Source organism: Euleptes europaea, chromosome 3, assembly GCF_029931775.1.
Source record: "Euleptes europaea isolate rEulEur1 chromosome 3, rEulEur1.hap1, whole genome shotgun sequence".
In the NCBI taxonomy this organism is placed as follows: domain Eukaryota; kingdom Metazoa; phylum Chordata; class Lepidosauria; order Squamata; family Sphaerodactylidae; genus Euleptes; species Euleptes europaea.
The window spans coordinates 92,653,775-92,725,568 of record NC_079314.1 but is presented as its reverse complement, the minus strand read 5'-3'; the positions used below and the strand labels follow the sequence as shown (position 1 = coordinate 92,725,568).

The 71,794-nt window shown below is 45.2% G+C and overlaps 2 protein-coding genes across 2 annotated transcripts in view; one reads left to right on the top strand and one right to left on the bottom strand.

Annotated features, from left to right (window-relative positions):
• Window positions 1–4,804, bottom strand: part of RAC2 (Rac family small GTPase 2) — a 20,025-nt gene extending 15,221 nt beyond the window's left edge. The window contains exon 1 of the mRNA XM_056845737.1: window positions 4,563–4,804. Within this exon, the coding sequence (XP_056701715.1) occupies window positions 4,563–4,597 (35 nt within the window). The 5' untranslated portion in view covers window positions 4,598–4,804. The remainder of the gene's footprint in view (window positions 1–4,562) is intronic.
• A 16,744-nt stretch (window positions 4,805–21,548) lies between these two features.
• CYTH4 (cytohesin 4) lies at window positions 21,549–60,381 on the top strand. Its single transcript, XM_056846637.1, has 13 exons — window positions 21,549–21,657; window positions 31,314–31,396; window positions 32,809–32,873; window positions 34,703–34,769; window positions 35,998–36,116; window positions 36,600–36,680; window positions 39,390–39,502; window positions 42,000–42,148; window positions 48,921–49,032; window positions 49,968–50,044; window positions 51,732–51,803; window positions 55,516–55,670; window positions 60,309–60,381. Exons 1-13 carry the CDS (start codon window positions 21,639–21,641, stop codon window positions 60,379–60,381), a joined length of 1,185 nt encoding a protein of 394 aa, XP_056702615.1. The 5' UTR covers window positions 21,549–21,638.
• The last annotated feature ends 11,413 nt before the right edge of the window (window positions 60,382–71,794 follow it).

Genomic DNA, 71,794 nt, shown 5'->3' with positions numbered 1-71,794 from the left:
CCATCACTCAATGCGCTGCTTTTGGCCAAAGAGGACTATAAAGGTAATAGTGCTTTAACTGGGCCCAGAAACAGATAAGGAGCAAATATAGCTCATCTAAAACTGGAAAGTGAGCTCCCTGCATATCACAGAATCTCACCACCTGTGGGGCCACTAGTTTCTGAACCAACTGGAGCTTCTGGGCTGTCTTTTAAGACCATTGTGTGTCTAGTCTAACGCTACTATCAAAGGGTAACTGTTGCTAGGTCTTGATCATGAAGGGGAGGATGCAGTTGAAGGGACTGCTGGGCATCCAAGAGCAAGACTGCGCCCAAGACTGAGTCTGACGTGTGATCCCCTGCAAGACTCATCTTGCCAGCTCCCTGAGAATTCCCCATCTGCATCACTTCCATCTTGTATCTTTTACCCTAATAACTCCTCTTGTGTTGTGGGAACAGCACAAATACTGTGCTTCATTAAGAACTATTTATTTACCAAACAAAATCAATACATAAGCTATTGGGACGATCAAGGGTAAAAGTTCGGAGGTGCACTGATGTTGTAAATATTTCCCATAATATTTCTTCCCCCCACCCCCCACCCCAGATTAACACAATACTGGGCAGTGTTACCAGTGTTACAAGTGAAGAGGACCTGTTTCTATACTAAAATAAAACAGGAATCTTAGAGACTTAACGGAATTTCTTCCACTTAAGCTTCGTGAATCATACCTTCCTTCATCAGATCCGAATATTCACTGGACTCCTGTTTTATTCTGCTGCTTCAGACTAACATGGCTACTCATTTGGAATTATCACTGTGCATGTATACTGTTTGTTTCAGATATTGATAGGGTTGCCAGTTCCAGAAATACCTGGAGATCTTGGGGGTGGTGCCTGAGGAGGGCGGGGTTTGGGAAGGGAGGGACTTCACTGCCATAGAGTCCACCTTCCAAACCACACCCTCCTCAGGCTCCACCCCCAAAATCTCCAGGTATTTCCCAACCCTGAGCTGGCAACCCTACACTGTAGGCTTGCTCCAGTCCTGAAGAAGCAACTAGGCCCTCCGCTTCTGTCGTGAGAACAAACAGTGACCAGAACGGCCCAGTGAAATTGGCAGGGATGAAACCAAGAGGGATGACAAGGGGAAGATTCCATTAGAGAGCCAATGTGGAATAGTGGTATGAGTGTCACATAAGAGCAGGGAGATCCAGGTCCAAATTCCCACTTAGTTACGAAGCTTGTGGAGTGATCTGAGGTCAGGCACTCTGTCACAGGATTGCTGTGACGGTACGACACAGAAGGGAAGAGCCATGCATGCTACCTGAGCTCCTCGGAAGAAGGGTGGGATTTAAGTGTATTAGATATAACAGATACAAGCCATTTCAGATTATGAATGGCACCTTTTCAGCAGGGCCCAGTTTGATGTGCAGATCTTAGCAGGTGAAAGAAAGCTTCGCGTAATGGTTTCTGCAAATTAAGCTCCTGCAAAAAGTACAAGAGCTGGCCAAGATGTTTCTTATGAGTTGGCAGCCCAGTTTCGGTTCTTGTCTTCTAAGGCTGTGGTGCTCCTCCTGGTAGCGTTGTCAGCCTCCAGGTCCTAGCTGGAGACCTCCTGCTATTACAACTGATCTCCAGCCGATAGAGATCAGTTCATCTAGAGAAAATAGCCATTTTGGCAATTGGACTATATGGCATTGAAGTCCCTCCCCCCAAAAACCCCACCCTCCTCAGGCTCTGCCCCAAAAACCTCCCGCCAATGGTGAAGAGGGACCTGGCAACCCTATCTCCTGCCTGGTCTCGCCCAGCTGCATCTCCGCAATCTTGCCATGAGCCCTGTGCCCTCCCTCGGCCTCAGAATTGGAAGCAGTGGCTTCAATAGGCAGCAAGTCTCACAGCTATGGGCAGAGCCTGCTTCTCCTCCCTGGCCACCATCAGGAGTCTCCCTTTTGACCTCTGCTGTCTCCACCCTTTCTGCACTGGTGCACAATCCTGGGCTGGGTCCTGCCCAGCTGGTGTCTTGGCCAATCCTTCGCCCAAGAGGCCAGTGACCTTCATTACCTCTTCCCCTTGCCTGTACCTGTCCTTGCCCCACCCTTCTCTGACCCCTGCCTCCTCCTCACAACCAGGCACAATAGCCAGAGGGCTACTAGGTCTCTGGGCCCTTCCTCCCTTGCAGGAAGACATGCCTCCTGTTGCTTCCAGCAGGCTCGGTTTTCCGGCTGGACTGTCTATCCCTGGAGCCTGCCCCGGTGGCACCATCCCCACCCCTGCCAGGCTGGGCCTACGCCACCAATCCTGGCCTTGCTGCCGGCCTTGTTGGGTGAGCCTGCTCTTGGTTGTTTCGACCACTGCCCCCCAGGACACCAGGAAGGGCATACCTAAGTAAGGCTTTGTCAGGGCAAGTGATAGGGTTGTCAACCTCCAGGTGCTAGTTGTAGATTTCCCACTATTACAACTGATCTCCAGCTGATAGAGACCAGTTCCCCTGGAGAAAATGGCTGCTTTGGTAATTGGATTCTATGCCATTGAAGTCCCTCCCCTCCCCAAACCCCATCCTCCTCAGGCTCTGCCCCCAAAATCTCCCATCCATGGCAAAGAGGAATCTGGCAACCCTAGCAAGTGAGGGAGGCATCTAACAAAGGGAGCTTTGACTGTTGGAAGCTCATACCCTGAAAATTTTGTTGGTCTCTAAGGTGGTGCTAGATTCGAATCTATCCAGTCAGATCATGAAGATTTACAGTGGGAGGGTATGACAGTGGACTGACATTCAGACACGTATTGTACTTTTCTAGCACATGACAGAAATTGCTTTGGGTAAATGTTGTTTTTCTTCTCCTTTCTTCCCCTTCCTGCCAACCCCACTTACACCTGCGTGAAATAACACTCCTGTGATGCTTCCTCTTATTTGAACTGTGTGGGTGTGCGTGTGCATGCACATACATATGTACCTATGCTTGCAGAGTTCCTTCCTGGCCCTTTAGAAGAGGAAGGGACTGGCAGAGTTCAGAGGCTGCCGAAGCTAGTTCATTTGTTCTTCAGACATCGACTGGCCCATGTGATGTCATTGCAGAACAAAGGGAACCAGCTTAAGCCCTGGATGCTGAACTCGATATCAACCTTCTTGCTTCTCTCCTGCTAGCTGTCTCAGTAATGCCTTCAACAGATTCACGTACAGAACCTGTTCCGAAGCTAAGTCTGCAATCCTATGCATATTTATTAGTAAGTGAGCCCTTCCAACTTAATGGTTTTTACATCTAAGTAAGCACTCACAAAAGATTGCAAGTCTTGTCCATAGCATGTTTTTCTTACGCCAACTTCTATTTATGGAAAATAAATGCTATTTTGAGTCACCCAGCACTCTTCATCAGGAAGAAGGGGGCAGATGGAGATTGCACTTTGTGCAAGCGAGCTTTGCCTTGCAAAAGTTTGCCTGCTCTTAACCTCCACACAAACGATTTCAATAAAAGATGTCTCCCATTTTGTAGTGCTTATTTTAGTCAATGAACCAGGGTGACATTGGATGGCCACTTTGAGAAAACATTGATTGATTGATTGATTCCCCACTTTCTTCCCAATGGAGGCCCAAAGCAACTTGTTTTCTTCTCCACCACTTTATCCTCACAACAACCTTGTGACGAATGTTAGGCTGAAAGTATGTGATTGGCCCAAGGTCACCTAGCGAGCTTTCATGGCAGAGTGGGGGTTCAAACCCGGGCCTCCCAGATCCTAGTCTGACATTCTAACCACTACACCATGCTGGCTGATTTGTGAGTGGTGGGCCAAAACCTATCTTCCCCTTCCCCAACATGGCAATCTTTGGAAAGTCAAAAAGTCACTCTGTGTCCCCTTTTCTCTTCTGAATTGGTAAGTATAGGGCTAAGTGCCATCACTCTGATGGCCACACGGATCCCTCATTTATTGAAGGTTAAAAGACCATTCTCCTTACATCACAGGTGTCTTAAACTTCTGTGGCACTAAAGATCCAGGCCTCTCTGGAAGTAAACATTTCCCTACTTTTCCATACAAAGTTTTGCATGCAGTCACACATATTCCATTCCCCAAGGTAATTAGTACAGAAAAAATCCTGACCCAGACACGAGATCACAAGCACAAAGGTCATGTCTTCACGCCAAATTGATCTGAGAAAAAGCACAGTCCTAGGTCTGCCACCCATCAACCCCACTGACTGCATCTATTTTGTTAAATTTTCTGGATCAGGGAAGTGTTCTGCATCTCTGAAATAGCAACCTGCCCAAGGATGCTTAAAGAAAGATGCCATCTATCATTTGGCAGTTGTACACCTCGTCCCTGACTCCACCATCAAGAGCTATGCCGGAAGATGCAAGACAGAAATAACAAACTATCTAGGCTAGGATTTCTCTCGCTGAGAATAGGTCCATGTCATGCTACCTACTAAAGAACCCCTTCCCCAGCTTTCCCGCCCTTGACGCAAGCCACAGATCCTTCTCACACTACTTGCCCATCCTCTCTGAGCACAGAGTTGATGGGGCAGCAGAGTCCAGACGTTCTGGAAAGAAAGAGTTCCCTCTTTCCCCTGACCCTCAAACGAAAGGTACATACCCATCTCCCACCACCACACATTTGATGGCTTGCATCTCTGCTGCCTGGTGGGGCTGAGGGGGGGTCCGGCAAGTCTCAGGGGGGAAAAATGACGGCTCACAAAAGCGGATGGCGGAAAAAGCTGTACAGTTATGTCAAAACCGAAGCTGAATTGAACAGCAGGTTGTGGGCTGGGAGAAAAAGGAAGAGAGCATGTTTCTCAACCCGTTCCACCAGTCCCTTCCCCCACCGCCAGGCAGCCCTGACTGTTTGCTGGAGGGGAGGGGCATGCAAGTGTATGGTTTGAGAGATATTTCTATCTTTGCATGCCCCAGATGGCTAAGCATTTCCTTTCATCACATTCTGCGACTCCAAGGGGTTTGGGCAGTCGGGAAAGAGGTTGCTATGCAGCTTCTAACCAGGAAGCACCATGAAAGGGAGCAGATGGGAGGGGGGGACTCAGAAGGAACGGCTTCTCCTCTTTCCTGGTACTCCAATTGAGGGGGGGGGGAAATATCTGGTTGAAGAATGGCTTTGGCTTTGTACCTTCTCTGATGCCATACTGAAGATTTACAAAAGAGGCATTTCCTTAAAACGCAGAGCAAGGCTTCCCGATGAACAGGAGATCAAAAAGGAGTGAAAGTAAGCCATACTACAATCCTGTATTTAAAGAAAAAAACCATCTTCCCTTTTCACTTGGGAAACCTATACTTGCATACACTTAAAAGGTAAAGGTCCCCTGTGCAAGCACCGGGTCATTCTTGACCCATGGGGTGACATCACATCCCAACGTTTCCAAGGCAGACTTTGTTTGCGGGGTGGTTTGCCAGTGCCTTCCCCAGTCATCATCCCTTTACCCCCAGCAAGCTGGGTACTCATTTTACCGACCTCGGAAGGATGGACTTACCTATCTCAATAACCAACGTGACCTTCTCCCTCTTGGTCAGCACCTGTTCTGCCTCTTAACTCTGCCCTTCAACCTCTCAAATAGCTATCATAATGAATGCTATATACTATTATCATAAGGGAACCTGCAGGCAAAAAAGAACATGTTAAAACTGAATCATGCCACCCATCCGCAAATCCGACTCACACACTCTTTTTGTGCATCCTTCAATTAACACGTTCCATAATAAAACACCTCTTTTACAACCAGGACAAACAACACAACTCTTCTCTTTATCATTTTCTGACACCTCAGCAGGACGATTCTTTGTGAATTGACGGCCTAGCACACCAGATAATTAATAGTGAGTAATTAGACCAGAGGAAATCGTAGAATCCCTACAAGCCTTACTCCATTGCTGTCATTACAGAAAAAGGGGGTTATTTGGGGGAGGTTAGTGTATTGCTTTTAAATTGTACTGTTTTTAATTAAGATTTGTAAGCCACCTTGAGCCCTGAGGAAAAGCAGGATGTAGATATTTTAATTAATAAAATAAATAAAAAATATCTACCTTGGCAAGGCCAACTTCCTGATTTTCTCTCTGTGTACTCGGCATTCACATATACCCCATACTAAACCCCAGAGATGTAGCAATAAGGCCTAGTTAAAACTCAGTGCTGCTGGTACCCTAAGTAGGCAGTTTCCACTTAATTTGGGGAAATTAGCTAGGGAGACAGAGCGAGAGGGGGGTAACTGGAATCGATGACCTATGTATAGCAGGATACTCCTGGGTGAAAACTTTCAAATGAGAAGGCAATTGTACAATTAAATGGGTTTTATTAAAGAATAAAAATAATAAAACAAGAAATATATATTTAGGCAATGAACATACACACACAAAGCATACAAGAGCTAAATAAGAGAAAAGAAAAGAAGCTGGATGGGATGGGTGATAGTTACCAGTCTTGAAGAGATGTCCAGGGAAAGCAGCACTGAAGAGGAATACGACCAGTGTTTCCAGGAGCAAAAGGAAGAACCCACATGAAAGTGGGGGTGCATGCACGAATCTAGAACACATGCACTATGAATGGCCAAAGAACCATTATCTATACCCCCAAATTGGTCCTGAGGCAGTATGAGGTAAGCTGGCAGGAAAGCCAGAGACAAAGAATTGATTGATTTACCGGGGTCCAAACAAAAAATAAGGGAGGTTGGATGAGTCGTCAGGACCCAAGAGAATGCCTGGGCTTTTCTCTTGAATACTGATTGGTTGCTGGGATGGGTGCAGATAGGATAAGTAATGGTCTGCTTGGAGCATTAAATCACCTTAGGGTGACACAGTGGAGATTAGCTAGCCCCATTGTCCAGCCAGGCACACCTTAGGGTCAGGGGGAAAGTACAGCTGCCAACCTCCTTCCTTCCCAGGTTTGACACACAAGATGGCTCCCAAAACTCTCTGAGAGGCATTGATTTTGTGGGGAGCAGTGTCTTGTTCTTATGCTAGTCTTTGGCCCCCGTGTCTTTGTGGCACTGCTTAGCGGGAGGAGGAGTCTGACTGCTTACACTGCCATGTCAAGAGAAGTGACCCATGGGAATCTGTAGGGTTACCAGCTCTGGGTTGGGAAATACCTGGAGATTTTGGGGGTGGAACCTGGGGAGGACGGGGTTTGGGGAGAGGAAAGACCTCAATAGGGTACATGCCATAGAGTTTACCCTCCAAAGCAGCCATTTTCTCCAGGGGAACTGATCTCTGTAGGCTGAAGATCAACTGTAATACTGGGAGATCTCCAGGCCTCACCTGGAGGTTGGCAGCCCTAGGAATCTGCAATCACAACTTCTCATTTAAAATGGGCTGCTACCCATGCTAAGCAAATATGTGCCTCACCAGCACAGTCTTTAAACCAGGCCTTAGTAGCGCACCCAGAACTTTTCTTCTCGCTGTTAAAAGCAAATCCTTATATCTATTTAACAAGGAATGAATTATTCTTGTGATAATTGCAGCTATCATCTGATAATTCAAAGAACTGCTCCGTTACTCATTACTCAGCTCCACCAACATTAAATTGTTGTATGATTAATTATCACAGTTGCCTCTTATCATACCAAGTAATTATCAGACAATGGAAGTTAATACAGGGGGCTACAGGTCTAGCAGGTGGCTGGATATAGAACCATGAGGAGGTATAATTTTGCACCTGTGGAGGGTTGAGTGTCCCCAGACTCTCCGAGGGTGTTGTGTCTTTCCACAGTATCCTCAACCTTTCAGAATAAGGCACTGTAATCACTATTATTACACCGCACAAAAGGTAATTGCTAAATTACATGTATCATTATGCTATCTATCTCCTCTTTGACTACAGATCTGTCTTCCAGCGCGTTGTCAAGATCTTTCACCCACAGTTTTTCCCCCGATTCTCTTCTCAAGAGGTGTTTTCCATCATCCTCCACTTGGTTATCTTTGTCATTCATCACCCTGTTTTAGACTTTCCTCTAGTTCACCTGCTGCAGAAGAGTGAGATCTCACAGTGTTTTTCCTTCCCTTGGCATTCAGAGGGACTAAGGATGTGCCACTGGAAATTTAATACACAAGATCCATCCCACCCCACAAAAACCCACTCTTTTATAAATAGTGTAAATGCTCCAATTTTCAACCGATTTATTTTTAGTATTCTGGATTGGATGGAAACCTTCCCATTTGATCATTTATTATGGCACCTTGCTGTCTGATTTTCTTGGGGTACTGTGGTGGTGGGGAACCAAGGGAGAAAATGACTCAGCAGATAATATTCTGCAGAGTCTTCTTTACGTAAGCTGATTACTTCAGTATGTGATACTGCTCAGTTCTGCTTGGCAGTCTGGGTCAAAGGCCTTCCTTCTACATGCATTAAGGCAGAATGAGGGTGAGGGGAGGTATGAGGCAGAGGATCCAGATTAGGCTACATTCCTCTCCCCTTTCTCCATGATACAAAACCACCTGTGGCAGGGGAAAGAGGCAAAGGCTTTGCTTACCCTTGCTGACATGGCCTAGGGTTGCCAGCTCTGGGTTCAACATTCCTGGAGATTTGGAGGTGGAGCCTAGGGCAGGGCTAGGGTTGCCAACCTCCAGGTACTAGCTGGAGATCTCCTGCTATTACAACTGATCTCCAGCCAACAGAGATCATTTCACCTGGAGAAAATGCCCGCTTTGGCAATTGAACTCTATGGTATTGAAGTCCCTCCCCTCCCCAAACCCTGCCCTCCCCAGGCTCTGCCCCCAAAACCTCCTGCTGGTGGTGAAAAGGGACCTGGCAACCCTCGGCGGGATGTGGTTTGGGGAGGGGAGGGACCTCAGTGGGCTATAATGCCATAATGGCCACCCTCCAAAGTAGCCATCTTCTTCAAGGGAACTGACATCTGTTGTCCGGAGATGAGTTGCAATTCTGGGAAATCTCCAGGCCTGGGTGGGGAAATACCTGGAGATTTGCGTGTGTGTGTGTATGTGTAGCCTGGGGAGGAAAGGGTTTGAGGAGGGGAGAGATCTCAGCAGGGTACAATGCTATGGAGTCCTCCCTCCAAAGCAGCCACTTTCTCCAAGAGAACTAACACCTGTCATCTGGAGATCAATTGTAATAGTGGGAGGTCTCCAGGCCCCACCTGGAGTTTGGCAGTCCCACACTGACATCACTTCTTGTGCACTCGGAGGTGATGTCAGTGCATCATGGGGGCACTCTGGCATTTGGGCCAAAACTCTATGGTTAAACTTTGGCAATTGGACTCTATGTCATTGAAGTACCTCCACTCTCCAAACCCTACCCTGCTAAGGCTCTGTCCTCAAAATCTCCAGGTATTCTCCAACACGGAGCTGGCAACCCTAGTTATGTATCTCATGTAAGTTTATTTATTTTGCCTACAGCTTCAGAGGGTAGCCCATGTTGGTCTGCAGCAGAACAGCTAGATTTGAGTCCAGTAGCACCTTAGAGACCAACAACATTTTCAGGGTAAAATCTTTCGATGGTCAATCTGACAAAGGGAGCTTTGATTCTTAAAAGCTTTCGCTCACAAATCTTGTTGGTCTCTAAGGTACTACTGCCCTGACCTGGATGGCCCAGGCTAGCCTGATCTCATCAGATCTCAGAAGCTAAGCAGGGTCAGCCCTGGTTAGTATTAGGATGTGAGACCACTGAGGAATACCAGAGTTGCTGTGCAGAGGAAGGCACTGGCAAACCACCTCTGTTAGTCTCTTGCCATGAAAACCCCCCCAAAAGGGGTCGCCATAAGTTGGCTGTGACTGGACTGAATTTTACACACACAAGGTGCTACTGGACTGGAATACAGCTGTTCTTTTTTTAACTTATGAAATTCAGCGCTGTTGCCCCATGCTGCTGCCAAATTTTGGTAGACAGGAGCAGAATGGTGATACTGCCTGCAGTGGAACTGCATTCCGATGGATCATGGAGGTACCAAAATCTGGAAGCTTCCTCCTACAGTTTCAACAAAACAGCAAACACCAATGGTTGTGCCACCTATAGCGATGGAACCATGTTTCCTCACTAGATGGGGGTGGCATATTCCAAGGACATGATTTCCAGGAACTTCCTGCCAGGAAGCCTTTGTATTTTTACTGTCAATGAATTATAAGTATCACAAATGTATAACCTTACTAAAAAGAGTGTACTAGTTATCTTAAATTTCAGAAGCTTTTACCTACGTATAATGAACATCTTTCTTAAACATTAGCCCTAAGCGCCCGACTTTGCTGACAGTCATATTGGCTAAAAGTGGATTTTTTCCTGAATTACTTAAGTTGATATTTATCTCAAAAAAGGGGGAGGGTGAGAGGAGATTGCAGCAATATCACTTGGAAAGAGATGGGAGGAATACCAGCTGTTCCTGTTCTGAGAAGAAGCTTTTGTTCGTTACATGGAAATGTCACATGGGAAAAAAAATATTCTTAGATGGAGTGAATCAGTTCTTCAGGTGAGGAGATGCATGCATTGGCCCTGCCTTAGGTGTGCCAGGCCACCACCTGGTACTCTCAGAAACTTTGGGGGCGGAGCAAGGGGCAGGTGTGACGACAGCATCAGCTGAAACTCTGGAAACAGAATATCAGTCGACGTGCTAATGTCAAGTCTAGATTTTCACCTGGACATGACATCGCCACATTGGGCAATGTCATTTCTCCCCCTACCATAGGGTTGCCAGTTTCCAGGTGGAAAAGTAAGCGTACTGATGGAAGAAATTAGTAGCAAAAAGGAAAATATATCAGCAACGCAGACCGCAATGATATGCTAAATACCTTTATAGAATATAGAACATATATACAACTTCACTTACCTTTCCCGCAACAAAGTGCGTCGTCACAAAGTGCATCTCCAGGCTGTTAGCACTCGCTCACAGCAGCGTAGTGTAACAGGATCTCTGCTACACTTGCCTTTCTTGCTACAAAGTGCATCTTCTAGTGGGATCACAGCTATACTTGCCTTTTCTGCTATAAAGTGCATCTTCAAGTGGCTCTGCACTTGAGAACTGAGCGCCAGTCGGGAGTTTCTCCACCTCTGCACGGGGCATGAATTTCATCTAGTCATCGGCGGCGGCAGGCTCAGTCCCAGAAAGTTCTTAATGACTCTTGTTATAGAGTGTTTGTTTATTATTAGTTACAGCACAGCTAGTCTGGTGATTTATGATAAGACTGTATTTGGTGCATATATGTTCTGTATTCTGTAAAGGTATTTAGCATATCATTGTGGTCTGCATTGATGATATATTTTCCTTTTTGCTAGTAGTTTCCAGGTGGAGCCTGGAGATCTCCCAATATTACAAGTGATCTCCAGACAATAGAGGTTAGTTCCCCTGGAGAAAATGGCTACTTTGGAGGCAGACTCTATGACATTATACCCTACTGAGGTCTCTCTTTCCCCCCCAAATCCTACCCTTCCCAGGCTCCAGCCCCAAAATCTCAAGGAATTTCTCAACCCAGAGCTGGCAGCTGTACCCTTCCACCACCATTGTTTCTCTCGCCAGCCTGTACACAAGGGCAGGTAGGAAGCCTGGACTGGCAGGAGAACCCAAAGAGAGTAAATGGTATGCCTGCCCCACCCTGGCTGTGCCCTACATGTATTCATAGGAGCTTTCTAGGCATGTATTGAGGTGAAACCTCCAGGCCTGGGATCAGTGAAACAAGCCAGTAGCTAGAAATGTTACGGGGGGTAGGTTTGCTGGCCTTCTGTCTTTGAGACTCATCGGGTGGGGCCTCATGATGGTGTGTGTGAGTGTGGTTGCCAGCTCCAGGTTGGAAAATAGCTGCAGATTTTGGGAGTGAAGCCTGAGGAGGGGGTGTTGGGGAGGGGAGGGACTTCAATGGGGTGCAATGCCATAGAGTCCACCTTCCAAAGCTGCCATTTTCTCCAACTGAACTGATCTCTGTCACCTGGAGATCATTTGTAATCCCAGGAGATCTCCAGCCACTACCTGGAGGTTGGCAGCTCCATGTGTGAGGTACATCAATGAGGTGGGACACGGGGATGTTACATTAACTAGCTGTATTAAATGTAGTACTTACACAGGGGATTTGTGTATAGTTACAATTATGTGGCTTTGAAGAGATGGATTATTTGTGTATGTAAAGTACCATCGAGTGACTGCTGACATATGGTGACCCTGTAGGGTTTTCAAGGCAAGAGACATTCAGAGGTGGTTTGCCATTGCCTGTCTCTGCGTAGCGACCCTGGACTTCCTCAGAGGTCTCCCATCCAAGGACTCACCAGCGGCTGACCCTGCTTAGCTTCCGAGATCGGGGTAGTAGCCTGGGCCTTCCAGGTCAGGGCATAGACTGTTTACCAGACTTTTAAAAAGAACATGGATGTTAACTGAGGTTTTAGTGCCATTTATTACCTCCCATATTCAATTGATGTGCAATAGTTACGCAAGCAGGCATGCACAGAAGTTTTAGAAGAAGCCGTCTGTCAATTCTGTGACACACTCAGCTATCTGGGGAAAGTAATTTGCCTATTATCACGTTATGAGTCCTTTGTTGATTTGCTTTGTAAATCAATATTATCACCTCAAGGTCTGTTGCAGGGCATAAGGCAGCATGTATGTGTATGTGTGGGACATTAAAAGCGGTTATGAAAGCTGAGAGGTGGGGGGATGGCGATGAATTAGCACCTCACAGTACAAGAGAAAGCAGAGTAACACCTTTCTAAGCCCATTAACTTCAATGGATGTCACTCTGCTTAGGATGGCACTGCTAATTACTAAACTGGGAGCTTCCTGAGCTATACCTGCCTGCAAATCACTCACCCGACAGACAGTAGAGAGACAACAGGGCTTCAAACTCCCTGGCTGTGATGATCCTCTGCAGTGCAGAACTTAAACCTTCCAGAGTGTTATGCCTCTTCAGTCCTTTAGGCAGATTTTGGAGGAGGTGACGTGAGGAAAAGAACCTGACAGTGATTATGTGCTGGTGATTGATAAGTTCTGCATTTGGTCAGAGGAGTACATTCTTTCACATAAGCAATCTACAGCAAAGTAGTTTGCAATTAATTATTAAATTCAGATACCAGGCTGAGTGAAGCAGCACATTTTCTGTTCCTCCCCCCTTCCGTGGCCCCACCTACTCCTGAGCCAAATCCCCCCTCCCATAAACAAGGGAGTCAAGCCCCAAACAATATAATTCTCACTTAAGTTCTTTGTCCAGTGCCCTCACTTATCATATAAAAGAGGAGAAAAACCAGGAAAGGGGCAGGGAGACAAGTTGAATGGACACAGCAGAAAACATTGAATTGAGTTAGGAAGGGGTTAATGGACTCTGCTCCAGTCATTTTGTGCTTGCCTTTCAGGGAGACCCAGACAAACCCTGCTTGCACGTATTCCCTTGTATCTCTGCAACAAAAATTTCTAGAAGCTTACTTTTAAAAATAAAAGATGGGCATTCAGAGGGGGGAATGACATGTTTCTGGAGGGCCATTTCCCCCCATTTCCCCCTATAGCTATAAGCCTGCTGTCTCTAGAAATGGCAGTATCATGACCTCTGTAATATGGTATGTATTCCTGGATGAACACTGATGAGAAAATCTGAGTCTGCCAAATCTTTTTTTGGAGCAGAATCAGCTTGTTCTCTCTGTCATGTAAGTCTACAAGAGAATTTAAGAGAAGGTTAGGGTTGGTCTGTTCTGTATTATGCAAGGAGGGAGTGTACATATTTCCTTCCAGTTGCTACTTCTCCTCTGTAAACAGACTTCCTGCTTATCAGGAACTAAATATGCAGTAGGCAGCGACAATAAAACTCTTGGAATAGGAGCCAGGATAAAGCTTCCTTAGCCATTAACAAGTTTTATACATTGGAAGTATATTGTGGGGGACTTCTGGTAGAGACGCTGATCTGAGCGCCACATTCCTCGGGAGCTCCCGAGGGACCCAAGAAGCGTCCAAATTTGGGGTGCAAACCTGCACCCCCCCAGGTTCCTAAGCAGTGGACTGGGAAGCAGGAATACCCCTGCAGCCTTGAAGAGCGGTTTGACCCCCATTTTTTCTGAGAGAACTTCAGGAAGACTCTCAGAAACACTGGGCGCGGTCCCACCAGCATTGAGGGGAAATACAACGCCACAAATGTTTCCTTGGCATTAGGCTCAGATCTCCTATTACCATCTAAGCAACTACATGGAAGCAAGAATACCTACTCTTCTAAAATCTGAGTAAGTTACAAAAACTCTTTAGTTTTACCTGGATTTGGAAGCTCTGAAGGATTGCTAAATACATCTATTAAATCCGCGTCTCACCACCTAATGTATAAATGACTCTTTGAAAACAAGAAAATATCTGATAAACTGGCAGGAACCTTATCAATTTGATCAAACAGGATCTGCTGAAAGATGCTGCAACTACCAATCAGACACTACGACGCAGAAAGGGGAGGGAGGAGGAGATTCCCCCTACCCCAGTGGTGACATCTTTCCGACTTAAGTAGGTCCTCCAGCCACGTTTTCCCTGGAAGCGACTTATCTTGGAGAACCGGAAGACAGTAAGAAACTCACTGCTCCGTAAGGCATCTAATACCATCGCAGTATCATCGATCATGGGACCAGAGTGTGTCTCCCTTGTGCAACTGGCAAATATCTCCCAAGTTCCTGGATACCAAGAGGAGGTAACGGAAGGACCACGATCTTGAAACTCCCTGTGTATACATTGTTTCCTGCAGTATCTCCGTGCTAGAGTGTCTTCAACTCAATGGTATTTTAATATTAAAGTACTACCCACAATAGAAGAATCCTGCCAACTATTTACAAACTCTTTTTTTATGGTGTATCTGTCTGGACTTTACCAACTAAGCTGTAACAGAATTTTTAAAAGTAGCAACCATGGAACATGCGTTCAATCAGCTGGATCAACTATTTGCTATGATAAACTCTCAACATCAATCTATAAACCAAAAATTGGACATTATCTTAGACGAACTTAAAGATATAAATAACTACAATGAAGCCAGATGTTGGAGCAGTGGACTTTTTAACTGAGAAGACAGCTGAAGAACAGAAAAATCCTATAAAGGAACTGGAAAGCCATGATAAACAACCAGAGGTTGTATACCTTCAAGAAGAGACTGCAATAGATCAGCTGGCCATAATGGATCTGAATATGAGAGACTTTGATTTCTGTCTTTGCAATCTGCCTGAAGAACTCTTCAATGCTGGCTTGAAGGACTTGAAGGGTGGAAAGGCTGGAATTACTGGGATCTCCCTCTATGACTTTGGGATGGAAGAAACTACAATGCAGATTTACTGTGAGAACCATATGTCTGCAGAGGGAATTTTACCAACAATCTCCAAGGATGCTTTTCGACGTTTAGTGTTAAAGAGGAAAAGCGGAAGACACTGGAAATTGCGGACAAAGGGACTGGTTAAAAGAGTTTAGATTCTTTGGAACAAAAAAGGAACTGGTTAAAAGGCTTAGCTTTGGAGAAAATGGAACAATCTATTATATCAATATATAGAAAGATAATTTGCAATTATGGGTGATTGGGAGACATGGAGGGTTTACAGAGAAATTGACTTTTAAAGGAGGCAATAAATGTTACCTAGTGTTCTAATCTATTTACTATTAATGAAATTTATTAATTTTCTTTCTATGTTAGTATTAATTAATTTTAATGAATATATTCAATGCTTTATCTTTAAAACTGCATGTGATTTAGTTTAATGAATAAAATTAAAAACATTAGGATTGGAATTACCTATACTAAAGAGTACATAGGTTTATCGATGGATGGAGGAAGATGTAGGGGAAGTTTTCTTTTTCTTTTCTTTTTCTTTTTATATTGAATATACTTTCAACAACAATATAACGTGTTCTTTTTTATAATTGTTATTATTTGTAGAAATGTATATATTTATTTGATTTAGAAAAACAATAAAAATGATTATAAAAAAAAGGAAGTGTATTGTGGGAAGCATGTTGAACTAACTAGACCAGGATGGGACCTCCCTGGCTCTATGGCACTTTCCCATTTGTGTAATATTTATTGCATTCACATAATATTTATTTGCAGTAAGGATGCAAATTATTATATTAGACAGCTATTGCTCAACTAAAGATATCTTAATCAATTGTATGTATTTTAGTCCTTTCATTGGTTAAACTTGCACAAATTCATTTATTTACTTACACTTGACTTGGTAGTCAAGGCAGATTTCAAAAATTAGAAAAACAGCACAATAAAGAAAAATGATATGAGACACACAATAAATAATGCAACAACAGGGTTGCAAAACTTAGGAAACAATGCAATGCTATGGTATTTGGGTTACCAAGAAACCTGGAGGAAAAATGCCCTGTTCCTTTAATAGAAACTCAGTGTATGGAAATAGGCAGGTAGCTTCACCCACCAATGGCATGGAGGGAAATCACATCACCTGGTAAATTAACATCCCATTAAACCTCTATTAATAGGGGTTACCAACTAGGGTTGTCAACCTCCTGGTGGCCCCTATAGAGCTCCCGCTATTACAATTGATCTCCAGATGACCAAGATCAGTTCCCCTGGAGAAAATGGGTGCCTTGGAGGGCAGACTTTATGACAATTGATGGTCCCTTCCCTCCCCAAACCTCACTCTTCCCAGGCTCCACCCCCAAAGTCTCCAGGTTTCCCCCAACCCAAAGCTGGCAACCCTGCTGCCAACTCTAGCTTGGGAAATTCCTGGAGCTTTGTGGGCAGAGCTTGGAGAGGGCAGGGAGGGAGCTCAGCAAGAATGTGATGCCCCAGAGTCTGCCCTCCGAAGCTGCTACCGCCTTCAAGGAAATGCTATAGTTTGGAGATCAGTTGTAATTCTGGGAGAACTCAAGGACACACCTTGAGGTTGGAACAGCTCCAAGTTAGAAAATACCTGGAGATTTTGGAGGGTGGAGCCTGAGGAGGGTGGGGTTTGGAGAGGAGAGGGACTTAGAGTCCATCCAATTGCCAAAGCAGCCATTTTCTCCAGGGGAACTGATCTCTGTCACCTGGAGATCCATTGTAACAGTGGGAGAGGGCAGGCCTCTTTCAAGGATGGTGTTTGCATGCCATCTGCAGTTTTTATGTATTGTTCTCAAATATTTTTTTGAAAAATTAACCTGCTTGCTAATTAATTGGCACACCTTTTTAGTAATCAAAATATTTTGAAAATTGATTAGTTGATCAAATGTTGCAGCTCTAGAATATGATATTGTATGTATTTTGTACAATGAATAACCACTAGTTTTCCAGCTGGGGGCGTTGTTGCTCTGGTTTCATCACCCTGTGTCAATGGAGATTCACAAAGATTGGTGCTGATTTTCAGCATTTCCTATTTCTGTTCTCTGCAGTTTGCGGAAGATAATAACAGGAAGTAGAAAAGGAATTCTTGATAGGCTGGTTCCACTTTGGGACACTTGACCATCTCTTGTGACTCATAGGAAACAAAGTTGATGATGTGTGTAACTTTGGGGGCTGGAAAGGAGGGGGAAAGAAAAGGGACAGAATCCACGGTATGTGAAATTTAGTGTAAAGCTTGTCAAGTCGTCAATCCATGGGAGGAGATGCTTCAACAACCCCTTGAAGTCTCTGGTCAGAGGGTTAATCATAGCTTAGGGTTGCCCGCTCTGGGTTGGGAAATTCCTGGAGATTTGGGGGTGGAGCCTGGAGAGGGGCAAGGTGTGGGGAGAGGAGGAACCTCAGTGGGGTATAATGCCAAAGCAGCCATTTTCTCCAGAAGAACTGATTTCTGGAGTCCAGATGTAATTCTTAGAGAATTCCTGACTCTGCCTGAATGTTGGCTACCCTAATTTACGCATATGTGAAGTAAACTACAGTTTAGGGAATCCAGGTTATGAGCAGCCCTGAAATAAAAACAATACTTAAATTTACTAAATTATCTCCCCTTCTTTGGGTAATGCTATATGTCCCATACACGTGACATATTTTAGGGCCTCAGTATGTCTTAATCCAGCTCTGGTCTTCATGAACTAGCCATTTCAGGTTAAGCTTGCCGGTTTTTCAGCTAGGTGCTGTAGCTATGTCTTTAATAGCAATTTAATAGGCAGACAATAATATAGGATACAAAGCTTCCTCTGTTGGTTTTTGCACATCAAACCTGTTATAAGCACCTGAGCTGGCCGGTACAATTTTCCTGGTCAGTTGGCAACCTCAATTCAGATTTTGTCTTGTCAGGCTTTCAACTTCCACACACTTACTTGGAAGTAAGTCCCAATAACATCTACAGCAGTTACTTCTGGGTAAACATGAAGTCACATACAATTGTTAATTATTTTTTAATCCGTTCCCTTTACAAACAGAGAGGGAATAAACCTGTTTAGGACTGGGCTGTAATTCGGATGCTTTTCTTGCAAATAGTAGAGATTGGTTGGTGTAGGGTTTCTTCTTCTAATATCCTGTCATTCTCAAGGTTGGCGCTGCAGTGTGGCTTTTAAGGTCACAGAGAGAGAGAATGTCCCCACGCATAGCTATAAGGCAAGCCTTCCAGATAGACTGAAGTTCCAGCACATCTCTAGAAGTTGAACATTGCTAGCTGGAGAAAGAAGGAGACAGAAAAGCTGCTTCTGACAGCCCTTGAGAGAACCCAAAGCCCTCTGCTCAAAACTTCCATGAGAGACAGAGCCATATACATTACCAGTGGAAAGGTCCCTCTCAGAACAGCAAGGTTGTAGTCCTGACCGCTTGTTCATCCTGTTTCACTACTGTTTCACTACTTAGGACCATTTCTCACAGAGTAAAAGTGTACATATACAATTCTTTATGTATATACCTGAAAACAAATGTGTGCATACAATCAACTCGTGGAGGATTGGTCTATCAATGGCTATCATGTTCAGAGGCAGTGTGGCCTTTTATGCTTGGCTGTTGCCCTCGCGGTCACCCCTCCGATGACTTCAGGTCTTTGTTGTGATTATGCCTGCCGTTTCCGACCGTCAGAGGTCATTTTGCTCTCCCCCTGCATTTCCCCACATTTTCCCCGTGTTTTCAAATTCGAGATAAAACAGTTCTCTGAAAACACAGGCAAAACACGGGTAAATGCAGGGGGAAAGCGAAGCAACCTCTGACAGTCAGAAAAAGCATGCATAATCAAAACAAAGACCTGAAGTTGTCGAAGGAGTGACTGCAAGGGAAACAGCCAATCATAAAAGGCCTGTGTCTCTGAATAGGAGCCAGCAAAAGAGGGCCTCCAGGAATTACCTGGAGATTTTGGGGGCGGAGCCTGAGGAAGGCAGGGTTTGGAGAGGGGAGGGACTTTGAGTCCAGTGGCCAAAGCAGCCATTTTCTCCAGGGAACTGATTTACATCACCTGGAAATCAGTTGTAATAGCGGGAGATCTCCAGCCACAACCTGGAGGTTGGCAACCCTACTCAGTGGTCAGGTAGATTCATAAGGCAGTCTTTCAGGTTCTCTGGTCGCCAGCTATAAGGGCTTCAAAGGTCAACACCAGCCTCTTGAACTGGACTCAGAAACACATTGGAGTGACATCATGGTCCCTATGACTCGCCTCACTCAACATACTGGCTGCAGAATTCTGCAGAACTGAAATTTCCGAGCGCTTGATGATACCAGCGGCACGCACCACACTAGCCAGGTCTTTTTTGTCCAGGAAAGGCACAGAGGAGTAACCAGTTGAAGCTGGCAACAGGCACTCCTTATGTGCTGATGTTCCATTTAGGAATGTGTATTGAGGAGCTGGGATTTGCTCTGTCTTCCTGCTTGTGAACCTATGGAGCTAAATGTGTGTGCTTCTGGATAAATGTGCGATATGTAGTGAATGGCCTTTTCCTATGCAAGATTAAGGGAGACACACAAGTATTACAAGGGATCAACATTATATGCTGGTTCCAAGATTGGGCCACCATGGGGGAGCCGGACAACACAACAGCTCACCACAGTTGCTATCGCAATTGCATTGCGGTCACCTATACAGAAGTCAGAGCAGCGTCAACTTGAGATCTTTCTTTCCCACGCCATCCTTTCTCCACAGCCCCTCTTTCTGTTTCCTGCCACATTGCTGGAGTAGAAGGGAGTTATTCATACAAGTACCGAGTTGCTTTAACTGGCAACGTGGAAAAATAGAGATCCGTGGCTGCATGCAGATAGCAACAATTTTCATTGTTCCTTCCATTGCAATGGAACATGCTAGTTTCCCCCACACTTCCCTTGCCCCAATCCCCTACTACTGTCTCCTTAATAAGAAGATGCTCTGGAGCTCCAAGTTTCCTCACTTCTTTCTCCCACAGCATGCTTAATAAAACTGTAGAACAGCTAAAGTTCCAATCCTAAGCTTTAGGACATAAGTAAGTATGTTTAGGATCGGGACCGTACCACTGGCCAAGCCACTACTTGGGCTAGCACAACGAGGAGGACACCAGCGCACTGTAGGGGTTCTGCTCGTTCCCAGGCACTGGCGGCACAGGAGGTGCCAGGCGTTGCCTCCTAGACCCATGCCACCACTGGACAACCTGGCCAGCAGCGGTGTGTCAGCCGGCAATGGATGTGCCATCTGTACTGATAATTTAGAGACATTCCCTTAGGTTTAACTGTGTTTGGCAGTTTGATGGCTTGCCCTAATTTCACATGATCTTAGTTGTAAGGTTTACAGTACAATCCTAAGAGTCATACCCAGGGCCGGTGCCCGTCATTTTTGTGCCCTGTGTGTGTGTGTGTGTGTAAAGTGCCGTCGCAGCCGATTTATGGTGACCCCTTTTGGGGGTTTTCATGGCAAGAGACTAGCAGAGGTGGTTTGCCAGTGCCTTCCTCTGCACAGCAACCCTGGTAATTCCTTGGTGGTCTCCCATCCAAGTACTAACCAGGGCTGACCCTGTTTAGCTTCTGAGAGCTGACGAGATCAGGCTAGCCTGGGCAATCCAGCCTGGGCCATTTTTGCGCCCTAGGCAAGGCTAACTACTTGTGCCCCCACCATCGCTAACCAATATTCAAAAACAGATGTCTTGTAGAAAAAATAAAAGCATAACACTTTTTTTATAAGGCGTTATAATTAATTATATTTCCATAGGACTGTTGTGGTACTTATCTTAAAATAAAAAAAATATAAATTGTCAGTTGCATTTTTCCCCAAGAAACTAATCTGTTTAAAACTGAGCCCCTCAGTCCAGTTCCGTGCCCCTCTGAGGTCTGAACCCTAGGCGACTGCCTAGTTCACCTAATAGTAGCACTGGCCCCGGTCATACCCTACTAAAGCCACAGTGGTCTTAAGAAGAGGTAACTTTGCTTCAAATGGCCCTGTATGAATGCTGTGTTAGATGGTTTAATTGCTCTTCATATTAAAAGTGGGTAAGCCATTCCTCATTCTGGTAGTCTTTATTAGCGGGCCCAGAGATAGCACACCTTCCTTGGGATGACAAAATACCTTGTACTGGCCCTGCTTAGGCTCACGGTGCATATCCTGAGGTTCAAGACCCTGCTCAATGAGAACAGAATGGCCCCTCTTGTCAATATGATTCGTGGCATTGTGGGTTTTCCAGGAAACACCTGAAGATCATTAATGCTCATCTTGCAATATGAGCAAATGGTTTCCTCTGTCAGTCAGAACAGATGAGGAAGAACCTGGAGGAAAGGGAGGAGTCACACAGGAGAGCAGATCTCTTGGGTTGCAGCCTGCTGTTTAGTAATGATTGCACTGAAGTCACTTTAATTCTGAAGAAGCAAAGGGGAAGAGAAACTGGCAGCTACACTACAGCTGGGGCCGTCTTGAGACTTCATCATGGATGTTTGTCCCACCAGTAAGTCTTCTTTTAAAGAAATTTTGGCTGTGTCTTTATGCTGTCTTCTTTGCATATGTGCTTGGAATCCAAAATGACTCTTCTGATAGGAGCACAATCAAGTTAAACAAAAGGATTAAGGGGCAGAGTAGAAAATGGGAGTTGCTCTCATTTTAGGGTGTGACATTAAGGTTTGTCAATCTTGTTTAGGCTTTTAAAAAGCTCTCAATGTCTCTAAAGAATCTGTGGCTTAAAAGGGAGAAAATCCAGCTCCTATACCATTATGACAGGGACCATTTTAGGCTACTCCACTAAATCTTAGGGGCTATACCACTTCTTTGGGAGTGTGCCCCACTGAAATATGTGGGACTTCTTTCTGAGTGAATGTTCATAGGTTTGTGAATGTATTTGCATTGGTATAATTTTCAGATAATGATGAATATGTTTTACATCTGTGAGAAGAAGGTAAAATTCTGCATGCTAGTGTTTCAGTGAAGTAAATGAGAAAAAAGGAAAATGTTAGAAAAAGGATAATCCAGAAAACTAGAATCGTGCAATTGTAATGTTTATTTGTGCTTCCTGTGTAGGAGTGCTTCTCAAAGCCACAATTTCTTGTTTTCATTTTAGAAGAGGAAATATTAACGTTTGGTCTTAGCAACCACTTTTAAAGTATCAAAAATTAGATGAGATGATAAAATTATTATGCAGCAGGGTTTCTTTTCCAGCCCGGCCAGAGGTCCCCCTCCCGCTCTTCATTTGAATGTATTGGTTTTGACCATAAGTCAGAAAGGAACTTCTGAAGAGAAACCAGAGTATAGGTCAGAAAGGTAAAATAGCAATCCTGATTTCATACACAGGAGACACAGTATCAAGATCTATTACATACCTAGCAGGTTTGACCTGTGCATCATTTGCTCCCAGAATAGGGTGACCAAACAAATGCAAAGAAAACCAGGGACACAACAGCTCTGTAGCAGAGTCTTTCATTATGTATGGTTTGGAGAGAGTGGACAGGGAGAAGCGTTTCTCTCTCTCTCATAATACTAGAACGTGGGGTCATCTGCTGAAGCTGGAGGGTGAGAGATTCAAAACTGATAAAAGGAAGTATTTCTTCACACAACACATAGTTAAATCATGGAACTCCCTGCCCCAGGATGTGGTGATGGCTGCCAGCTTGGAGGGCTTTAAGAGGGGAGGGGGCATGTTCATGGAGGAGAAGGGTATTCATGGCTACTAGTTAAAATGGATACTAGTCATGATGCATACCTATTCTCTCCAGGATCAGAGGAGCATGCCGAATATATTAGGTGCTGTGAAACACAGGCAGGATGGTGCTGCTGCAGTTATCTTGTTTGTGGGCTTTTTAGAGGCACCTGGTTGGCAACTGTGTGAACAGACTGCTGGACTTGATGGACCTTGGTCTGATCCAGCATGGCTTTTCTTATGTTCAGGAACATAGCTTGTCATTCAGAGTTAAGAAGTACCAGCTGAAATTCACTTTTCTCTACAGAACTATGAAAATGCACAGGTGCCACTGTCCTCCATCGTGTCTCATAAACTATACCTGAAATACAGTTTATTTAAACTATATCTAGTATAGGACAAACTGTGAGAGCCAGCGTGGTGTAGTGGCTAAGGTGTTGGACTAGGATCTGGGAAACACAGGTTCAAATCCCCACCCTGCCATGGAAGCTTGCTGGGTGACCTTGGGCCTGTCACACACTCTCAGCCTCAACCCTGGCAAGTATTTGGATGGGAGACTTCCAAGGACTACCAGGGGTGTAATTCAGAGACAGGCAATGGCAAACCACCTCTGAATGTCTCTTTCCTTGAAACCCCTACGGGGTTGCCATGAGTCAAATGTGACTTGATGGCAAAGAAAAAAAGATAAACCACACGGAACTATACCTGAAGTTGCTAGCAACCTAGCCTCAGTCAGGAAAAAGCTATCACACCTGTTGCTTCAAATGGCAGTTTCAGTGATGGGGGTGTCTCCCTAATGTCAGAGACTGGGAATCAAGTATCCCATTAGTAATATCTCCTGTGTTAATATTAGTCCCTTTCCATAGTGGTTCCAACTCTCCGGAAGCTGCCATTTAATAACTAATGTAAGTTCTTGTAATTATTTTATAAACACTATAAAATGTTTTTGTATAGGTCTGCTTTTATTACTGGTCAGGTGGTTAATTCTTAGATTATTTTGGCAGTCTTTTTTCTTGACTGGGAATGTATTCTTGCATTTTCAAATTGGAAATCTGTCTAAACTTACAAGACCCTTAAGCTTTATGTTGTGGTGGATGAACCCCTTTTTCTGTTAAAAAGGGCTAATTTTGTGTGAGGATCTTAACTGACCAAAAACACCATTCTTTTGAGATGGGGTTGTCACATAATCATCCATGACTTCACCTAGCTAGTTGTTAAAGTAGCTACAAAGTATCTCAGGGGAGGAGAGGGCATAGACAGTTTCTTCCCATCTGACACAAGAGCCAGCATGGTGTAGTGGTTAAGAGTGGTGGACTCTAATCTGTTGAACTGGGTTCAATTCCCTATTCCTCCACATGAAGCCTGCTGGTTGACCTTGGGCCAGTCACATTTCTCTCAGAATGCTCTCACCCCAACTACCTCACAAGGTGCCTGTTGTGGGGAGAGGAAGGGAATGTGATTGTAAGCTTCTTTGAGACTCCTTAAAATAGAGGAAAGCAGGATATAAAAACCAACTCCTTCTTCAGAGCCCCTGTCCATGGACCTATACACCCCACACTTAGCTTCGCACATAATCCTAAAAATGCTGGTTGCAAAACCCCACATTAGAGTTGTGCATATCGACATACCAGAACCGAATATAAACCCGAAATTTGCCGTTTCAGTAATATTCAGGTTTTGGGAAGACTGAATACCAAAACCTGCGAATCTGCCCGAAGCCAAATAGGCGATTCCCAAAAAAGCCGAATAGATATTCAGCTTGTCCATGCTTTGGCTTTTCTCCTTTGCTCAGATGCACAGCTCTGCGCTTTCTCCCATTTTTCTGTCTTTGACTGGTTTTGTTAGGGCCCTATAGTTGGGGGCCTTTTGAGGTAGGGGTCGTGTAATCGGAGCCAACTTGGTCTGACCAACTATCACCTTTTAGTGGGTTAATCTGGATCAAGAATAAGGGTTATTTAAAAGACATGACTCACCCAGTTCCATCCGGAGAGATATACCCTCCAACTAAAAAACGGCAGCTTCTATAGCTGCTTACCAGGCTTCTGAAGAATACTCCTCACCCACACGGATGAACAATCTTCTTCACAAGAGCTGCCTTGGTCATGATGACTTTGGCTGGCTCCAATATCACCCTCCCTGAAAACCTGCTCTCAAACTGAAGGTCGCCCCAAGTAGAGGCTTCGTTTCCCCACTGTGACCATCTCTTGAAGTCAGATTTTTGATTACTGTAATAAAGGACTGTTCACAGGATGTCATTTGCCACAAAAAGAAATGTTTTCTGTGCCTTGCTTTTCTTGCATTTAAGCCTTTTCCCTCAGTTTGGAAGCTAATTTGCTATGAGCCTCAAATACGAAGGGAACCCCAGACTTTGAGGCACCAGCCTAGAATCACCTCTTTCAGCCAGTCCTCGGCAAACGCTGAACTTCTGAACCTGAAAAATGATGAACAGCTCAGCTTGCAAATGCCTGGAGGATAGGGGCAACCTCTTTCCTGACCCATTAAATTTTACTCCCTGTCCCAAAGTTCACCAATCATAGGTGACTGTTTAAGGAGAGTCCCTTGCAGCTATGCTGCAAATATGGTGACTCTACTTCCAAAAATGCCCCCACAGGAGTTTCGAAGAAAATCCCCATAGACTACCTCACTTGGAATACTGTGTCCAGTTTTGGGCTCCACAATTTAAGAAGGATGTTGACAAGTTGGAGCGTGTCCAGAGGAGGGCGATCAGAATGGTCAAAGGTCTGGAATCCATGCCCTATGAGGAGAGACTTAGGGAGTCTGGTTTGTTTAGTTTGGAGAAGAGAAGTTTGAGGGGAGACATGATAGCCATGTTTAAATATTTGAAGGGATGTCATGTTGATGAGGGAACTAGCTTGTTTTCTGTTGCTCCAGAGACTAGGACACGGAGTAATGGATTTAAACTAAGAGAAAAGCAATTCCACCTAAACATTAGGAAGAACTTTCTGACGGTGAGGGCTGTTTGATGGTGGAATGCGCTGCCTCGGAGGGTGGTGGAGTCCCCGTCTTTGGAGGTCTTTAAGCAGAGGCTGGATGGCCATCTTTCGGGAGTGCTTTGACTGTGGGATCCTGCATGGCAGGGTGTTGGACTGGATGGCCCTTGTGGTCTCTTCCAACCTTGTGAACTTGAGAACAATGGACCTGAATGTTTTCGGTTAACCCAGAAATAAAGCTGAAATACCCCTTTACCAGTATGGGTATTCAGCTTATTCCGGGTTTACAAAAAAATTTGGGCCCAATAAAGCTGAACCCGAAATTTACCACATTTTCTTTTTTGCACGGCCCTATTCCACATGATCCAGGGGAAAATGGTTCATTGGCCTGGATTTTTTTCAGAGGCAATGTATGCATAAGCTCCCCACTAGACTACAGAGATCAGTTCCCCATGAAGAAAATGGTTTCTTCGGGGTGTACTCTATGGCATCACATCCCTGCTCCCTCCCCTCCCAGGCTGTACTCTGCAATCTCCAGGAATTTCCCAGTCTGGAGTTGGCAGCTCTAATGCTAGAACTGTCTGAGTCTGAAGCATCCTGCTGGGTCCCTGCCTAGGGCCAGCTGGCAGAGAGATCCCCTTGCGTGCGAAAATAGACACTACCTAAGTCAGAGTTTTGTGTTGCTTCTGTGGGGTTAGGTTCGTCAGCTCACAAACCTGGACAGAGATTGATATTCAGAGAATTTTTCAAAGCAGATGCTAGATTTCTAACCATTGATGGATCACGCTGTGAAAGGCCGATTCTCTTGCCAATGGTTTCTTTTTTAAGATATCTAGCAGCTAGCAATTTTGAGGAAAAATGATCAGATTATCCACCATCTGCCCAAAAACCAGATCCATAAAATGCCTGCCAAGAAACAACAAAGAAATGAAAGAGCATAAATTAAGCTCACTAACCTGCTTTATGTGCTTTAAATATGGCTTGTTTTCTTCTTCCCTTTTCCCTTTTCCATGTGTAAATTGTGGCGCGTATCCTTTTATTCCTCTCCTGTTTTCCTTCTGATTGGTTAGATGGGCAAATCATCCTATTACTTTTCTCATGCTTTGATACTTAGCATTTAAAAAGAACAAAAATTATATCAAGAGTTATTGAGAAAGGGATTGAAAATAAAATGCCCTGTATAATATATAACGCTGCTGTATGGCGTGATCACATTTGGGATGTTGCACACAGTTCAAATTTACCCTGTTCAAAACAGAGCTGCAAAAAGTCCAGAAAAAGGCAACCGAAAATGATGGAGAGGTTAGAACACCTTTCCCACGAGAAAAAGCTAAAGTGTTTGGCTTTCTAGTTTAGGCAAAGACAACCAGGCTGGGGGAGGTTGACAGAAATTATAGTGGCATGATCACTTCTGCCAGCATGGTGGGGTGGTTAGATTGTTGGGTTAGGAAAACCCAGGTTCAAATTCCCGCTCTGGGTGTCCTCTGGCCCATCACACACTCGAAGACTAACCTACCTCACAGGATTGTTGTTGTGAGGATAAAATGGGGAGAATAATGTTGTAAGCTGCTTTAGGTCCCCACTGGGTAGAAAAGCAGAGTATAAACATTTAAATAAATAAATGTTGTCACCCTTTTTTTTATAAGAATAGAACTTGTGGTTGTCCAATAAGGAGATCAGACTAATTCATGCAGGTGGGTCTGTTAACAGCTGTTAGCCATGCTAGCCAAAAGGAACTTCTGTGGTGGTGTCAGATGCAGAGGACAAATGACAGGAGAGGGCTGGGCCAGATGGATCTTTGCCTTGATCCAACAGGATTCTTCTCATTAAGAAAAAAAAACCCACTTCCTTAGAATGTCATATTATTTTGCATGGACGTATTATTCCCACCATGCAAAAAGTATTGCTGACGTTCACATCTGACTCAGAAACTTCTTTGGCAGATGTGAAAACTTCCTTGGTAGACACTGTTCATCTGGGCACCACCATGAAACTTTGCTGAAGTCCCCACCACTTCCAGATGATAGGCCAGTTGTGAGCAATATCTGTCATTGTCTTTATGAAGAACTCTTATGAGTAGCTTGCCTCCTCCCTGGTCGTGTTGGTGGATTTCACAACTGCTCGCATGGTTTCGTCAAAGAACACCATTTGTGCATGGCCTGCAGCTACTGCTGGTTCAAAGCACCTTGTCATCTCAAACCAAGGTACATTAGTCATGTCCTCCTTCCCCAGCCACAATTTTGGCAATACCACAGGTGCTTGGCCAAGGTACAAATGATGGTAATGGCCTTCACCTCCTGGAAAGGCAAACAGCCGGGGGCGAGCAGAGCTTCTGTGGAATGTCAGTTCTCTCCTCCTTATGGTGTCCCACAAAAATACTTTGGTAGCTGGGGTGGAGAACCAGTCCAGGTGATGAAACTTAGTTCACTGGTGGCATGGAAACGTATGACAAGCTTGTGAATTGCCTCCAAGTGTAAGTCAGTGGTGCTGATAATTCCAGAAGAGTACAAGGACATGTTCTTCCTTCAGTCAGTCAAACCCTATGGTATGGGGGGTGGGTATTTGTTCCATTCCCTTGCCTCCCAAAAGAACTATGTCATAGCTTCTTCTTTTTGATTATATATTTAGCAATGGTCCTGCACATGAGATCCAAAGTAGAGAAAAAGTTTCCAGGACAACTGGAGTTGACTTCTCCTTTTTGTCCAGACACGAGAAGTTAAAATGATAGAGTATGCAAGATTCTTTAAAGCATAGCGATGTACATGCTTGCCAAGGGAAAATCTTGCCTGAAACAGCCTTAAGTATTCCAGTTCACTTTCTTTATTTGAACATCTTTATCGACCTCTGTTCCATACGTCCATTGTAATAGAAATTAATAATTAAATACCTCACAACAGGCAACAGTGAATAACAATTCAACTGTTAAACTCATAGTTGCTAGAAAATGTTTTATACCCTTCCCAAAACCTGAACAAAGAGGCACCTTCCCTAATATTTAGGCAGACGGGTCCAGAGGTTTGGGGCAATCACCGTAAAGGCCTTGCTCCTTGGTGGCCAGTGATGGAGCAGGGCGCAGTGCCTGCTGCTCGTCTGATTTCATGGCTCATGAATTCATCATACTTGGCCGAAGCAGGGCTGATTGATACTGGGGCAGCTTTAAAAGCATGTGATACGGTGTTTGTGCAACCCTACGCAGGGTTACACTCTTTGAAGTCCATTGAAATAAATGACCTTCGGTGGATGTAACTCTACTTAGGATTGCACTGATGGTCACTTACAGCTAGTTGTTGTTCAGTGTGTGTGTGTGTGTGTGTGTGTGTGTGTGTGTTAAGTGCTGTCAAGTCGCTTCCAACTCATGGCAACCCTATGAAACGATGTCCTCCAAAACGTCCTATCTTTAACAGCCTTGCTCAGATCTTGCAAATTGAGGGCCATAGCTTCCTCTATAGAATCAATCCATCTCTTGTTGGGTCTTCCTCTTTTCCTGCTGCCTTCAATTTTTCCTAGCATGATTGTATTTTCCAGTGACTCTTGTCTTCTCAAAATGTGGCCAAAGTATGACAGCCTCAGTTTAGTCATTTTAACTTCTAGGGTCAGTTCAGGCTTGATTTGATCTATAATCCACTTATTTGTTTTTGTTCTTGGCTTGCAGGGTATCTGTAACACTCTCCTCCAACACCACATTTCAAAGGAATCTACTTTCAATGATAACCCCAAAAGCTGCCCCTTACAGTGGGCCTCCTGCTTACTGCCTTACTGTCTTAACAGTAGGGCCGTGTTGGCTTTCCATTGACGAAAACTTTGGTTTGCAAAAACCTGTCAAATTCAGAGACCATTCTGAATATCCAGTTTAGTTTTTAAGAGACATCTGAATCTGGGCACTGACATTTATTTTCAGTTACAGCAAGAGCTTCCCATTTGCTGTCAGACTCTTGCCGAGCGCTCGAAGCAACCTTTATTTAACTGTAGGAACTGGCTCCCCAAAACCACTGCTTCTGCTTTAGTTTGGTCTGGAGTGAATCATGCTGTGGTCTTTTCATCTCTGACATCATTCACCCAACTTCCTAAGCCTGAAAGCGGAACCGAGCACAACTTTTCAGGCTGCTTCTCTGTGAAGCCACTGCTTGGTAGCAAGGCCTCCCTCGTCTCTGCAAATCCACAAATGTTTCCGCCTCAAGAAAATGGAGGAAGGGACAACCAAAAGTATATTTTAAATAGATTTTAAAATATGTCTTCTAAGAACTGGGCCATGTTCCCACTGAATGTGAACTTATAATTATTTGTTTAGAACTTTTCCACAAATGTTTATCAAATGTGGGCGTTTGCCATTCAAGGGGCAATTTGCAATGAAAAAGGATGATCTATACTTCCAGAAGCTGGGCCTTTGGAGAACTGGCCATGAAGAGGACGAGGAGAAAATTCTAATTTTCACATTTTCTTTCTGTCTCCTTGGGTAATATTCACCCCATATTGCACTGTGTACTTGGGAGAGTTTAAAGAACAGTTTGTTGACTTTCAGCGCAATCCTGAATAGGGTTGTGGTGGTTAGGGAGTGTCTGGGGACAGTGCAGCCACACCACCTCCTAAACTGCTTGCTACCAGGTGCAACAAGCCGAAAAGGCTATTTTGCAGAAAACCCCATGAAACTGCTCCATAGGGTTTCCCGGGGCTATGACAGCAATTTTGCGGGTGCAATTTTGCACCTGCAAAAGAGTCCATTCCTGGGGCAGAGGGGCTTAGGGAATACCCTGGGAATGCCCGCTTTGGTGCCGGTGCAAGTCCTTGCACAGAGGAAACACTACCAGAGAGGCTCTGCCAGCACACATGGCTTGCACTGCCATGCTGCTCTCTAGAGCTGGCATAAGTGGCCCCGCACCGGTGTTAGTGCCAGTTTAGCTGGCACGAGTGGCACTAATGCTGGCCCAGGAGCCATGCCAGCTCCTATCCTCTTTCAGCCCTCCCCTCTTGTGGATTGCACTGCCTGTCAGAAAAAAGGCTTTTAAAAGGTAGAGGAAAATCCAGGGGTGCCCACAGAACATGCAGATATGCTTCTCTGGACCATCTATTAGGCTGCATTTAGATATTATGATAAATTGTACTTTCCAAGCCATCATGTGATCAAACCCCAGTTAGTTGTGACATCTGACTATAGACAGTCCAAGTAGGAATTTCTAACTAGGCCTCACTTCTGATTTGTGAACTGCAGTTTTTACTAATTGCAGTTGGACGTGAGGTTGAATTCACAAGCCACAATTTGCTGAGAAGCATTGCTTCTTGTAGCCACCTGGCCACAGAGATGATTGGGCAGGAAGGATGTCCTCCCTGCTGGGAAGCAAAGAGTATGCAAGAAGGAGATACACCAGGATTTATGCGCAAGCCAGAATATGTCACATTCATCTGGTAGACTAACGGGAGATGGTTGCACAAATAAATCTTGGTTTATCATGACTTCGGGTTCTAGCCTTAGAATGCAGCAAGTTTAAGGATGGGGTTAAAAAGGTTCCTTGTGTGGCTTCCTTCCAGGCTCATCTGACTTGAGTGAGACTGAAGAGGCTGAGGTCGAGATAATCAAGAAGCACAGGACAGAACTGCTGGAGGACATTCAGGTAAGGCCTGCTCCCCTTCTGTAGATGGGTCAGTGTAGTGTCTGAATAATAACTGGTCTTCTCATGAGTGCAAAGCCAAACTCTTCTCCACACACACAAAATGCCAGTTGGAGGCTGCATCCACATGGCAAGGGTTCTCTGTTTTGCATTTATTACCGCTGCGAACATGGAAGCATTCACATTGGCCACAGAGCATCCACACTAGGGTTTTCTACTCAATTTCTTCCATCAGCTGCCATTTTTTCTGTATTTTTCCCCTGCCTTATCACCAGAAGACTTTTCAGAGTGTTCAGCTATTGCTATAGCATTATAGCAATTTTTGTTTTAAAAAATCCCTGGGGAAAAACCTGTGGTGGCATGGCAGAAAAAATGGATGCTCGCGAGGAGCTGGCAGAAGGAACATGGTTGTGATGTGGGTGGGACTGTTGAAAATGTGAAGTTTCCTGTCCAGGTGGCATGCTAATGTACTTGGACTGCGTTCTTTCTGAAAAGATCATAGCAAAGTCGGTTTGAGAAAGAGATTCCTGAGCACAGGGAAAACAAGGAAAGTGAACTATTCGAAGATGATGTCATATGGATGCGCCAAAAAACAACATTCCATTTCGGGCACAAAAATGGAGAATAATATCCATGTGAAAGCAGCCCCAGTGAAAACGGACATGCTTCATGGAAAGAGGCTTAGGCTGCTATTCTCTGCAGGCATACCTTGGAGTAAGATCCACTGAACAATGTGGGACATACATTTGAGCTGATACGGGTAGATCTGTGCTGCTAGGCTTGCATCAAAGAGACCTGCATTCAACAATTTTTGTTCAATTTCTGACTCACTTGTGTAAATCACTGCCTCTCAGCAAATGTTCCTTGTCTGAGAAACAGGAATAGCAGCATGCTACCACATAAGATAACAGCTTGAAAAGCCCTTACTGGGGCTGAATCTGCCCCACCAATTTTTGGTTGAGCAGGGGGCAATGGCTCAGTGGTAGAGCATCAGCTTTGCATGCAGAAGGTCCCAGGTTCAATCTCTGGCATCTCCAGTTAAAAGGAGAAGATCGTGGGTGATGTGAATGACCTCTTCCTAAGACCCTGGAGAGCCACTGACAGTCAGTGGATAATACACACCAATAGTCTGACTCACTACAAGGCAGCTTCATGTGTAGTATTATTGTTTGTACAATGCTTTGACCACTCAGTCAACTCCTAACATTTTTAAAAAATTGCTATGGATTCCCCTTCTAACCAGGGGGGACTGAAATGATCACATCACCCATTTTCATAACAAAGCACTGCTGATCCTTCCTGCAAAGGACAGACATCCTTTCCACATAATGGGCTTCTGCAATGAATTATAGGAAAGGATTCATCATGTTCTTCCCTGATTCCCCCCCCATTCTCTTTCTCTCTCTCTCTTATAGAAGCTAAAAGATGAGATTGCTGAAGTATTTGCAGAGATAGATCGTTTCCAGCAGTCACAGTCCAGGTGAGGAACCAGCACCCTACAAAGAGAACTAGCAGAGCAAGGGACGTCTATGGCAAGGTTGTCCTTTGCTCTGAATATGGATGGGATCGATGGCCTTTTGCAGAGTTCAGGCTTTTAATCCTTTTTAGAACACTTCCCAGAAGAGGAGTGTATTTCCTGCTCTTGCTGGGCTGAGAGCCCACATGGTGCTGGGCAAAGTCTAAAGGGAACGGTCCTTCATTAGAAGCCAGGAGCAGCAGCAACAGCAACAAGCAGTTACTCTGAAATTAGAGAGAGCCAGTTGCAGGCAGATGGTCAGACCTGGGAACTTCAGGACCAAGGAGAGCTCCTAAGGACAACAGACGTTGATCTAATAAAGGCCCAAGCCCTGCTGGGATCTTATGTCCCCAAGCAGGGCCAGCTCAGTGCCAGAGCCCGATCTCTTGAGTGAAAGTGCAAAGAATTTTAAAAAGGTGGTACTCTGTCTTAGAGCTGTGCACTGAGGCACTACTGAACAGAGAGCCAGAGTGGTGTAGTGGTTAAGAGTGGTGATATTTAGTAGAAGTATTTAAGAAACAATGGCAAAAAACATTTATATATTGGGCAAAGGTAGACTTTACAAAAATGATGAAAGGGTTGTAAGCAAAATAAATAAGTATAGGGTAAGATAAGTTAAAGTATAAATCTAAGAGATTAATAAACGGGAGTCGCTCACAGGTGAAGGGGGGTGATGGGGGATGGAAGGGTATAAAGTGGAGGTAATGGGTAAGCCGAACATTATTTCTCTTTTACTATATAATATTGTATATTATTTTCCTTTTTTTGCTGTAATATTGAAATAATGTAATCCATCCACTATGAAAATAACAATAAAAAAATAATTTTGAAAAAGAGTGGTGGTTTGGAGTGGTGGACTCTAATCTGGAGAACTGGGTTTGATTCCCCACTCCTCCACATGGGGGTGGACTCTAATCTGGTGAACTGGGTTGGTTTCCCCACTCCTACACATGAGGCCAGCTGGGTGATCTTGGGCTAGTCACAGCTCTGTTAGAGCTCTCTCAGCCCCACCTACCTCACAGGGTGTCTGTTGTGGGGAGGGGAAGGGAAGGTGATTGTAAGCCGGTTTGATTCTTCCTTAAGTGGTAGAGAAAGTCGGCATATAAAAACCAACTCTTCTTCTAATTCTGCTTTCTATCTACTCAAAAGCTGGCTGTATGGATAACATGAGGTGGTTAGAATGAATCAAACTCCTCCCTTGTCGCTTCCCAGGTTCAGATTCTTGTAATAGTTCCTCCTCAGAGTGGTTGACAGACAGCTGATGTAGTGCAGAGTTTAACAGCTATGGATCCACGAATCCCAGGTTTAGGTTCTTCAGCTATGAACTTGGTGACAATAAGCAAATACATGGAGTGATGATCTGATGGACCTTTTGGAGGATGAAAAGTATCTTTAGGAGGGGGCAATTGGGAGTGGAGAAGCTGCAATAAGAAGGGGCTGCTTAACCATTTTCCTGCCCACTGTTTCCTGATTCCAAATTGCCCCCTGCCAGGAAAAGGGTAGTTGGTCTACTTCTGTAGATGTTTGCCCATAACGTATACTTTGGCTGTATGTTTTGACTCAGTGTGAAAGCAGTTAGCAATGAATGTGTTTATCCATAATACATGATCAATCGGTTTTACCAAATACGTATGGTGAAACAGTGGTGGAATGGTTGTGTGAAATGGTTCTGAAAAAAGCAGAATGGGGAAAATATGGGAATAAAAAAACCCCTGAAAGCCATCATTCAGGACGTAAAGACAGAAAGTTCTCTTATCTGTTCTATATTCAAATCACCATCTTTGTATTTGCAGCAAACTAATACAGAGGGATAAAGTTTTGAGCACAGGAAGAAAGAAATTTAACATGGATCCAACTAAGGTAAGATCAGACCTTGGCTTATTTTGCAATGCACAAGCAAAGAAGTTGGCCATTAGTTATAATGATTTGGTTCTTAAGAATCACAGAATCGAGTTTCTCACCCATATAGCCATGAAGGTGTGTGAATGGGGGTTTCTTCCTCATGAAGAGCACACCTGCTTCTCTATCTCAGCCTTAAGGCCCAGATCCAAGTCTGGTTGTCCCAGAGATTCTGATCTAAACATAACAGTAAAAATATATGAGAGTTAAAAAAAAGGGGGCGGGTAAAATGAGACCTGCAAGATTTGCCCCTCCCTCCACCACAGGATCAAAAGCATGTGTTTTAGAAGAAAAGCCACAAGCTACACTATGAATAATTTTAACCACAGCTATTTTCAGGAGCCTTTGTTCATTGCTAGCTTCTTCCAGTCTTGCTGGATTTCGATACCTCCTCCATCTGACAACAAGAGCTCTGACTCTCAAAAACGTATACCCTGAAAATATTGTTGGCCTCTAAGGTGTCACTGGGCTCGAATCTAGCTCTTCTACTGCGGACCAACATGACTACCTTCTGAAACTGCCTTTCTTGGTGTTTGTTGCTGGCCCCTAGGGGCTCATGTGCAAATGGGCTCTGCACACCACCCTTGCCTCTCGGAAACATGCTGGCTGCACTTCTCCTTTCCAGGACCTTTGAAACATCACTCTGATTTTACAGGAGTGGTTTTATTGTGAGGAGCCCCTTCTGTGCAAATGGGGTAAACAACACTGAAAAGACCCAACGGTATGGGCTGTGTGCATGGAATCAGCGCCCCTCTCCTCTGGCAGGGGGCCAATCCCATCTTCATGCTCCAGCTGATCAGCTTTCATCCATAGGGTTGCCATCCTCCAGGTTTTGGCTGGAGATCTCCCGCTATTACAATTGATTTCCAGCCGACAGAGATCAGTTACTCTGGAGATAATGGCTGCTTTGGCAATGGGACTCTATGGCATTGAAGTCCCACCCCTCTCTAAACCCCACCTTCCTCAGGCTCCACCCCCCAAATCTCCAGGTATTTCCCAACTCGGAGCTAGCAACCCTACTCATCCTTATGGTTGGGTCATTGAGGCCCACTTGCCTGGCAATAAGCCCTAACTGCATAAAATGGGACTTCCTTCTGAGCAGACCTGCTTAGGCCTTGCAGAAAAGGAGCTAGAGGAGCAAGAGCCCCATAGACTCTCTGTAATAAATGTTTTGGTTTCTTCCAAGCAGGGGATCCAATATCTGACTGAGCACAAAGTGCTGTCCTCAGATGTGCAAGAAATTGCCAAATTCCTTTACAAAGGAGAAGGCCTCAATAAGACAGCCATTGGAGATTATCTGGGACAGAGGTGAGTGTGCTGTCTTTTCTCCATGAACACCCTGATGGTTTGCAGGCCCAGGGAAAGTGTGTGTGTGTGTGGGGGGGTGTTATTATTTATTATTATTTGTATTTGTGGTCCAACTTTCTCACTGGGACTCAAGGCAGATTACACAGGGTAAGTCAATATAATCAACAGGTTGGGACATCTAATAATGCAATGGTATTAGGGTTGTAGAACTAACCAGAAATATGAAAACAGAACTGAAGCAACCATAACTATTAGCATGATATGTTAAACAATGCAAAAATTACATGGAAAGATCCTACTTACAGCAACAGGCAGTACGAACTAGATGCAGTAGTATAGACTAGTCTCTAAACATTTACCCAAGTATCTTTCTGAACCATTTAGATACAGTTAACCCTGTTACCTGTGTAGAAAAGCCCTCTTGAACATATACAGTTCCCCTTTGTCTTCTCCTGCCTCACTCTGTCCTTTTCCTTCTGCCAGGGATCCATTGAACCTCCAGGTTCTTCAGGCCTTTGTCGAGTGCCACCAATTTGCCAACCTCAACCTAGTGCAAGCGCTAAGGTGAGTAAAATCCAGAAAAAGCAACAACAGCAGTAGCCTTGCTAACTGCTCAAGTCCTGCAACTGCCACCTGTTTAGAGAAATCTCAGTGTTGCTGAGAAGGGTACCTCGGTGTGGAGTCTCACGTCTGTGTAATGTGGCTAAACTGTGTGTGTGTGTGTGTGTGTGTGTGTGTGTGTGTGTGTGTGAATTCTGAGCCTCCCATGCAAATCCAACTGACTCACTAGCAATGGGAACCCAAAGGGGTGTGCATTGTTCTCCTGTACTCCATTTTAGCTTTACAATAACCCTGTGAGGTAGGTTAGGCAGAGATATGTGACTGACCCAAGCAGGGCTGTTGAAAAAAAAATTCAGTATAGTTCGGATTCGGCCGAATTCGGCCTGTCTGGATTCGGGATATTCCGAAGTCCGAACTCCCCCACTTCGGGTCCGTGCAATTCGGTGTGAATTCAAAGTTCGGGAAAAAAATTAGGACGAATAAAGCCATTAAAAACACAATCGCGCCTTTCCGTGGCTCTGGGGGGGCATTTTGGGGGGTAGAGGTCCCAAACTTTCAGCGGAGCTTCAAAGGACCCTTCTTGCAAGACCCCCCAAGTTTTGTAAAGATTGGGTCAGGGGGGGCTGAGATATGAGCCCCGAAATGGGTCCCCCCCACCCTTAATGTGCATCTCTGAGCAGAGCTTGCCGCCCACGCACAAAGCTCCCAGCCCCGACAAACAGCTGAGCTGCGGGGAGCAAGGGTGGGGCAGGTGCAAAGAAGTTTTCAAAGCAACACAACTGCAAAGCAACACAACTGCAAAGCAACACGTTTGCAACCATGCAAAGCAACACCTGACACCTGGGAGTTTGCAAACCATGGAAAGGGACAGAGGCAGCTAGCTATGCATAATGGGTGGGGCAGGTGCGAAGAAGTTTGCAAAGCAACACAACTGCAAAGCAACACAACTGCAAAGCAACACAACCATGCAAAGCAACACGTTTGCAACCATGCAAAGCAACACCTGACACCTGGGAGTTTGCAAACCGTGGAAAGGGACAGAGGCAGCTAGCTATGCATAATGAGCAGGAGGGGGTGGAATTTCCCCTTTTGCATCGGACTCGGGACCAGGCAAATGCATTCTTTAAGTCACCATTTGAAAACCAGTTTTGAGCAAGCATCAAAATAGACCTAATCGATCTTATGAATGAGGGAAAACCTGAGGACACACAACTGAAGCCCCCCTCAAACCCGGGAGAGAGAGACTTGAGGGGGCACACACACCCCAGGCAGAACAGGCGAAAGCCCCCTTTGGCTTCCCCCCCACCCACAGAAACTGCTCCCTCCCCACACACACACAGACTCTGCTTTCCCCACACACACACACAGAGGAGAAAAATTATAGATTAAAGTCCCCAAAGGGGTCTTACTGTGGCTGTCTTCTGTTCCATCAGGAGGGGCTGGGAGGACTGGGTAATCCAATACAATTCTATTTAAGCACGGGAGGTTTTGCCTTGGATTTGCCGCTCTGGAGATGCATACAGGATCGGGTGATCCATTCATCCCAATAGGCAAAAGGGGAAAGCCCATATCTCAGGACCCCCTGACCCAATGTTTACAAAACTTGGGGGGTCTCTTAAGAAGGCTCGTCTGAAGCTATGCTAAAGGTTTGGGGGCTGCACCCCCAAAAATGCGCCCCCTGCAGCCACGGAAAGAGAAAAGGGGGGAACCCATATTTCTGCCCCCACTGAACCCATCTTTACAAAACTTGGGGGGTCTCTTAAGAAGGCTTGTCTGAAGCTATGCTGAAAGTTTGGGGGCTGCACCCCCAAAAAAGCACCCCCTGCAGCCACGGAAATGGAAAAGGGGGGAGGGAAAAGGGGTGGAGCCCATATCTCGGGACCCCCTGACCCAATGTTTACAAAACGTGGGGGGTCTCTTAAGAAGGCTCATTTGAAGCTATGCTGAAAGTTTGGGGTCTCTACCCCCAAAAATGCGCCCCCTGCAGCCATGGAAAGGAGCTAATGTGCACACTCACCCCCCCACGAGGATTTATCTCTCTTTCTCTCCCCGGCCGGGCAGCGCAGCAGCTGATTCCTCCAGTACTCAATCCTGACTGATTGGCCAGAAGAAGACCCAGCTTGGCCACCGATTGGTCGGGGGAGAATGCTGCTTACTGACAGTTATGCTGCTGCGTCCCAAATTTGCCGAATTTATTCATGAACTCCCGAACTCGCTGAATTCGGCTCCCCCGTGTTCCCGCCATTTTTTAGTTCAGTTCGTCCCGAACTAAAAACCGCTGAATCAGGGGAAATTCAGCTGTTTTTCGGTTTGGGCCGAACCGAATCGACAGCCCTAGACCCAAGATCACTCAGCAAAGTTCCATGGCAGAGTAGGGATTCGAACCTGCATCTCCCAGATCCTAGTCCAACACTCTCAACACTTAGGGCTGCCAAATGCCTGGTGATGGCCAATTGGCTGCCTTCCACTGGGCTGCCGGCTGGCCCTCACCTGGTCATAGGGTTGCCAGATCCTGGTTGGGAAATACCTAGAGATTTGGGGGGCAGAGCCTGAGGAGGACAGGGTTTGGAAAGGGGAGGGACTTCAATGCCATAAAGTCCAATTGCCAAAGCATTTTCTCCTGGTGAACTGTGGAGGAGGAAGATTTTCCTCTTATGTAGGAAGGACTCATCCGATAGCAATTTTTGCAATCTGACGTTGTTTCATTCACAGGCAGTTCCTGTGGAGCTTCCGGTTGCCAGGAGAGGCACAGAAAATTGACCGTATGATGGAAGCTTTTGCCAACCGGTATTGTCAGTGCAACCCAGGTGTTTTCCAATCAATAGGTAACAGTGAGGGAAGCTTTTTTGAGGGGGGGAGGGGATGGCAATACATTCAAGACTTGGCCAAAATGAAGGAAGGGCCAGCTTGAGCCCCTAGTAGGCTTACCAACCTTAACTGATTACAGCTGGTCTCCTGACTACAGATATCATTTCCCCTGGAGGAAATGGCAGCTTCGGAGGATGGACTCTATGGCATCGCATCCCCACTGAACTCCCTCCTCTGCCCAAATTCTTACCTCCCCAGGCATCCCCGCCAAATCTCCAAGAGTTTCCACAGCCAGAGTTGGCACCCCTGACCACTATACTGCCCTGTTGAAAATCAGCTCCCTTATCCATCTCCTACAGTTATGCGCCTTGACCTTAATGACCCAGGCTAGCCTGATCTCATCAGATCTTGTAAGCTAAGCAGGGTCTGAAGAGGACCGAAGAAGAAAACACTTCTGGAAGGTTGAAGTTCCTCAACCTCTCACTTCAGGAAAAAAAAAAAAGAAATTCTTCATTGCAGAGGATCATCATAGCTAGAAAGTTTGAAGCCCTGTTGTCTCTCTACTGTCAGTTGGGGGAGTGATTTGCAGGCAGGTATAACTCAGGAACCTCCTATTTTAGTAATTAGCAGTGCCATCCTAAGCAGGAGTGACATCCATTGAAGTCTTGTATTTGAGGCACTAATTCATCGCCATCCCCCCCACCTCTCAGCTTTCATAACTGCTTTTAGTGTCCCACACATACACATACATGCTGCCTTATGCCCTGCAACAGACCTTGAGGTGATAATATTGATTTACAAAGCAAATCAACAAAGGACTCATATCGTGATAATAAGCAAATTACTTTCCCCCGGATAGCTGAAAGTGTGTCACAGAATTGACAGACGGCTTCTTCTAAAACTTCTGTGCATTCCTGCTTGCGTGACTGTTGCATGTGTCAATTGAATATGGGAGGTAATCAATGGCACTAAAACCTCAGCGACATTTTACACTTAGCACACAGTTAACGTCCATGTTATTTTAAAAAGTCTGGTAAACAGTCTATACCCTGACCTGGAAGGCCCAGGTTACTACCCTGATCTCGGAAGCTAAGCAGGGTCAGCCGCTGGTGAGTCCTTGGATGGGAGACCTCCGAGGAAGTCCAGGGTTGCTACACAGAGACAGGCAATGGCAAACCACCTCTGAATGTCTCTTACCTTGAAAACCCTAAAACGTTGCCATAAATCAGCAGCAACTTCACAGCACTTTCCACCACACCATAGTTATTCAGTCTTGTTCTCTGAAGCCGTCTGTTCTCCTTCTTCGAAGAATCACTTTACATATGCTGCCTAAAACACTTCTCTGCCCTTGTCTGACTTTTGAGTGCATGTGTTTGAAGCAAATGCAAAAATACCTGGTATGAAAAGTAAAAAGGCAGTTCTAAATGTGCTTGAATCAAATTGATTGTTGTGCGTCTGTCTTTTACTTTGTGAACAAGACAGTCTGGGAGATTGAACCATTGGTGTTGGGCGATAACAGGGCACGGCCATGATGCATGGGGCTGGCAGGGAAAGCTCTTTCTCCTCCCTCCTTCCTCTGGGGGGCTGGGCTGGGGGCAGGACTGTTTTCCTTGACCCTTTTCCCCCTGACTGCAGGGAACACTGCCACACTGCTCCTGTACTACCACTACTGCCCCACTATCTCATCACCCTTGCCGTCCTTCCTCTGTGTGAGATTAATCTGAGTAATCCTAGTAGAGGAATTTCTGTGAGCATGTTTCTTTCATCTTGTTGCATATAAAGTATGGTAAAGCTCAGGATGCCCCATGGCACAGAGTGGCAAGCTGCAGTACTGCAGTCCAAGCTCTGCTCACGACCTGAGCTCAATCCCAACGGACGTTGGTTTCAGGTAGCCAGCTCAAGGTTGACTGAGCCTTCCATCCTTCCGAGGTTGGTCAAATGAGTACCCAGCTTGCTGGGGGTAAAGGGAAGCTGACTGGGAAAGGCAATGGCCAACCACACCGTGGACAAAGTCTGCCTAGTAAACGTCGGGATGCATCGTCACCCCATGGGTCAGGTATGACCCAGTGCTTGCACAGGGGACTACCTTTACCTTTTTAAAGCTCTGATATGAACAGCCACAAATCAACTGGAGAAGGACTTCCGAATTGGTTTCCAAAACCAGTTGATTTGTGGCTGGAGCCGCGGAAAGCCGGATATTCAGGAATGGCAAATTGGCTTTGCCAATCTCCTGGATTTTGTGGACTCCGTAACCCCAAACCAGAAATTTACCGAATTTGCATTTATTCTGTATTTTTCTGGTTTGGTTTTTACCTAATCAACAGCCCTATTCCTGCAAGCTTTCTTGCCAGAGATGTCACCTCGACCTGCACCTCCTAAAACCCAAGGACTTCCCCACCCACTCCCTTTTCCTGTGTTTTTTGGCAGACACCTGCTACATCCTCTCCTTCTCCATCATAATGTTGAACACCAAGGACTTCCCCACCCACTCCCTTTTCCTGTGTTTTTTGACAGACACCTGCTACATCCTCTCCTTCTCCATCATAATGTTGAACACCAGCCTGCATAATCCCAATGTCAAAGACAAGCCCCCCTTTGAGAGGTTTGTGTCCATGAACAGAGGCATCAATGATGGAGCGGACCTGCCGGAACCCCTCCTCAGGGTAAGAAAGCATAGGACCTTTTCTTGTTTCGGCTGGACCCCCCTTCATCTTCTTACATGGTTCTGGATACACAAAGAAGCCTCGGAAACAAGTGCTCCGAAGAGCCAAATGGCATGTTAGGCTGGGGACCCATGATCAGATTTTCAAATGTATCGTTAGCTAGTGGGGGTGGTGGATTAGCGGGATTTTTTTAGACTCTTCCCCTCCTTGCAACCATTTCCCCTGATTGGACATATTCCTTCCCATGTTACTTTGAGTCTCCGAAGGAAAAATCAACAGTCACCAAACAGCTATTTCTCTTCCCTTTTGGGGATTAAAGCTGTACCGAGAGCTGATTTCCGATTAGGGAAATGGCACATGCCTCTCCCCTTCCCCAGCACTAAGGTCATGATTCATATTGAGGGAAGGGCATCATGACTGTGATTTACAGCTAAATTATGAGGATAGTTTGTCATTCGGCCCAGGGAGCTTTTCAGAAGGAAGAAGAAGAGTTAGTTTTTAGACCCTGCTTTTCTCTGCCTTTAAGGAGTCCCAAAGCGGCTTACAATTGCCTTCCTTTCCCCTCCCCACAACAGACACCATGTGAGGTAGGTGGGGCTGAGAGAGAATTGTGACTAGCCTAAGGTCACCCAGCAGAACTCAAGTGGAGGAGTGGGAAATTTAGCTTGGAAAGAAGGCGGCTAAGGGGAGACATGATAGAGGCCTATAAAATTATGCATGGTTTGGAGAGAGTGGACAGGGAGAAGTTTTTCTCCCTCTCCCATCATACTAAAACACAGGGTCATCTGCTAAAGCTGGAGGGTGGGAGATTCAAAACAGATAAAAGGAAGTATTTTTTCACACAACACATAGTTAAATTGTGGAACTCCCTGCCCCAGGATGTGGTAATGGCTGCCAGTTTGGAGGGCTTTAAGAGGGGAGTGGACACATTCATGGAGGAGAGGGGTATTCATGGCTATTAGTTAGAATGGAGGCTAGTCATGATGCATACCTATTCTCTCTAGTATCAGAGGAGCATGCCTATTATTTTGGGTGCGGAGGAACACAGGCAGGATGGTGCTGCTGCAGTCGTCTTGTTTGGGGGCTTCCTAGAGGCACCTGGTTGGCCACTGTGTGAACAGTCTGCTGGACTTGATAGGCCTTGGTCTGATCCAGCAGGGCCTTTCTTATGTTCTTATGAAATCAAACCCAGTTCTACAGATTAGAGTTTGCCGTTCTTAACCACTACAGTACTACCATTCTGGCTCTGGAATCAAGGATTTCCACGCTGGAAATGGAATCAAGGATTGGGTTGTCTCACTGAGGGAGAAAAGGGAGGACTGGCCGTGGGGGTTTGCCTCTCTGTACCCTTAGTGGCAACGCCAGATTTGCCCTCACCCTACAATGCGTGCATCGTGGCAGGACAGAAATTGCACGGACTTATCTGAACAGTAGGGAAGTCGGGGCCAACTTTATAATGAGGCAACCTAAGGCGGTGATCTCAGGCAGCAGAGTTTGGGGGCAACAGTATTCTGACCTGCCTACCATCAGCCAGCTGTCCACGCCTGATGCCAATCTGACTGCCAGCCCTATCCAAGAGTCAGAGGAGCTTATCCTCCTTGTTCTCCCCAAGCCTCTTAAAAGCTGAATGGTAGGCCATGCATGCCCGCTCCCAAACTCTCATGATATTTTGGCTTCTTGCCAGAGCTTGGCCACCACTGCTGATTGTCTGTTGCCAGGGCCACCAAAATGGTGGCGCAGCTCCTGCTAGGTGAAGTGATTTTGCAAGCGTTCAGGGAGCCCTACAGGGCAGGTGTGTCTCGGCCTTCTGTTTTTAAAAGACAGCTAGGGCAGTGCTGAGGAAAGGAGCTTCTGGGCTCAGCAGTGGAGGTGGAACAGGGGCTGTGGAGATGGATCTGTTACCACCATCCGTCCCTGAGGTACCGTAAGTGATATAAAGGAGGTGGCACAAATACCAGAAGAAGGATGCATATTTAAAATTGCCATTTTCCTCCTTTCTGGCAAGGTTTGTGTGCTTTTATCGTCAACCAAGCAGGTGTAGCTTTCCCCAGCATGGGCATGAAGTGATAAGGGAAACATCAACTGTTGGATGTCTGAATGTCCTTCAGTTGTTTAACCAAACAAAAACCCAAAGGAGGTACTGTGAACTGGAAAACAAAGACCAATCCATTGGAAAGGCAAAAAAAAAAAAAAAGGCTGTAGAAATCTGAATATATGAGAAAAATAGTTTATACAACTTCTAAAGGTGTCATTCTGTTAAAGCATAGTAGACCTCTGTAAAGGATTTCTAACGTAATGGGCATGGACAAAAATTGCATGTACACGGGTGGGCAGAGAGGCTACAGTTATAGGACAGGCAGTGTAGTGTAGTGGTTTGGTAGGATTAAAAGTAAAGTAAAGGTCCCCTGTGCAAGCACCGGGTCATTCCTGACCCATGGGGTGATGTCGCATCATGACGTTTACTAGGCAGACTATGTTTATGGGGTGGTTTGCCATTGCCTTTCCTAGTCGTCTTCCCTTTACCCCCAGCAAGCTGGGTACTCATTTGACCAACCTTGGAAGGATGGAAGGCTGAGTCAACCTTGAGCCGGCTACCTGAAACCAACTCCCTTTGGGATCGAATTCAGGTCGTGATCAGAGCTTGGACTGCAGTATTGCAGCTTACCACTCTGCGCCACGGGGTAGGATTATCAGGATAAAATATCCCATCTGCCCTGAAGCCCACTTGGGTCCATCACTGCATCCTAGCCATATCTACCTCACAAGGTTGTTGTGAGAGGAAACCATGTATGTCCTTCTGAGCTCCTTGGAAGAAGGGCAGGTTTCCCCCAATCCCTAAATTGGATAATTGTATATTCCAAAAGAAAACTGCCTGTTTCTGTGTCACTCTTTTCCCTCATAAGCCACAATTCATCCAGCCATTTTTGGAATTACACTTTAATAATGAGTCAGAGATGTGAGAACTCTCCTGGAGACAATGCAGAATTCTGTTAAAGCAATATATTTGGCATTCATGCTCAATCCAGTTCCCAGGTGTGAGAATTCCCTCCAGTGTGTCACAGTCAAAGGACATACTGAATCAGCCTTCCACCTGAATTAGAAATATTAGCTTCCTTTCCTCTTTGTAGCCTTAAATGAGCCCAAGGGGTCTGCAAGAGGCACTCTTGGTGCCTCGGGGGAGAATGTTGATGGAGTTGTTTATCTGATTACACGTGTTTAATTTCATATCTATCTTGTATAGCTGGCATCCTTTATAGATGTGTGTTGTACATTAATGGAATGACACTGGCTCTATAAAAATGTTTTACATGTTCTGCACTCTAAAGCTTTTTCTTTCCAATGAATCCCCCTATAATATCTGCCCTGGATTTCTATGATCATGATGAATCTACAGTACACGACAGAGAACCACTTCCTGAATGAGGTTTTGTTTTTGGCAAAGTAGGGCTGCTCAGAATGCCAGAGGGTTTCACAGGGACAACAGACCTTATTAATAACTACACAGCCAAAGGCATTGCCCATACGAGTTCTGCAGAGCCTGTCAAATTTAGCATCAGCTATATAAAATTGTGATCCTCATTGGACCGTCACTCCAGTTGCCACTGTGATGTACAGTGCTTTCCTAAGCAGAGTTACACCCTTGGTAGTCTTTTTTTGTGCCATCAAGTCCCTGCTGACTAGGGTTGCAAACCTCCAGGTAGTAGCTGAAAATCTGCTGTTCCCCTGGAGAAAATGGCCGCTTTGGCAATTGGACTCTATGGCACTGAAGTCCCTCCCCTCCCCAAACCCTGCCCTCCTCAGGCTCCATCCCAAAAACCTCCTGCCAGTGGCGAAGAGGGACATGGCAACTAATGGCAACTTATGGTGACCCCATAGGGTTTTCAAGGCAAGTGACATTCGGAGGTGGTTTGCCATTGCCTGCCTCCACATCATGGCCCTGGTACTCCTTGGAGGTTGCCCATCCGATTACTAACCAGGGCCAACCCTGCCTAGCATCTGGGATCTAATGAGATCAGGCTATCCTGGGGCTATCCTGGTCAGACTTAGAAGGATGCGACGTTGCTTAGAATGGTGCCACTAATATAAAAAGTGTGGATTTTCTGCAGAAGCCACTTCCTGTTGGTAGTTTAGAGGAAGTTGCAGGAGATTTACAAATATATGTCATCAAATTCCAGTAGACCCAGTTCTGCTACTTTCCTGAACAAGCAAATCAAAATTTCCCCCTTGTGAGTAATTTATTTTTTGCTCACACAAAGCACATCTGGTTCTGCCAGTGTAACAAAATGTTCCTGCCTCCTAGGGTTGCCAACCTCCAGGTGGGGTCTTTATATATCCTGCAATTACAGTTATTTCCAGACTATAGGGATCAGTTCCCCTCTAGAATATGGCAGCTTTGGAGGTCAGACTCAATGGCATCACATCCCTCCTGAGCTCCCTCCCCTCTCCAAATTCCCCAGGTTCTGCCTTCAATCTCTAGGCATTTGCCAGCCTGGAGTTGGTAACCCCACTGCCTCCTCCCCTCCCACTAATCCATCAGTCTCCCTAAGACACTGCTCCTGGGGGACAGGGCACCCTGTGGAACACCACAAGGGGGACATTAGGGCTCTGCAGCAGGAAGAGGGCATCGGCGGAAATTATCGCTCCCCTTGCATTAGCAGAAAAATTAGGCTGGATCCAACCCAAAACCTACATGGATTCCAGCGTCGTGGAGTGGTTAAGAGTGGCGGACCCTAATGAGACGAACCGGGTTTGATTCCCCTTTCCTCCACATGAGCGGCGGACTCTAATCTGGTGAACCAGGTTCGATTCCCCACACCTCCGCATGAAGCCTGCTGGGTCACAGGCTTCATGTGGAGGTGTGGGGAATCGAACCTGGTTCACCAGATTAGAGTCCGCTGCTCATGTGGAGGAAAGGGGAATCAAACCCGGTTCTTCAGATTAGAGTAGGGCTAGTAGTCACAGTTCTCTCAGAACTCTCTCAGCCCCACCCACCTCACAAGGGATTTGTCATGAGGAGGGGAAGGGAAGGTGATTGTAAGCCACTCTGGGACTCTTTAAAGGCAGAGAACAACGTGGTATAAAAGCCAACTCTTCTTCTTCAGAATATAAGTTTATTGTGGTTGAAGGGAAAGGAAGGGGTACGGAAAGACAAAATGGATTCATGTTAGCAAGGGCAGGTGGGAAGCTGGATCAAGTGGCTCTAGGAAAGGCATTGAAGTCTTGTCACATGATCACTGGAAGCCACCTTACCACTGCTCTGGCTGTTTCCCCAAACCCTGCCTATACATTTCAGCCTCTTTGGCAATTTACGGAGCCAGCGTGGTGTAGTGGTTAAGAGCGGTGGTTTGGAGCGTTGGAGTCTGATCTGGAGAACCGGGTTTGATTCCCCACTCCTCCACATGAGCGGCGGAGGCTAATCTGGTGAACTGGATTTGTTTCCCCACTCCTCCACACGAAGCCAGCTGGGTGACCTTGAGCAAGTCCCATTCTCTCAGCTTAACCTACCTCACAGGGTGTCTGTTGTGCGGAAGGGGAAGGGAAGGTGATTGTAAGCCGGTTTGAGTCTCTCTTAAGTGGTAGAGACAGTCGGCATATAAAAACCAACTCTTCTTCTTCTTTGCTGTAACCAAGAGGAAGAAAGAACTAAGACTGGATCTAGACTGGCAGTAAAACGGTGGTAGAGCCCTAAGGGAGTTCAGTGGGTTAAGTGGGAAAAGGGCACCATTCTGGAATGCTCTCATGTATTAACCCTCCCTATTTGCCATAGACTTTTTACATAGAGAAGCATTATGGCATGCATGCATTTGCTGCATGTTTAAACCAAGGCTAGTTTTAGACACGCCAATTTGTATGCATTACTGGACATGTCCCTTTTGATGGCAGCTACCAAGTGAGGAGGTTTCAGTTGCTCATTATGACCTTTTCCATATGGATTATTTGCCCCAAGTTCAATGCTGTTGTGAAGTGGGGGGTTTTCCCCCCTTGCTTCCCCACAGCATTGTGGTATGTTTGTGAACCTCCTGGGTTGTCCTCTTTCCTTGGCTGTTTTCTGATTTTTCCCAAATGTGCTTTTCTGTGAAGTTTTGTGAAAGGTTGCACCAAAGGCTGCAATGACCTGCCCCTGTTTCTGCAGCAGGCATCCGGGGGGGGGGGGGCTTTTTGGTTTTTGAAAACAGCAATTGAATATTGTTATAATGTTCCAACAAGCTGCTTCTCAGATTCTCTGAATTTCCAGTTTTTGTTTATTTATTTTTTAAAAAGTAACTCTCTGGCTCCTTTCATTGCAGACATATTATGCCTTTCCCCTTATTTCTCCACACTGAAAGGGTCTAGAAGTGCTTTAAAAATGAAATCTGGGAAATCTGGTATGCAGGGTGATATAAAATTATAACAATATTCAATTGCTGAGTTTGGAAAAAAAAACACCCTAACAACCACGGTGGTGCAGGAGGTGGCTACTGCTAGAAGACTGGGGCAGGGAAAATGTAGAGAAACCTCCTGCTATGTGGAGCTCCATGGCTGCTGTATAGAAGACTGTCCCCATGGAGAAAGCACCTAATCTAAGCAGACATGACTGGTTTGTGTGCCTGTAAGGCCTGGTAGAGGATGTCTTGTACAGGGGATAAGTAATTCCCATTTTGTGCCTGTGTGATTATTGTTAGGGGATTGCAGGTAGGCAGGAGTGATGGGAATATTGATGAGACGGCCTTCATAAGTTGGCACTCTTCAGGGATTTTCTTCTCTTTCTCCCCTTCTTTTCCCTCTGCGGCAGAATTTGTTTGATAGCATCAAGAACGAGCCATTCTCCATCCCCGAGGATGATGGGAATGATCTCACCCACACTTTCTTCAACCCCAGCCGAGAAGGCTGGCTCCTTAAACTAGGTAATGCTGCTGCTTCTTCTTTTTTGCTGAAAATCTCCCTGCTGCCCTCTGTGCTAAGTAAACCCTCTCCTGAGGCAAGACTCCTAATTAGTTTAAGGCCGCTGCAGCAGCCTGCCTTTGGCTGTGGTGGGGTGACAGTGACCCCTAGCGTTCAGCTCGACTGTGTATTCCCTAGACGCCTAGAGAGACCCTTTTCTGAATGCACAAGCTGCTTCGGCTCAGATGAAGGAGAGAGACGCCTTACCCTGCTCTCAGCTGCTCCTGTTCTCTGTCTGTATTCTGGGGTGGAGAAAGAGAGTCACACTCGCACAATGTGTTTCTAGGGAAACTCTTTGAAGAATAATATTATCAGAGTATGGGCAGAGCACAGACATGTAGAACCATCAGATTGTTAGACATGGAAACCCTGCTTCCTGATTTTTCTCTCTGTACCCAGGGACTTGGGTGTATAGTGTGTGTCTGTGTCTATGTTTGTTCTTAAACCTCTCCCAGATAGGCTACACAGCAAGCATCACAGCTGAGCAAGGATTTCAACCCCTGTCAAAAGCCACCCTTTTGGCTGCAGCACACCACTATATCCCACAATAATAATAATTTATTAATATGGTCATTGACTAGCAAAAACAAACACACTATATCAGACTCACACTGAAATTAGCCTTGATACAGAGATGAGCATTAGACTTCGCCACGCCTGATAACACTGGTATTGCTTTTCTCTCATGTGATCAAGAATCAGCCATCTGAACTGTTCAGAGAGAAAGCAAGCAGGATGCCTATATCAGACAGTCATGGACACCTTTGGAAATGCACAAGGGTCCAGTTTGACAAGACCCATGCATTGTAGGGATACGCGTTGTGTGTGTGCATGGGGAAAGAGAGAGAGTGCCATATGTATATTCATTAGCCAACACACTTTGATTCTCTTCCTGTAGGGGGCAGAGTGAAGACTTGGAAACGGCGTTGGTTCATTTTGACTGATAACTGCTTGTACTATTTTGAATACACCACGGTAAGGGCTCCTTTGAAACAAACCTTATCAAAGAGAAGCATCCCCTAGAGAGGGAGAAAACAATGCACCCCTTATCTCAAAGCTGGCATTTGAACCTGAGCAGATCAGGGAGTTGCCTGCGGCTTGTGGATGCTTGAATGGCCTGTCCAGCTGAGCCCAGATGTGTTCAGTGGGGAACAGGTTACAGCCACTGGAAGCCAATGAGTCATAGGAGATCTCAGGACCACTGGAAGGAGAAATATTCCTAAATGGTTCAGTACACAAGCTGGAGTTTCTTTTTCTTTTCTTTTTTTGGACTTCAGAGCTCCGCCCCGCCCCGTTGTGTACAGGCAATGAGCCACTGCACCCTACCCATTTTAATAACTTCAGTTTTGACAGGATGCCTAAGGTGCCCTTGCCAGTGCTGTCCTGAGCTTGGTAGAGGAGTGCAGAGAATGGATTAAGGATTGTGGAAGCGGGAGATCAATGTTGTCTTTCTCACCCATTGCCTGGACACAGCACTAACAAATACAAATACATCACCCTTCATAATACTCTGGCAGATGGTTCCTTCCATAGAGAGACTGTGGCATTTCTCTTCTCTGCAGCTGCTGCTCAAGGGTTGCCAGGCCCCTCTTTGCTACTGGCAGGAGGTTTTTGGCGCGGAGCTGTGAGGACGGTGGGGTTTGGGGAGGCAAAGGACTTCAATGCCATAGAGTCCAATTGCCAAAGCGGCCATTTTCTCCAGGTGAACCAATCTCCATCGGCTGAGGATAAGTTTAAAAGCAGGAGATCTCCAGCTAGTACCTGGAGGTTACACACTTATTTACACAGCAGCACAAGACAACAAAACAAACTGGTCAAGCTATGCAACAAGTGCTATATTCTATGTGCAATGACAAAACATAAATAAACACTTAATATATACAGTGATCTTATCTAAACAAATAGAACTATTTACAAAGGTTAATCTTTCTTCTTTAGAAGAATTATTCTTTTGGAATCATTGTACATGTGTAATCCTTCCAAGGTTGTCAAGACTGAATATCTTGTTGTTGAAGTGCATATGTGGAATCATATCCTGTTGGTTGCACTGTCAGTACAAGGTTGGGGTCTCACGAACTTCACAGCCCGGGGCGTATTACAGGGGTCCGGATTATCGCCCTGTTTCGACCCAAAGTCTTCTTCAGAATGTGTTCAAGGCAGTTAGTATGTCTGCTCTTGTTTTCGGAAATCAGAATTCTCAGGTTACTCTGTGTTGTGTAGCGCCAAAAGAAAGCGTTTTCTTGACAACCTTGAAAGGATTACACATGGACAATGATTCCAAAAGAATAATGCTTCTAAAGAAGAAAGATTAACCTTTGTAAATAGTTCGATTTGTTTAGATAAGATCACTGTATATAGTAACAAGTGTTTATTTATGTTTTGTCATTGCACATAGAATATAGCACTTGTTGCATAGCTTGACCAGTTTGTTTTGTTGTCTTGTGCTGCTGTATAAAGTGTGTAACTAACATTACAGCAGGCTGATTGTTTTGCTAGTACCTGGAGGTTGGCAACTCTATGCCACTCTATGGCAGTCTCAAGTCGCCGTTCACTGAGAGAGTAGGGTTATGGGGAGCACCAAAGTTCTCTTGGGAGGGCATAAAAACTAGTATTGTGTTCACATTAAGGGAAGTACTCATCCATGATTTGCATTGTTTTCTAGGATAAGGAGCCACTAGGGATTATTCCCCTGGAAAATCTTTCTGTTCGGAAAGTAGATGACCCGAAGAAACCAGTAAGTCGCTGCTGCTAACTTTGTGACTAGAGTTTCCTTACCTCTTTCATGAGGACACAACCCCTCGCCCCCAGTTCAGGGCCAAGTCCCACGTTACAAAACCCTCTTGTCCCCCAAATATTCTGGGAGTTCTGTACTCAAAACTTAATTCCCAGGCACATGGGGGAATTTGGATTGGGAGTGCAGCATGTGAGGACCAGGGGCTTACGCCTCCCACCCCCACGCATCAGTTGTCCAACTTGAAATACCCCTGGGAGCCACTGTTTGCCCTGCTGGGGAAACTTGCTTGTAGCTCATCAGTACATAAGGTTTTCCAGTAGGGAAAATGATAGCACCTTTTGAGCCATTCAGGTCAGAAAAATAACATGCAGGGGTATGCTATAGGCCCCTCTCCCCACATCATGCCATGGTCCCAATCCAAAGTGGGCTCCTGCCCATCAGGGAATTAAGTTCTGAGCACAATATTCATGTCTGTTATCCATAGGAGACATGAGAACTTTGTAATGTGGGCCTTCGTAATGTGTGTGCCCATGGGGGTTACCATATGTTAATGGATTTGCTGCAATGGGGAACAAGTCCTTGCTTTAGTTCTGGGCATGTGTGATTACATTTGCCACCCAGAAGCATTTTCGTGGTCCAACCAGTAAAGCTATATTTTGTGAGGTAACCAATAATGTGGTATGAGAAGCCAGCAAAAATAAATAAATAAATAAATAATCCAGATTTAATTAATTTATATAAAGATCACTATCCTTCCTTTCCCTTGTTCCACCGAATCCAGAGTCCTCCACTCTCTTGTCTGCCTAGTTCCACCCATGACCCAACGGTTCTTTCAGGCTCCATCGCTGAACCACAAGAGCTTCCCCTAATCCTAGGGTTGTCAGGTCCCTCTTTGCCACCAGCAGGAGGTTTTTGGGGTGCAGCCTGAGGAGGGCAGCGTTTGGGGAGGGGAGGTAGTTCAATTCCATAGAGTCCAATTGCCAAAGCGGCCATTTTCTCCAGGTGAACTGATCTCTTTCAGCTGGAGGTCAGTTGTAATAGCAGAAGATCTCCGGTCACCACCTGGAAGTTGGCATCCCTACCTGATCCCCCTCAATCTCTCTGCTGTCTCCAATCCAAAGCAGCCACAGGGCCAATATTTTTGAACTTCAAAAATTGGCAGCCCTATTTCAGAACTACGAGGACTCCAAGAAGGAGTAGTAGACCGAGTGATATTTAGCTGGGCCAGTTTCCCCTCCTTCTCCACTCCTCCTCAGGCCCTTAAGTTAGAAACGTTAAAAGACAAGAACGAGAAATGAGCCCATTGTGAGTTGGTGTGAAAGAACAAAAGTCAAAATACAAGCTGCTGTCTACTGTGTGACTTTAGTCATTTAAATAATGTTAACAACACAAATGTAGTTTTAATTTTAAACATATTCAAGTGCTTGTCTGTCATCCCTGCATTTACACTCATTGGACAGAACATAGAGAGGCGGAAGCAGGCGTACTTCTTGCTGAGTCATTGGCTAGAAGGGTGCCTTGTTTTCCTTATAGCTCCATAATGCAAAGCCCTAGACTGGAAACGTAGTCCTTTTATGCAGGGACGTTTCCCGCAGTCACCCCCGCCAACTGCTTTGGGGCTTCCTTTTGATTATGCATGCCCATCAGAGGTCCCCTCACTCTCCCCACACATTTTGTCAGTGTTTTCCAGATGCTGTTTTAGCCAGAATCTGAAAAATGCAAGCAAAATGCACGGGGAGTGCGAGGTGACCTCTGACGGGCAGAAAAGGCATGCATAATCAAAAGGAAGCCCTGAAGCATTCGGCGGGGGTGACTGCGGGGAAACGACCCAGCATAAAAGGCTTTACTTCTTTCATGCAAAAGCTCAGCATTCAGGGAAGGGCCTGCTAGGCTGCCCCCACCCTTGTTTTTCCTGCTTCTGCTCATCCAGTGCACTGTGGGCCAAACTAGATGTCACAGCATCCTCGTGTCCACCCACCCCCAGCTGTTTCAGCACCTGAAAAGGTGTGAGGAGGGATCACCACTTTTAGTCTTTAAAATGGTGTCAGCGTCCCTGTGGTGGAAACAAGGATGCTGTTGTGTCTAGTTCAGCCCAATGTTGCTCTGCCCTTGAGGGACTCCTATAACAAACCTGAGACAACAGAAGTATTTTTTGTAAGTCTTAAGCATGTTATGAGAACACAGCAAAAGGCAATGTGTGAATCTCTCTCTCTTTCTCTGAGAGAAAATGCAGAAATTTTTAAAGCACATTCTGGAAACTTATAGTGTAGTAAAACAGGCTCCTGACATTTTCAAATTATGTTTGCGTGCATGGATCTTCTGATACGAGTATTGCCATCAAAATATACCTGACTTTAAAGAAGCATTGGAGAAGCAGCCCTTGGTTATTTCTGTGATGCTGTCTACTCTGATCAAGAGGGAGCCCACCCCCTTTAGCAGCATTTCAATTGGGATTGTCTCATCTGAAAGCAACTAACTTACACTGGTTCAAGATAAGAACAAAAGAGTCCTACTAGCAGCTTTTCTCAGAGAGTGGAGTACAATCGATTCCACAGATTGCTTGATAGCTTAACTAAAAGTAGACTTGGCAGAAAGGGGCACGGTTCCTGTACTAGGATTTCAAATCATATTTGGTGCCAGATCTTTTTGGACAAGGAGACAATGGAAACAGTGAAGACTATCTTAAGCTGACATCAAATCGCCCAACTTTCTGGGGGTTTTAGTATATAAGTTGACAAGGCATCAGGGTGGGTGATCCTTGCTAAAGATAAGGAATAGAAGGACCCTTCAGCCAGACCGCCAACTCCCATCACAAAAGGATTTCGAGCTAGCATGCCATTTTGCATTAGAAAAGTGATTTATTTTATCTAATCTGGTGAACTGGGTTTGATTCCCTACTCCTCCACATGAAGCCTGCTGGGTGACCTTGGGCTAGTCACAGTTCTCACAGTTCTCTATCAGCCCCACCTACCTCACAAGGTGTCTGTTGTGGGGAGGAGAAGCGCTTGTAAGCTACTTTGAGACTCCTTAAAGGTAGTGAAAAGTGGGGTAGGGAGGCCAGCATTGATGGAAAAGAAACCTAGCTGGCCTCAACTATAGGCCTGGTGGAATTAGGGTTCCAACCTCCAGGTACTAGCTGGAGATCTCATACTATAACAACTGATCTCCAGCCAATAGAGATCAGTTCACCTGGAGAAAATGGCTGCTTTGGCAATTGGACTCTATGGCATTGAAGTCCTTTGCCTCCCCAAACCCCACCCTCCACAGGCTCTGCCCCCCAAACCTCCTGCCGGTGGCGAAGAGGGACCTGGCAACCCTAGTTGGAATAGCTCTGTCTTTCAGGCCCTGTGGAAACCTTTAAGGTCCTACAGGGCCCTAGTTTCATTAGAGAGGCTATTCCACCAGTCAGGGGCCAGGGATTCTACTGCAAATACCCTCTGAGCTGCAGTCTAAATGCACAGTAATAGATATTATGGGTAGTGATTTTCCCAGGGTCAAACAGTCAGTTTCGTGAAAATTAATAATTTCCAAGTCCTCTGGTCCAGCATCCTTGGCATTGGATCATATGAGATTCAGTGCTTGTGGACACGTGAAGGCATGATGAGTAAAGCCTTTGCATATTTCATTACACCACATCAGACAAGATATACATATGCACACACGCTGGATACTGAAACTCACCCTCTGATCCTCTTCAATTCTCTCCCCTTAGAACTGTTTTGAGCTTTTTAATGCAAATTGCAAGGGGCAGAAGATCAAAGCCTGCAAAACTGATGGGGATGGAAAGGTGGTTGAAGGCAAGCACCAGTCTTACAAGATCTCAGCGTCCTCGCCGGAGGAGCGTGACCTATGGATTGAAGCAATAAGGTGAGGGGGGAAGGTGAAAGGGCTTCCTCTGTGGGGATGGGTGTGTGTGTGTAATGATTTTATGAGACCAGACCGCAACAGCAGGGTATGTCTTCTTCTAAGGAGAAATGCTTAGGAATAAAGAACATGGGAATTTTCCGTCATGAATTGAGAGTCTAATGTGAATCTAATGGCTGGCATCTACGTACTCGCACACACTGCTTGATTATCTTATCACTGGGCAATTAAGGGGAAAGAGGTCAATCGTATGGTGAAATGCAACTCCCCGTGCGCCAGCTCTGGTCTTCAGACTGCCACCTTCTGGCTGTTCCCTCATTTAAGGGAGTGGTCTGAAGCAGGCCAACACATAACAAATTCACATGTTATTCAATGGGGCTTACTCCCAGGATTTGGTAATGGGCTGAAGCTTATTCTGGACAAGACCAAGATTCTGTTAGTTGGATTGGGAGCTGATCAGGGGACTGGGAGACAACCTACTCTGGATGGGGTAGCATTCCCATTGAAGGAATAGACAATACACTGCAAGGCAATACACTTGCTGCCTTATTCACACAAAATGTTAACCTTGGATATGAGGAGGATTATGAGTAGTACAATCTCCCTTTGCTCCTGATTGAAGTGATAAAAGGGTAATGACTGAAAAGGACTTAGGACATATGTGTGTAGGCATCTGGCTGGATACACAAAAACTGGGGATTAAGGCGAGAAATGCCACCTCCACAGGATAGACAAGGTGTTCTCAGATTCTTGGGATCTGTGCAATATCTGTCAAGGTATATTCCACAGGAGCAGAGTTCACTGCACCTTTAAGAAATTTGTTGGAAAAGAATGTATTATTTCAGTGGCTGCCAGAACATCAGAAGGCCTTTGAAATGGTTCAACAGCAGTTGTGTCAGATATCTGTACTTCAATATTTTGATATTACAAAACCAGTAGATGTGCAGGCAGATGCGTCAAAAGTTAGTCTGGGAGCATGTTTGCTTCAGAATAGGCTGGTGTCCTATGCTTCGAGGTCACTTAGTTCATCAGAACAGAATTATGCTCAAATAGGGAAGGAACTGCTTGCTGTATTGTATGCAATGAGAAAATTTCATCAGTATGTGTTTGGTAAGGTTGTTTTAGTTCAGACTGATCATAAACTATTGGAAGTAATTTTTAAAAACCAATTAGTGGTGCTCCCACTCGTTTGCAGTGTATGTTTCTACGGCTTCAGAGGTATCAACTGAATACCCCAGGGAAGTACATGTATCTTGCTAATACATTGTCAAGGGCTACTGTGGATCCTCCTGTAAGTGATGAAGAATTGGTAGAAGGTGAGAGAGTAGTACATGAATTGAGTACAATAGCTATGCCTCCAGAAGTAGTAGCTACTATACTGGAAGCCACAAGTCAAGACTGTCAACTTCAAGTGGTAGTAGCCCTTATAAGGCAAGGATGCCCACAGTATTTAAGAGCTGTCTCTCCTGTTGCAAAGCCATTTTGGTCTGTGAAGGATTCTTTACACTGTGAAGATGTGGGCAAAAGGGTAGTTATTTCTTTGTCCCAAAGGTGAAATATGCTTTCTCAACTTCATGATTCACATCAGGGTATGCAGAAAACTAAAGCTAGGGTAAGAGGGTTCATTGTATTGGCCTGGTATGTGTAATGATATTGAAACAGTTGTTGAAAGCTGTTCTGTGTGTGCATGGCTTGCACCAAAAATCAAAAGGAGCCACTTATACCACATGAGATTCATGAATTGCCAAGAGAAAAGGTGGTGTAGACATTTTTTAATATGGCTTCTCCTCATTCCTTCTTGTGGTAGATTATTTTTCAAAGTATCCAGAAGTATTGAGCTTGCCTGATAAGACTGGAAGAACTGTGATTGCTAAACTTAAGGCTGTGTTTGCTCAGCATGGCATTCCTAAAATGATTGTGAGTTTGAACAATGTTTTAGTAGCCCAGGGTACCCACAATCAAATGGAATGGCTGAAAGAGGAATTTGTTCCATAAAGCAGCTTATTAAAAAGATGTGCAGAAAATGTGCAGATGGACCCACATTTGGCATTGCTGGAATATCGTAATACACCTGTTACTGGAATGTTGTATTCACAGTTCAGATGCTAATGGGTAGAACGTTAAAAAGCAAACTACCAGTAACAACTGGTTTATTGCACCTAAAATACCCATTGGGGTGCGAGGAGATCTTCAGAGAGTTTAGGATAGGCAAAAATATTTTTATAATCGTACAGCAAAACCCCTTAAGCCTTTACAAGAAGAAGATTCAGTATGGATAGAGTCCATTGAAGGCTGGCTTCCTGCTGCTGTAATAGGAAAATGTAACCAGCCCCACACATATCAACTGATGACTCCAGATCGATGTACTTATTGGTGAAATAGATGCAAGTTAAGGTGTCATCATAGGGTGTCTGGAAATAATTATTCTGTGGGCTTAGGGCAGGATGTGTCCGCTGTTAAAGAAACTGATATGCAATGTAGTGAGTCTTATGTCTAGTGGGAATATGGAAGATATTAGTCAGGATAACAATGTACCTTGAGAGACATGTGTTCTGCAGGCTGAAGAAAGGCAACCCGGATATGTAACATCCCACTTCTGACACCAAGTAATATCTTTATATCAGATGAGGGCGTAGAGGATTTTCATTAAATATTCAGGCATCCCACACAGCAAACAATTTAGTTTATTAACATCTCGAGAAGCCTTCTAAGAAGGCTACACACAGACTCAGGCAGCAACTGACAGCTGGCTGCCCAGAAAACATTCAGAAGCTAAGCAGGGTTAGCCCTGGTTAATATTTGGATGGGGGACCACCAAGGAATACCAGGGTTGCTATGCAGAGGAAGGCACTGGCAAACCACCTCTGTTAGTCTCTTGCCATGAAAACCTCAAAAAGGGGTCGCCATAAGTCAGCTGCGACTTGACGGCACTTCACACACACACATTAAATACTTTAGGGAGCCCTGTTGTGCAGAATGGTAAGCTGCAGTACTGCAGTCAAAGGTCTGCTCATCCTGACGGAAGTCAGTTTCAGGTGGGCGACTCAAGGTTCACTCATCCTTCCATCCTTCTGAGGTCAGTAAAATGAGTACCCAGCTTGCTGGGGGTAAAGTGTAGATGACTGGGGAAGGCAATGGCAAACCACTCCATAAACATAGTCTGCCTAGTAAACGTCGGGATGTGACATCACCCCATGGGTCAGTAATGACCTGGTGCTTGCACAGGGGACTACTTTTACCTAATAAATTATTTGCTCCTGTGCTGGGAGACTGCTTCTGTTCAAGGGACATTATACCACAGGTGTGATGTCATTTTCCTCTGTGTGCATACACTTTTGAATATCTGCACAGATCTGTGGTGTCTTGCAACTAGATGTGTGAATTGGCTCCACTGAAGTGTATTGCATTTGCATCATTGTGACAGTTGTGGGATCATGGGTGTTGGAATTTTTCAGTGGTAGAAGCTGGCAGAAATTGATAGGTGTAGCATATTAGCAGCATGTCATGAAGGTCTGGCAATATATACCATCCAGGCCTTTTATGCATGGCTGTTTCCCTCACCGTCACCTCTCCGATGACTTCGGATCTTTGTTTTGATTATGCATGCCATTTCTGACCGTCAGAGGTTGCCTTGTTCTCCCCCTGCGTTTCCCCACATTTTGCTTGCGTATTCAAATCCAAGCTAAAACAGGTCCCTGAAAATGTGGGCAAAACGCAGGGAAACGTTTGGAAACGGCATGCATAATCCAAACAAAGACCCGAAGTCATTGGAGGGGTGACAGTAAGGAAAACAGCCATGCATAAAAGGTCCCACATGTATTCATGAGATTACAGTGGCAGAAAAATATTACAAGAAATTTGGCAAAAAAAATGTAACCCCCTTTTCACATGGAAAGGGCTTGGTCTTACGATCTTTTCAGCAACAGTGTGACCCTTTGTTCTTTTTCTTTTTTCCCCCATTTACTGCAGCACTTTTATTTTCCTTTTTGGGCATTACAATTCTCAACTTTAGGATGACTTACAAATGTTGGTTTTCTACTGTCATGTGACAACATTAAGGCAACGTACAAAAATCTTATATAAATTAAACCTGATGATTAAATTTACAGGTGTCAATGCAAACATTGGAGGAACTCAAGCTAGAGCAATTTTGCCCTGTGATATCTTGCTGAGATATAAGTAGACAAGGAAAGAAAAAAAACAGGTTCATAAGGCTTGGATGAAATGTTTCCAACCTTGCTAGGAACAGTGGCAAGATAAAAATGGCCATCCTTTCACAAAACTCTTGCCAGCCTCAACAACAGTGATCTGGAATTCTTAGCGCTTTGTGTAGTGGAAATCTGACCTTTTGTTACCTTGTACAGATCTAGCCTCAAGCTCCATTGTTACTTTGCTAGTTGTGCCAAGACCACTGTCCCTAGCAGTGGGACACAAGTTAAACCTTTGTAATGTATGAGTGGCACCTGTACCAAGTCTTGGGCCAGACCCTTTGTTCTGACTTTCTTCTCCCTCAGACTTCTGTGTTGATTACCTGGTGGGCATGATGTTCTTGTTAATCTGTGTATTTGAGCTAAATTCAGAGATACTCTCCTGGGCCCTGCAAGGATGCTGAACTCTTCTTCTGTTTTTTTCTTATTCCAGAATCAGCATTACTCGAGACCCTTTCTACGACCTAGTTGCAGCTCGTAAGAAAAAAATCGCCAGCAAAAAATAATCCTTTTACCCACCTTCCTGTTTTCCTAATATTTAACATAAAGAAAAAGACTTCCTTGGAGTTCTTCCAGTGAAGGAACTTGCAGTACCTCAACTTCCTGTCTGAAACAGGAGTAGGACTGATAGGCTGGTGAAGTGGACCTCATCTTTCCATTCCCAGAGCCAGAATCTGAAGAAATGGACACAATTTTCAGGAATTATGGCTTTCTTGTGTTTATAGAAAGCAAATGTAAGACAGCTTTGAAACACCCCTGACATTTTTATGCATCGTCCAAAACAGGGTTTGATGCTTGTGATTCCTTGATCATGGACCTGGGTCTATATTAGCAGTTCAGAAGGAGTCCAGGAAACAAATGCAGCTGCCATGTTTTTATATTTAAAGAACTGAGACAAGAAGACCAGCATGTCTGTGAATGGATGGCCCCCTAACAAGGCAGGAGAAACCTGCTTACATGGAATCCTCTCCAGCTTGGAGATCTCCTAAATAATGATACAGATTTGAGTCTTCCCTAGTATATAGTATAGGATGAAGGAATGAATTAATTCTGATTCAAAGGACAGTGGTCACCTGGAGGGGTGAAGGGACATGGTGCATTGTGGTGGGGTTTGGCAACAGGGTTGCCAGGTCTCTCTTCGCCACCAGCGGGAGATTTTTGGGGTGGAGATTGAGGAGGGCAGGGTTTGTGGAGGGGAGGGACTCCAATGCCATAGAGTCCAATTGCCAAAGGGGCCATTTTCTCCAGGTGAACTGATCTCTAACGGCTGGAGATCAGCTGTAACACCAGGAGATCTCCAGCTACTGCCTGGAAGTTGGCAACCCTATTTGGCAAGAGGAAGCACTTCTATATTAGTGGCTCAGAGGGCTTCTTCTGAACGTGTGAACTTCTGCCAGCCAAGGCAACTTTAATGCTGAAGCGTGGGTTCTCAGGACAGAAACTTCCAGCCGTCTTGGCTCTAAAACGACATTTCAGGGAGTGGGCAGTTCTTGTGTTCTTCGAGCTGGCTGCTGCATCAGTGCTGGATGGGGGAAATGGTTAGTATAAGGATTAGCAATATACTTAACAGACAGTCCCATCCAGTGATTCAGGAACTGAGCTTTGGTCTAGGAGGCTTTCATTCAAGCTCCATTTCGGCTACGACTCACGTCATGTCCTCAGACAACTTGTTCCCCATTGGTCGGCTTCGAATTCTCATCTGTGAAATGAGCATTAAAAAAATATCTTGCTTCACTGGGAGCAAACATGATAAATACTCTGCAGAGCTCTTTGTGAAGCAGAAATGCTATGTAAATGATAAATGGGGGGAGAAATAGTTGGCATGGAATGGTAAAAAATGTTGTTTTGAAAAATCAAAAGCAAAGAGATGCAAAAATGTCTAATGCATCAACACACATGCTCAAAGCCAAAAGGATGGACAAATGCCAATATTTTTTTTAAAAAATTAAAATATGGGGGAAAACATCTTGCAGCCTTTGACACTTTCAGATGGGTTTTGTTTTATCAACACCAAACAGAAGTAGTAGGCATGCTGTATTGCTGTGGTTCTTGTTCCTTATAATAATGAGTCCCAGACACATAATTTAGTTGGTCATATTTACCACCTATCTGGTTTTAAATTACCTAAGGATGCAGAAAAGGAAGACCGGGGGATAAGAACAGTAGATCTAGGCCTCCATTTCAAAACTTCCCTTTGCCACTAACTCTCTGGAAGATCTTCAGTAAATGTTTGAGCCTTAGTACCCCATCTGTGAACTTGGAGTTTTACTGTCCAACCACAGAGGGCTATTGTGAAGATGTACAAGAGAAGTAAAACTCACTGAAAGCTCTATAGATGTGATAGAAAGTATTGGCCATAGTTAAGCCTCTTTACATGCCATTTTTGCATGGTCAATTTTAATGCTCGCTCAAAGCTCTTTTTTAAAATGTGACTTTAAAATACCTTTTAACGGTCCCGATGCAAAAGGAGAAGTTCCACTCCCCCCCCACTCGCCTGCTCCTTTGTTCCTGTTTGCATAGCTATTAGCATATGCACAGCTAACGCGCCTCTGTTGTTTTGCATTGTTCCTTGAGGGAGATTATTCGAGGCAAACACCAAAGGTCGCGTTAAATAGCCTTTTTAGTAATGCGAAGCAGGTAAGTGCTGGCTTTGCAGTCCCTTCCGGAAGGACGGTTCAGCATGCAAAATTCAATGCTAATTACCATGCAAAAATGGCCAGAGAGTGTAAGGTCAATTGTAAATGGATTTAGGAGGGTGAAACTGTGTTTAGGATTGCACTGTGAATTTCCTAGGAATTTCTGCCTTTTTTAAATGAAAGAAATTTCTAGTCCTCATGGCAGAAACTGTAGGCTGGTTAGTTTGTGTGCATTTTCCAGCTGTAATAATCTGGAAAGCCAGAGCAGTATCACTGTAGAGGTTGCTGTGTAAGATTTCTGGTATTCAGTGCAGGGCTGCAACAGTCTTGCAGAGCCCTTTCTGACGATTAGCAAGCCTGAATATACTTTCAGAGGGTAGCCGGGTTGCCTTGTTGGTCTGCAGTAGAACAGCTGGATTTGAGTCCAGTAGCATCTTAGAGACCAACAAGAGTTTTGGGGTATAAGTTTTTGAGTGTCAGAGCTCCCTTCCTTCAGATATGAGCTCCTATCTGACAAAGGGAGTTTTGACTCTTGAAAACTCATTCCCCCCCCCAAAAAAAAATCTTGTTGGTCTCTAAGGTGCTACTGGACTCAAATCCAGCTGTTCACACCTGAATATGTTATCTGAAAGCAAGAAATTTTGCAACCCTGCTCCATTCACATGATTAATACAGATTGCAGACTGCAGTTTTCCTTGCTGCAGAGTTTAGATTACCTCGGTGCAGGCTATTGGGTTTTTTAAAAAACAGTGGAGTGTCTAGGATGCATTCAGAGATCATGATGTTGTCATGTAACAAATTATGCAAGATGCACAAAACAAATCCTGATTTGTCCAAATGAGCTGCATTCTTGCCTCCTCACCTGCCTCCCTATAGAAGCCCCACATGTCTCATATGTCTCAGCCTTGCCCATCCCTGCTCATAATGTCTGTTATATGAAGGTCACAGAACAAGTGAATGTGAAAACTGGAGAGCACAACAGACACATACACTGGATACCTTGGCAGTTCGTTCTCTCTCTCTCTCTCTCTCTCTCTCTCTCTCTCTCTCTCTCTCTCTCTCTCTCTCTCTCTCTCTCTCTCTCTCTCCCTCTCTCCCTCTCTCCCTCTCTCCCTCTCTCCCTCTCTCCCTCTCCCTCTCTCCCTCTCTCTCTCTCTCTCTCTCCCTCTCTCCCTCTCTCTCCCTCTCTCTCACTTCCTCTCATCCTGATCCTCTCATTGCTTGCTCTTTCATCTCTGGGATAGTACCATTCCCAATGCCCTGGCATTCCTTATCCATCCTCCTTATCTGATCTGCAATCCCTCCCAGCTCGAATGTCTTACCTTTCCTCCTGAAGGGGGCTCTGTCCACAAGGAAATCTGCAGCCAGCACTGCGCAGCTGGTTCATTTACCTTTTTTTCTCTTCTTCCTCTGCCAGTGCAACAGGGCAGTTGAATTAATTCCAACAGGCAGAGAGAAAATGTATCTTCAAGTCAAGGCACGTGCAGACCTGCAAGAAGGAACATGGAGGTTTTCTTCTAATGATGGCAGCGCGTGGCTTTTTTTTCTCCTTTTCCTGTAAGGATGATGATGCACTCAAGATTTTGTTTTGTTCCTTATTTATTTAGCGTGTGTCATGGGCCTTCCCCTGGCAAGGGAACAAAGCACCACCCCTCCCACAAGCACAGAAGTAGGAATCCCTGTGGGTTCCAGGCATGGTAATAACAGGAGGGAGGGACAGAACATTTTGCTCATCTGGAAATGAATCCTCTGAATATATGGGAAAGGTGGACTGTGCCAGGAATTTGCTTGCCAGCCTGGCTCCAGACCAGAAGCTCTTTGGAATGTTTGTGTGCTGCTTGGTTTAGGATTCCCTGGAAGCTGCACAAGGAGAGTCTCTTACTAAGGGTGCAGCAATCCAATTGTGGTTCTTTTGCTGCTCCCCAGAGGCTGCCTTCAAAGTTCATTCTGGCTAGGATGAAATCTGCTTCCGATGCTTGCCTTCCACCCCAAGCCATGCTAACTTTCTGTAAGCCATTTTGCCCGGGGCTCACACTCACCTGAAGGGCAACAAGTCAGCGTGGTTAAGAGCAGTGGTTTGGAGCAGTGGACTCTGATCTGGAGAACTGGGTTTGATTCCCCACTCCTCCGCTTGAGCGGCAGAGGGTAATCTGGGGAACTGGATTTGTTTCCCCACTCTTACACATGAAGCCAACTGGGTGACCTTGGGCCAGTCATACTCTCTCAGCCCCACCTACCTCACGTGGTGTCTGTTGTGAGAAGAGGAAGGGTAGGTGATTGTAAGCTCGTTTGATTCTTCCTTAAGTGGTAGAGAAAGTCAGCATATAAAAAAAAAACAACTCTTCTTCTGCTAAACACCAATGAAGTTTTCCCCATCACTGCGTCTCCATGCCAAGAAAAACTTTACTTGCATGATGCACAGTGGCTAAAAGCCACCTTTATTCATTTATTATTTTTTAGATCACCTTTCCACTAAAAACATATTCAAGGCAGCTCACAAAGAAAAAAAATACATTGTAATAATTGAAACCCACCATAAAACAGACTGTAACAACCAGGAAGAAGACTAAGATTAAATTCCTTCTGAAAGAACTTCTGGAATAAAAATAAAAGTTTTCTGTTGATACCGGAAGGTTGACAAAGAGAGGGGCGATGCATGGAGGAGCTCTAAAGTTTGGTGGTAGGTGCTGAGAAGGCCTTGACGCAGATCCCCACTATATGTACTTGTAACAACGTGGACAACCTCAAAGCATGGGGCAGTGCATAAAGGTGGAGGTTGTCCTCTGAGTTTTTTGGACCCAGGTTGTTAAAGGCTTTAAAGCTGTAGTTGAATTAAGCCTGCCAAGTAGTTGATGGAGAGTCAGTTTTACATGCTTACTGTGGCAAAACCCAATGAACATTCCGGCAGCCACATTCTGAACCAGCTGAAGTTTCCAAACTATCTGCAAAAGCAGCTCCAGTGTAGAGTATGTTATAATAGACCATTCTGGATGTTACCAAGGCATGTGTGATGTGGCTAGGTCTGCCTTCTCCAGGAATGGCCACAGATGCCATACCAGCTTAAGCTGCTAGAAAGTACACCTACCCACCTCTGCCACTCCTGTAGGAGTACTCCTAACCAGAAAACCTATTCAGTTAGGGGAAGGACATCCTTGTCAAAAACAAACTGAACACCTGTTTGCAAGTCAGCTTTAAAACCGATGCATATCACTTCCATTTGGTCTGGATTAAGCGTCAGTTCATTTTCAGTTTGTTCACCATAAGAACATAAGAAAGGCCCTGCTGGATCAGACAAAGGCCCATCAAGTCCAGCAGTCTGTTCACACAGTGGCCAACCAGGTGCCTCTAGGAAGCCCACAAACAAGCCACCAAGCCCTTCACTGCTTCCTGGCACTGGTTTAGCAATTCCACTCCCTCCTGGCATTAAATAAAAGCGAGAGTTACTCGTGACAATTTATTCCAGCTCTCCTGATGTCTCCCAGCAGACATTAAACTGCATGGGGGACAAGATGAAACCCTGAAGAACTCCATAAGCCAAAGGACAAGAAATCCCCCAGCACCACCATTTGGAACCGGTCCCTTTGGAAAGTTCAGCGCCATTTCAACCCTACTTCACTAAGAGCCATCCTTGCTAGGTGATCCTGAAGGATACAAATCTATGGTGAGACCACACTTGGAATACTGTGTACAGTTCTGGTCACCAAACCTAAAAAAGGATATTACAGAGCTTGAGAAGGTGCAGAAAAGAGCAACCAAAATGATTAGGTGACTAGAGCAACTGTCCTATGGGGAGCGGTTAGGCCGCTTAGGGCTGTTTAGCTTGGAAAGAAGGCAGCTAAGGGGAGACATGATAGAGGTCTATAAAATTATGCATGGTTTGGAGAGAGTGGACAGGGAGAAGTTTTTCTCCCTCTCCCATAATACTAGAACACGGGGTCATCTGCTAAAGCTGGAGGGCGAGAGATTCAAAACAGATAAAAGGAAGTATTTTTTCACACAACACATAGTTAAATTGTGGAACTCCCTGCCCCAGGATGTGGTGATGGCTGCCAGCTTGGAGGGCTTTAAGAGGGGAGTGGACATATTCATGGAGGAGAGGGGTATTCATGGCTATTAGTTAGAATGGATACTGGTCATGCTGCATACCTGTTCTCTTTAGTATAAGAGGAGCATGCCTATAATTTTGGGTGCGGTGGAACATAGGCAGGATGGTGCTGCTGCAGTCATCTTGTTTGTGGCTTCCTAGAGGCACCTGGTTGGCCACTGTGTGAACAGACTGCTGGACCTGATGGGCCTTGGTCTGATCCAGCGGGGCCTTTCTTATGTTCTTATGATGGTATTGAAAGCTGTTAAGAGGTCCAAGAGATTCAACAAGGATAATATAAATGAAGGACATTGTCAATTTTAAATGATGTTTTAACTTAGAATCATAGAATCATAGAGTTGGAAGGTACCACCAGGGTCATCTAGTCCAACCCTCTGCACAGTGCAGGAAATTAACAACTACCTCCCCCCACATCCCCAGTGACCCCAACCCTCCCCCCGCCATGCAGGATCCCACAATCAAAGCACTCCCGACAGATGGCCATCTAGCCTCTGCTTAAAGACCTCCTAAGACAGGAACTCCATCACCCTCCGAGGCAGCACATTCCACCGTTGAACAGCCCTCACCGTCAGAAAGTTCTTCCTAATGATTAGGTGGAATAGCTTTTCTCTTAGTTTAAATCCATTACTCTGTGTCCTAGTCTCTGGAGCAACTGAGAACAAGCTATTTCCCTCATCAACATGACATCCCTTCAAATATTTAAACATGGCTATCATGTCTCCCCTCAACCTTCTCTTCTCCAAACTAAACAAACCCAAGTTAACTTATATTCTGTATTGGTTTTAAATTGTAGAAGAATGTTGTAAGCCACTCTGAGCCAAACTTGTCGGGATAGAGTAACCGAAAAGTCTTAACAACAATAATAGTAGTAGTAGTTGATGTTATAATAATGGTTATTATTGTTAATAACGAGAATAACAATTGTTGTTGTTGTTGTTGTTATAGAACATACATTAAGGTGATCAAGTATTTTCTGCACCATGACCAGGTCAAAAGCCATATTGTAAAGGATCTAGATAATTGGTCTGATCTAAAAATACGAGGAGTTGGGATGCCACAATATGGACCTTGCGCTGCTTTGCATCTCAGCATCAGAAGCGCCATTTAGTCCAATCCCCCACCAATGCAGGAACTACAGCTATAATATCTGTGACCAGTAGGTATCCAATCGATCCTTAAAAACCTCCTACAATGACTAATCCACCACCTCACGAGGAAGATACAATGTAAAAGGGGGTGGATGGGATTCCTACCATCTGCCAGTTTGTGCATACATATAAGAGGAAAAGGTGAGGCCTAGGGTAAGGGATGTGAAAGGCAATGGGGGGCAGAGGTTGTTCATTTGTTGAGTACTTCAAATTGATACACAGAGATAGAATAATCATTTGGTAAGCAATTCTTAGTTGAAATGAAAGTTGAGGAGGGGAGGTGAAGGCATTTTTTTCAATCTCTAAGGGCTTGTTTGACAAGAAAACTCATTTTTCATGACTCACATTGTAAGCACAAAATATAGCACATCAGCTTTACTATTATAGGCACACAGTGGAACTTCTCCACATTTGTTTCTATGAATATATGAATCTGCTTTATCGCAAGTCAAACCCTTGGTCCATCTAACTCAGTGTTGCCTACTCTGATGGCATCAGCTCTTCAGGATATCAGGCCTAGAAAAGTCTTTCTCAGCATCTGATCCCTGAGGGCCAGACTGCACATAACACAGGGGATTAGGGCTGCCAACACTGGGCTGGAAAATTCTTTGAGACTTGGGGGCATAGCCCAGGCAGGGAAGAGTCTGGGGAGGAGAGGGAGCTCAGCAGGGGCGATGCTATAGAGGCCATCCTCTGAAGCCCCCATTTTCTTCAAGTGAACTAATCTCTGTAGTCTAGAGATCAGATGTAATTCTGGGAGAACGCCAGGCCCCACCTGGAGGTTGGCAACCTCAGAGGAGATCCAAACATCAGATTAACTAACTTGAAACCTTGGAAAGCTAAACTTTCCTTGTCCCGGCTCTGATCCAAAATGCCCTTATCTGGCTGCTTTCTGAGCTTGAAACGTATGTACATCTGAGGATCCAGTCACAAATCCTGATTATATCAGATATTGTTTGGCCCCAAGATCCTGTAAAAGGAGACACCAGGACTTGAACTTTCAATTTTCTTAATACAAACCTTGGCCTTGTCAACTGAGCCATGGTCCTTCCTACACACATCTAATTTTGCTATAAGCATACACAGTTACATTCCCAGTGCATGAGTTCTCATCCCATCATCTCCCATGGATCCACAGCAGCAAATCAAAGTGTATGTTGATATGAACAGGATGCCCCTAGTCAGATTATATGTCACAGTAAGTTAAATAGGACATTTGCTAGTTTATTTATCACATCACTTCATTTACTGAAAATTGATTACAAAATTCAAAACAATGAAATAAGAACAGTATAGAACATACAGCCAACAGTGAATAAAACTAGATTACAGATTTAGAGGCAAACTCATTAAAACAGTACAATGCATACAACGTAACAGCATAATACATGCAACAAACACTGCAACAGAGCTGCGATTGAAAATATGTTATTGGCACTTTCACACATACCGAATAATGCACTTTGCAACTGGATTTGACTGTGTGGCTTTTTATGAATGGCTGTTTCCCTCGCCGTCACCCCTCTGACGACTTTGGGTCTTTATTTTGATGATACTGTCTCTCAGAGGTCTCCTCGCTCTCCCCCTGCATTTCCCTGCGTTTTGCCTGCATTTTTGGAGACCTGTTTTATCTTGAATTTGAAAATGTGGGCAAAATGCAGGGAAACGCAGGGGGAGAGCGAGAAGAACTCTGACGGTCGGAAATGGCACGCACCATCAAAACAATGACCCGAAGTCATTGAAGGGGTGAGGGAGACACCCGTGCATAAAAGGCCAAAGAAATGGGAAAATCCACTTGCAAACTATCGCTAAAGGGCGTTCAAAAAGTGGATTGAAACTGCATTATTAAGCATGTTTGAAAGTGCTTCATCAGAGTCCCAGCCCAGTCGGTTAGTTTACACAGGCATCAGAATCAAGACTGTGGGGAGAGAGCTGAAGGTGGAAGGTGTGTTAGTTCACTGTGAGCGAATGCCAGGATGCACGTTACTTTTAGCAGGCAGTCCTGGGAGACAGAGCACTGCGCATTGTCCATTTTACAGACCAGGCTCTTGGGAGTTTGTCTGAAGGCACCTGATACATCACCCTTGCTGAAACTCAAGTGCTGTCTCTCTCCCTCTTCCCCTCACGAGACACTCCAAGACTGAAGAGGGAAGCCTTAACTAAGTCTATTCAGTCCCAATGGCTGAATGGAGGCAATTTAACAAGTTAAGGTTAAGTTTCTCACCCAATGACTAGGATGTTTAACCACACCTTAATCCGGATTGAGATTAATCTCTGTTTGCGAAGGTATCTCTTTTACCTATGTCACTGGAATGAACTCTTCTGTCCTCAGTATTGGCACATGAAGAAACAGAGGAGGGAGAGACCTGCAGGCCTGGCAATTAAGTCTGAATTGTTTCTGATGTCTGAATTGAGTCCTGCCGCTTTGCCAAGGCCGCTGCCAAATTTCTAAAGTACCAAGGCTTCGGGTTATGTGTAAAACACTTCCTCCGACCTAGAAGCGATTCTGCCTAATCCCACAATGTATGTGGCCAGTTGGAAGGCGGGGGGGGGACTGGTTAGGCAGTAGTAATTTCGGATGTTCTTTTCTTATTACTTCATCTACTTTCCCCACATCCCCAAGCGGTAAGACGTTCCAGGGGCAAAGGCTGCCAGGTTTACTTTCCTCTGAATGAGAGTGCGCTGGAGACTTGCAGAGCTTTTACAATATTTGCTTGACTCACAAATATACAAGCAAAACATAAGTGGAGGCAAAGAGGCATTCCTGCCAGGCAGCAAATCCTCTACTCCACATCAGATCCCAACGGGAAAAGAGAGAGAAACAGAGAGAGAGAAAGACCCGGCACTCCAAGGTGCTTCACCTTCAGCTAACTCACAGCTTTTGCTCTCTGTAGCTTTTTCCTCTGCCTTCAAAACTGCCAGGTTCTGTTTCCTCACACAAAAAACTCATCCCCTTCTTTCAGCTGGGTTGCGGAGAAGGGTGACCTTCTCCAAGCTCTGATGCGAATATCTTTCAGACACACAGATTTCCCCCGCCTCCCAGGCCACCGCCTCCTTACAATTAGTTTCTACTGAAGAGACATCCAACGATCAATGTGGACTATTAAAACAAGCAATCTGCCTAACAAGGGAATGGTCAAGACAGCATGCTCCACTGCTCCACGCTGCCCATAGTGAAAAAAAAGCTAAGCACTGGTAGAACTCGGGTTCATATCAAGCAGGCGTAGACTGGCCCTTTAAAATTAGCAGGGAAATTTCAGTGGCTCACTACTGCAGAGGAGAGCGGCTGGCAGTGTGCAGGGACTGGAATTTCCCTGTCCTTGATTGGCAGCTGCTGAGGGAAGGGGAAGATTATATCACCAATCAAAGGCACCTTGAGATGGCACAGGGGTAGGGTTGCCAACCTCCAGGTGGTGGGGAGAAAATAAGTACCAACACAACGTAAATGCAACCTAAGTTTAGTACAGTGAAAGAGTGCACAGTGAACAAACAACAAACATTACAAGCAGGAAAAATACAGGTGGTGGCTGGAATTATCCCGCTATTACAAATGATCTTCAGCCAATAGAGATCAGTTCCCCTAGAGAAAATGGCTGCTTTGGCTATTGGACTCTATGGCATTGAAGTCCCTCCCCTCTCCAAACCCCACTAGGGTTGCCAGCCTCCAGATTCTAGCTGGAGATCTCCCACTATTACAACTGCTCTCCTGCCGATTGAGATCAGTTCACCTGGAGAAAATTGCCACTTTGGCAATTGGGCTCTAAGGCGTTGAAGTCCCTCCCCTCCCCAAACCCCGCCCTCCTCAGGCTCTGCCCCCAAAATCTCCAGGTATTTCCCAACCTAGAACTGGCAACCCTACACAGGGGGAAACAGAGGTGGGGAGTGGAAGCAGCTCCTGACCTCTTGTGAGTGGAGGCACCGACGCAAGAGGCCAGGAGCAATGGAAGGACATGCTGAGTATGCTGTGCCATCTTTAAAAGGACCAGGAGGGGCTGTTGAGCATGCTGTTGGCTACCTGCTCCAGACTGCA

What these genes read in the sequence shown, in the direction of transcription:
- CYTH4 (XM_056846637.1), top strand. An exon ending in AACTGCTGGAGGACATTCAG is followed by an intron (nt 31,397 to 32,808) that starts GTAAGGCCTGCT and finishes TCTCTCTTATAG; the next exon opens with AAGCTAAAAGATGAGATTGC. An exon ending in GGAGATTATCTGGGACAGAG is followed by an intron (nt 36,117 to 36,599) that starts GTGAGTGTGCTG and finishes TCCTTCTGCCAG; the next exon opens with GGATCCATTGAACCTCCAGG.